Source organism: Pongo abelii, chromosome 6, assembly GCF_028885655.2.
Source record: "Pongo abelii isolate AG06213 chromosome 6, NHGRI_mPonAbe1-v2.0_pri, whole genome shotgun sequence".
NCBI lineage: Eukaryota > Metazoa > Chordata > Mammalia > Primates > Hominidae > Pongo > Pongo abelii.
In genome coordinates, this window is record NC_071991.2 from 102,978,367 (window position 1) to 103,050,455 (window position 72,089).

Consider the following 72,089-nt stretch of genomic DNA (forward strand, 5'->3'; position numbering starts at 1 on the left):
AGTGAGCTGAGATTATATAAGTGATCAAGCACGGGAGGTTGAGGTTACAGTGAGCTGAGATTGCGCCATTGCACTCCAGCCTGTGTAACAGAGGGAGACTCTGTCTCTAAAAAATTATATGCAAGTGAGAGCTTTTCTTCCAGCGCTCATGCTCAGACTGAAGAAAGTAATTGGGCCAGGCCCGGTGGCTCACGCCCGTAATCCCAGCATTTTGGGAGGCGGAGGCGGAGGCGGAAGCGGGTGGATCGCTTGAGCTCAGGAGTTCCAGACTAGTTTGGGCAACATGGTGAAACCCTGTCTCTACAAAAATACAAAAAATTAGCTGGGCATGGTGGCACGCACTTGTAGTCTCCGCTACTTGAGGTGCTGAGGCGGGAGGATCGCTCAGCTGCAGCCTCGACCTCCTGGGGCAATCCATTTAAGCCTCCCAAAGTGCTGAGATTACAGGAATGAGCCATCGTGCCTGGCTTTACACTATGTTTTAATACTTTTTTTGAAAATGGAAACTTTTGTAGGCAATTCACTTCCTTCAAACTAATAAGGAAGTGATGCTGTTCTGTTCTGTTTTGTTTTTTGTTTTTGTGTTTTTTTTTTCTTTTTTGAGATGGGGTCTTGCCCAGGTTGGAGTGAGGTGGTGCAAACAAGGCTCACTGCAGCCTTGACCTTCGGGCTCAAGGAATCCTTCCCCGTCAGCCTCCCCGGTAGCTAGGACTACAGGTGCATGCTACCACGCTTGGCTAATTCTTTTTTTGAAATGGAGTCTCACTCTGTCTCGCAGGCTGGAGTGCAGTGGTGCAATCTCAGCTCACTGCAGGCTGGTCTCAACCTCTGACTTCGGATGGTCCACCCACTTCTGCATCCCAAAGTGCTGGGATTACAAGTGTGACCCACCGCGCCTGGCGATTTTGCTCATTTTAGATACTAGAACTTTTTAATTTAAAATTTTTTTTTTTTTCCTGAGATGGAGTCTTTGTCTCCAGGCTGGAGTGCAGTGGCGTAATCTCGGCTCACTGCAACCTCCGCCTCCTGAGTTCAAGCGATTCTCCTGCCTCAGCCTGCCAGAGTTGCTGGGACTACAGGTGCGCACCACCACACCCAGGAGTTCAAGGCTGCAGTGAGCCATGATCGTGCCACTGCACTCCAGCCTGGGCAACACAGCGAGACCCTGACTCCACAAATAAATAAATCAACATCATATGATCTGTACCAGGGTATAGGCAAGTGCTATGATCCCCACTTTTCATCCTCAACTCTAAGTTGAGTCATACATCGACCTCTAGTAAAAAGTGGCATGCTCTCAGTCAAAGGGGTAAGCCCAAACCACGTGGAGAGGATCTTATCTCTTTTGAGAGCTAATATAAAAAGAATTCCTCCTAGGCATAAAAATATTGTGACATCAGTTACTTAGGCTAAACATGCCTATTATGCTAAGTGAGTTATTAACAATAAATACTTTAACTCTGTGTCATGTTAATTATCATAATCTGATTTATAATTTGTTTTAACCTTAGGTTATATATACCTTGAAGCCATTTATATTTTGGTATACTTGTAATAGTTACTATACACTGGACTATGTATATTGGACTAAACATGGAGAGTCAAAAAAGAGTATGTGGTCAGAGTAGAAATCATGCCCTAGCTTCCTTCGTGTCTACCTCCTACCTTGAGTAGAAGCGGAAGATTTTTTGGATTCTGGTTTGTGGAGAGGCACCCTTATATTTAGGCTGATGGGCGGTGAAATTAGAAAGTATTTTTTGTGATTTAGAATTTTATACGGAGATGTTCATTGTGATTAATTATTCTTTGTATTAGCAGATTTTTGCTTTTTATAGCTGCATGATTATAATATAATTATATATTATATATAATCACTATATATTATATAATAATTACATATAATATAATATATTATATATTATATAAAATAATATATAATATAATAATATATATAATTATTATATAATAATTATTATATAATATAATTCATTATTGTCTATTGATTGTCTATTAATTGTCTATTAATAAAGAAAATTGTCTATTAATAGAGAAAAACTTTATTTCACTGAAGCAGTGATATATAATCCAACTTGGATTTTTAAATAATGACTGACTTTTTTCTTTGGGAATACATTACTGTTAAAAATGTAGATTATTAGATACATTACTTTTAATGAATGTAAGTGGTATAATTAGAAGGCTGAAAAGAATCCTTGGAAACGTGAGTTTAATTTGATAGCTAAGAAACTGAGGACAAGATACTTATTCTTGGTAGCATATTTTCTAATGTCATTTCATTGTCTCACCAAGAAATACTTGCATAAAGCAAGTTCAATTATAGCATCTGTTGAATATTTGAGGTTGGGTAAAGTGGGTGAGTTTAACAGATATTTTCCCTTATTTCTTTTAGGCGAATCTGGATTGAGAAAGTTGACATTAATCAACTCATTATTCCTGACAGATTTGTATTCTCCAGAGTATCCAGGTCCTTCTCAGAGAATTAAAAAGACTGTACAGGTCTAGATATTAGTATTTTTAATTGATGATAAGCTGGAATAATATTAATACACACAAAGCACATGTTGTAACTTTTATTATGCTTCCTTAGAGGTAAGATGCAAATTTGCCCTTAGCCAGTGTAAGATGGTAAATATGACTTCATAAAATTAAAAAAACAGAAGAAGTACAGTTAATCAAAAGAATTATCTTGACTAGAACTTTCCAGATTTGTCCTAAGGATTCTCCTAGAGATGACACTGTGACATAGTAACCAATTCCCCTGGAGTTGTGCTATGTAGTAGGATAGTCATTTGCCACATGTTTAAATCAATTAAAATTAATTAAATTAAAATGCAATTTCTCATTTGCTCCAGATACATTTCAAGTGCTCAACAGCCACATGTGGCAAGTGGCTGCCATTTTGTGCAGCACATATATGAAGATTTTCATCATTGTAGAAAATTGCATTGGACAGTGTAGAGAAAACATGATTCATAGAAAAGCTATTGTTATTTAAATACAGTGTTCTACATTAGTCAGTGGGATAATATCATATCATAGTTGAATGGCAATAGCAATTCTGTAAGACTCCCAAGGTATATGTGATCTAATTTACTGCTTCTCAGTCTTTGCTATGCATTCCAATCCTGGGTATCCTGTTAAATTTAGTTCTTCTAGTATTTCTGAGATGGGCTGCCTTTCTACATTTCTAACAAGATCCCAGGTGATGCTGATGCTGCTGGATGGTAGATCACACTTTATAAAGCAAGGGGCTAGACTCTAGATATGCACTTTTTATTAAATAGTACAGCAGCCTGTAGCCACATGTGGCTATTAATCTTTGAAATGTGGGTAGTCTGAATTGTGATGTTCTGCAAATATAAAATATACCACAGATTTCTAAGACTGAGCGTGGAAAAGAAAATCTCTGTAATTTTTTATATTGATTGTATACTGCAGTGATAATATTTTGGATGTATTGGGTTAAATAAAATTGACTGATTTCACCTTTTTCCCATTTTAAAAGTGGCTACTAAGAAAATTTTAAATTACTTACATGATTGACATGGTATTTTTATTTGGCAGCGCTGCTCTAAGCTGTTGATGAAAAATGTTGGTGAGCTCTGCTTAGGTAATATATAGGACACGAGCAGAGAGGAGGCACGTGAACAGTTCTGGCTGGAGTAGGCTTCATTGAGGCCGTGATGCTTTTAGCTGGATTTGAAGAAGTGGTAGTGATCATCCCAGTGCACAGGATAGGAGGACAGTCTATATATTCTGAGCAGTAACTCGTATATATCATACTGCAAGACCCCAAAGGAGTAATTTTGTGAAGTAAATATCTTATTTCTCCTTTTTAATGTTTCTATTTTAGGAATTTTTTTTTTTTTTTTTTTTAAGTAACCTTCATAGGGCTTGAGATTTAAAATTACCTGCAAAATTCTACTCTAAAAACTTGATCCTACATGCTTATTTATTTTGTGATAAATATTGGAAATTTTAAACCTAAGCAAGAAAATGAACTTTGAACTTTCTTAATTTGGGTATCTATTATGAATACCTTCACTTAAGTATTTATGAATTTAGATATGAAAGGTAAAACTAACCACTATCCAAATTAATATACAGTTCATTTCCAGAACCCTAATTTCTTCCATGTGCTCACTCTCATTCAGTATTACAACCCCCAAAGATAAACACCTTACTGACTGCCTTCTCCATAAATTTGCCTGTTTTTGAACGTTATATACATGTACTTTTTTGTATCTGTTTTCTTTCAGTGAAGATTATGTCTGTATTATTTACTCATGTTGGGTATAGTTGTTTTTTTCATCGTCGTATAATACTCCATTGTGTGAATGTATCAGTATATCCTTTATTATTTATTGTAGATAAGCCTTTGGGTTTTCAGTTTTTTACTAACGGGAACATTCTTGTGCATGTCTTAGTAGACTTAGGCACTCATTGCTGTTGTGTGTGCATAAAGATATAAAGGTATTTGAGTTTATTTTATTTGATTTCTAGTGAGGTTGAACATGTCTTTTGTACTCAATAACTCTTCAGATTTCATTAAAGTGTTTTGGTAATCTTAATATTTTCTGTCATTTTCTTGCTGATTTATCGGAGTTTGAAAAATCTAATAATCCCCTACATTTTAGATATTGCAGACATTTTCTCCCCAGGTGAGCATCTGTTAAAGATGTGACATGCCCTCAATTTATTATAATTCTTACATTGGCTTAGCTTCAAAATAAATTGCCTAAACCCATTTTACCTTCCTTTAAAGTAACACTTCAAAAATATCCTCTTCTGTTCTGAATATCTTCCCGGAAACTCTCTTTATCTTGAAAACAAAAGGGTAATGGAGGTGAGAATATCTCTAGTAGGATTTTTAAGACAGGCCTGTGCACCACTGTTAAATATCTTTTCTTTACCAAAAAGAAGACCTGTAACATTTGAGAACCAGATTGATCCTTAGTAGAATTCTGTAGAAGTCCTCTTTCCTGATTGAACCATGGAGGTGTATTCCTTTATATACTGAAAACTAGCTGAAGATAATCTAAACTCTTTTGCCCAGTTAGGAAAGAACATGCCATATTACGGACAGGGTCAGAGTCATTCAAGAAGCCTGAATATAGTTAGAAAATGAGAATGTAATCTTTTTAATAGTTGGCTGGCTCCTTACCAAGCCCAGTAGTCTTGAAGATATAGGGGAAATAGTGTAAACAGTTGTCAAGATGAATCTAAAATGGAAATTAATCAGTTCCCTAGAATAGATTGAGAAATTAGCTTTAGGAAAAAGATAAATTTCACACACTGTACCATGGAAGGTACAGTGCTGATTCAGACAGACTGGGAATGGTCTCATTTTTAAGTGGTGATGTGAGGTACTTCACTGAGCATTATGACAGGCACGGGCTTGGGAAGAGCCTATTAGGAAATGGGAGAGGCATGAGACTAAGGAGCACATAAGAGGAATATTAGCAGAGAAATTCTTGTTGAGGTTGAAGGTCATGAATTTTATGGTATAGGAATAGAAAGATGGGTTAATCCAGAATGGGATTTGAGTTGGAAAGGGAAAGAAATAAAGGTTTTGGGAAGGAGACTGCTAATAGAAAATGAGAGGGGCAAGGGATTTGAGGTCTCGGTGTAAGGAGACAGGGATATGAGGAGTGGAGAGGTTCAGAATAGAAAGCCAAATTAGAGTTTTGGGATCTACTTTCTTCTTAGTAAAGTAGTTCTGGGTCTTCATGAGAAGGAAGTATTTTTAAGCATAACTGTTCTACTATTGGTTAATTCCTGTTTCATTTTCTTGAGGAACACGATGAAACATTTAAGATGATATTTGTCTTTTGAGCCAATAAGTAAGGGAAATAGATAGTTTTTGTGTTTGAGCTAAGTGGAGTATCTCAGGCCATTCCAATGTCTTCAGAGTTTTGGCTGTAATGCTACCTCTTGAGCAAGTGTAGGTAGAGATAAGCGCTTGACAGAAAATTTTAGCCCTCTCTTCAAAATGTTATATGCTTAATTAAATAACTTCTTAATTTACCTTAATAAATGGCATGTAAACATGAAGTTAGAAAAGGTTAGTGTATATGAAGCTGTATAATCAACATTGTTTGACTTTTTTTCCTCAGATTGTAAAACTGAAAACTCAGTATACTAATACTCTTGCATACTGTATACACTCAGTATTAGAAAATGAGTACGTTTGATTTCTGGAATCTCGGATGCCAAAAGAGGTCTCAATAGATGAATTATACATAGATGATTCATAGACGATAGTTTTAGTTTTAGTTATTTTTCAGGGAAAAACATTTGAAAATGTTCTTGATTCATTTTTTTGGTATTAAATTATGCAGCTAATCTTAGAGAACCCTGAGTGATGCCGTGAAAGATGCTGATGTGACCTGCTTAAGGAAAGTGCATGGGAAACTGGCCATTTGGAATAGATTTGTTAAGAAAAGTTTGAAATTCTTGGACTTGAACTAATTTGTTTTCCATGGATCCCATGAGGATACTTGTAAAAGCAGATGATAGGGTCCAGTTGGATCCTGTAAATGGCACTAGTTTACAGTTATGTTTTCTGGATCTCTTCCATATGTCGCTGACTTCTTTGTATTTGACCACGTATGGACATACAGAATTTCATAGGCCAGAGAAGAAAAGAAGCTTTATAAACATTCCTTATGTGTGTAAAATACAAATCTTCATTTGACTTAGTAAGTCAATAAGTAATTAAGTTGTTGAACTGATTTTTTTTTAAACAGGGAAATATCTTAAAATTTAAGCTGTTAGGTTAAAATGTGTATTCGGTATACAGCATATTACTGAAGGTAGAATGGGCTTCATTTGGTAATAAAGGAACCAGAAATATTTTTAAGTAAAATTGGGAGATGATTCATGTAGATTAACTATATTGTTGTATCACTTTCTAGAATACAGTATTATGTTGTTTAAAAGAGTAAGTAGGTAAAGGAGTGGTATAATTACTTTGGATATTTCTGCTTCAGCCACAGTTACCATGAATAAATGATCTGTCTTTATAAAGGAGATGGAGGTGAATTCAAGATACTGAGATGTTAGATTTGACTGGGTTGTCCTTTGACTAAAAGATTACCAGATTAAGAAAATGTAAACTTCCTAAACCAGATAAGATGATATTGTTAAAAATTTTTTTTGGCCCAGCACTTTGGGAGGCTGAAATGGGAAGATTGCTTGAACCCAGGAGTTTGAAGCTGCAGTAAGCTATGATCTACCATGCACTCCAGCCTGGGCAACAGAGTGAGACCCTGACTAAAAAAAAAATTTTTTTTCCTTTGGTTCTCATGATTTCACACTGATGAATCTGATTGTTTTCTCTGAGTCATTTTGCCTCTCTCATGTTATTAGGGTAACCTGATAATAGACATGTTATCTTAGTTATGTGGTACGTAACAGTGATCTTCTAAATGATGTGCATCCATCACTGATACTGAGGATGATCAGAAACTATTACTACTCTTATTTATTGATGTTTACTTTTAATCTACAGATAAATGATAATACATATTAATACTTAATATTCAGATTGCCAATAGTATATATTTGGTGCGTAAATATCTTTTGGATCTGCAAAATTTTCACTCATAGTTTGTATCAGGATCAAAGCAGTTTGAAGAACATTAATCTAAAAGATAGACTTTGGCATCTCATTTCTCTACAAGATAAGTCATGCATGTCCACATCTCAGGCAATCTTTTTCAGTTTTATAAGTTTTATTCTTGATAATAAAATTTTTTAACAGAAAACTCTTGATTGCTATAGACCTCTGCTGTGTATTCAGTAGTCACTAGCCACATGTGGCTATTTAAGTTAATTCAAATTAAATAAAATTAAATATCAGTTCCTTATTTGCACTAGTCAGATTTTAAGGAGTAAGTAGCCACATGGGCAAGTGGCTACCATATTGGACAGTGTGGATACACAACAATTCCATCATCTCAGAAAGTGTTATTGGATAGTGTGGCTACAGACTTTTCTTGCTCAGCAATCTTAGTCTCCGCATGTTAGTCTCTTCATGCATTAGGTAGCATCTATAAAACATGCCAAAGGAAATAGGCTATCTCTAAAAGTGTCCCAAACTTTTTGTCTTGTAAATTAGTTTATCAGCATACTTGGAGCCTCTTGCCTTAATAAGGACTTGATATAAATGTGTATCAGGAGAAAGCCTGTCTTATGAAGGAATTATTCCCTTTTTATTTGAATCTCTGTTTGCTTTATCTTGGGCTCCTGAAAACTGATACTTTGCATTTAACAGCAGCATATGCCCAGGATGAATGATAATACATCTTCTGATACAGAGCTTGAGGTTACAGAATATCTTAAATTGTTCCAGGAACTGTTATCATTTAAGTCCAATAATCATTAAGGTTTCACCCTACCAGAATACACTTTTTTTTATTAACTGACTGGACTTTTGCTGATTACATTGTCCAGAATGTGGAGTATCGCATTTAAGAAGAGGATTGGATCCTAGCCATAACATAAATATAAGGGTAATTACATCCATGCTGAGAAAGATTTAGGAATGATAGTAAGTTCATTTGAGTGAGTGGTTTGGGCCAAACTTAATAGAGAATAGTCCAGGAAGACATTTACTATAAACGGTAGATTAAATGTTCTTGCCTGATTAATTACATTTGAACTCTGTGAATGACTGAATCACTCAAACTGCTTATTTGTATTATTAGATGCACATTTAAATTATGTATTACATGTCTTTAGTGGTGATCACTATTTTATCAGTTCCTCTGTCTTTCTTTATACCAAGTATGATTCATAAACCCAGTATTAATTTGCCAAGAGATTGGCATACTATTTGTATATATGCTTTTCTTTCAAATAATCTGGATTCCCAGTGTCCACAATCATTGATCCTAAAGAAAATGTGGGAGTAGGTAGATAAACTCAAACATCCCTACCATCACCGCTGGTAGGAAATCACTGGTGTAATGTATGATATTAACATCTGCACCAATTACTCTTATAGGTGGAACAATCCAAAGTTTTAATCAAAGAAGGTGGTGTTCAGTTGCTGCTTACAATAGTTGATACCCCAGGATTTGGAGATGCAGTGGATAATAGTAATTGGTAAGAAGGATTTGTCCTCACAACTTTCCAGTGTATTTGGGGTACTGGGGTGGTTAAACTTTCTCTTCTTAACATTTTAAAACTCTTCTTAGCAAAGGTCACCAAACTTCAAGTAACATGACAGGTTTGTATACCAACTTTGCCATTTATTTGACAAAGTTTAACTTCAAAGTTAAACAAAGAAGTTTAACTTCTTTGAACCCATTTACTTTTCTATAAAATGGAGATAATGCCTATCATAAAATTGTTTTTAAGACATATTCCAAAATAGTGTAGCTAGATAGAATTCTCATTATTGTAAGAAATTTAAAACTGTTTGCTTTAATTTTATCCATTTGTATAAATTCTATCTCAATCCTAATTTAAACCTGATATTTAGACCTTCAGTTTTTCCATAAGTCCTAAGTGAAGAAAACAACTATGAAATTTTAGTCTGAAGTAATTATCTTAGTATTTTATAAATAACTTTTATTTTTGTTTGAATTCACATTGTTTTTGAGGTATTTTTCTGTCAACTCTTAAAACTCCTAAGTTCATCATGAAGTTTTTATATTATTTAAAGTAATCTCTCATTTGAAATTTGAAACTGAATATAATTGTTTTCATATTATGAAGTGTGTTATTAATACACTTACTAGTGCCAATAATATGCTAATAATTTAGCTATGTTTCAACAATAAATATTTTCTTTCATTTGGAAAGTTTTGAAATAATGAATAAAGATTTATTCAACATAATTCACATTTTTGAATCTTTATATAGAATAACTTGACGTATCTTCCATTGGTAAATTCATTTTGCCTATTTGAAAATATTGATTATTGTCCTTTAACAGTCATCAGTTAATTCATATGTAGAATTGCAACTTAATTGTTTTGTTTATTTGCATTCTATAGCTGGCAGCCTGTTATCAATTACATTGATAGTAAATTTGAGGACTACCTAAATGCAGAATCGCGAGTGAACAGATGTCAGATGCCTGGTAACAGGGTGCAGTGTTGTTTATACTTCATTGCTCCTTCAGGACATGGGTCAGTAACCTGATACTTCTGATTCCTTTTTGTTGTTGTTGCTTACTGTCACCTTTATGTGCATATTTGAGTAATCTTTAAGTTTGTGAAGTACGTACAATTATACCCATTATTAAGTATCAAATTTCATGTAGAAATGTCTTAGTTGAAAAGCCTTTTTAAGTCCTGTGTAAGCTAACAGTGATTTTACTCCTTAGTTGTTCATTCATAAGGATTTTCCCTGCTTCATGGAAATAAACAGTGTTGCCACCATGGTTTGAGGTCTCAGTGTGGCAAATTTAGCTTTCATGTTGAACTACCAAATAAAGAGAAGCAGCCAAACCAGTTAGACATATTCAAAATAAATCCAAAGATGCTATTTATTATAAGTCTCATAGGAGATGGTTATCAAAAGCACTTGCATGCCAACGTTTTCTTGTGCTGTTTCTTTCTGCAAGAAATGTTTGGCTTCTGTTTCACCTTAGCTGTCATAGACATGTCGTTTAAGTATCATATTGTCAGTACTAACCTTTTGTTTATTAGGATATAAGACCTAAGAATCTAGACATTAATCTGATGTGATTGTTCTGTTTTTTATAGTTAGCCTGTACTCCCTTTTTTTGTTCTTTGTACTTCCCCTTTCATTTTGAGTACATATATGTGTCATTTGTAACTGCAGATTTTTCCAATTATTCTTCCTCAGTCTTTTCCTTTGAGTAGGTAACTCAGCATACATAATTCAGCCACCTGGTGATTGTAACTCCACCATCTCTCCACCAAAAGAACTGTAGTAGCATCAGGCTAAATAGCATTAAGTTATCTAACACTCACATTACAGTAGAGTAAACCAGTTCCTTCAGGTATACCTTTCTCTTCCATTTTTGGCTTCTCGCTCTCTTTTTTTTGTTTGTTTTTATAGATGGGTCAATGCCCATTATCACTCTAGGTGGATAAGGGAGCCTTAATTATATACTTATATTTTTGCACTGTCAGATTGCAGTGGGGTAAAAATGTTTCTTCTTTTATGTCTAATACTCTTTTTTTTTTTTTGCTGTGCCCTAGACCATTACATAACTGAAGACTCCCACCTTCAGGCAGGATTGGGTAGTACATGTTTGTAACCACCTGGCATTGCCTTTTGTTGAGGTAATTTCAGTTTTTATTATTAGTAGTAGTAGTAGTAGTAGTAGTAGTAGTATACTTTAAGTTCTACAGTATATGCTCACAATATGCAGGTTTGTTACATATGTATACATGTGCCATGTTTGTTTGCTGCACCCATTAACTGGTCATTTACATTAGGTATTTCTCCTAATACTATCCCTCCCCGAACCCCACCCCACGACAGGCCCTATTGTATGATATTCCCCACCCTGTGTCCAAGTGTTCTCATTGTTCAATTCCCACCTATGAGTGAGAAACACCTATGTGGTGTTTGGGTTTCTGTCCTTGCGATAGTTTGCTCAGAATGATGGTTTCCAGCTTCATCCATGTCCCTGCAAAGGACATGAACTCATCCTTTTTTATGGCTGCATAGTATTCCATGGTGTATATGTGCCACATTTTCTTAATCCAGTCTGTCATTTTATGGTGTTCTCAGTTTACATATTTAAATCACTAAACTGACTCTTTGACTTAAAAGGCTCAAAAAAAGTCATCTCAAAAATACAACACACTGTATAACCTTTTATAAGTATTTGTGTAGCTTCTTGAATTTATATTTTTAAATCATTCTCATTTAACTTGTCAGGACCTTTTCCTGAAAGCCAACAGAGTGAAATCTTAACCTGCAGTTAAGTCAATAAAATTTGTCAGCTTATAACCAATTTTATTATTTTAGATTTTCTGGACTCTCTCCAACTATAGTAATTCTCATGAAATCACATTCCTGCCATCCCCTTGGGGAAAATTTTATTTCTTAAAATTGCATGGGAAATGAGAGCTTTTTTAAAAGAAAAAAATTTTTATATTCAAATGATATGTAGTGGCTTTGTGCCATTTCTTATTCGTCACAAGGGGTAAGATGTTTAAAATTGCTATATCTTATATATAAAAATGTACCTTTGAATAATTTCTCAGTTTAACTATTTTTAGAAATGGAGCAAAGTTTTGCCCATTGGTACATGATATTGTGGATTAAGTGAAAGAATATGAGGCTGGGCGCGGTGGCTCATGCCTGTAATCCCAGCATTTTGAGAGGCTGAGGCAGGCGGATCACCTGAGGTCAGGAGTTCGAGACCAGCCTGACCAACATGGAGCAACCCCGTGTCTACTAAAAATACAAAATTAGCTGGCCGTGGTGGCGCATGCCTGTAATCCCAGCTACTAGAGAGGCTGAGTCAGGACAGTTGCTTGAACCTGGGAGGTGGAGGTTGCGGTGAGCCGAGATCACACCATTGCACTCCAGCCTGGGCAACAGGAGTGAAACTCCATCTCAAAAAAAAAAGAATATGACACAGAATTTTATGTATAGAGTTCCAGGTACCCTGCTCACTACAGACTGAAATTCTATGCAGTCTAATAAATGAATCAGAGCCTTTCCATCTTGTCTGGGTAGTCCGTAGGTTCCCTTTTTAGAGGGTTTTGTTTTTAGAATGATTATAAATTCATCCAACAGTGCACTTTCAGTGCCTCCTACCTCCCTCTACCAAGTATGAACTGCATGCATGGCTGATTTATGATTTTGGCTATTATCGCTTCATGTGCGTTGTTCACTATTTTGTAACTGTTATTAAAGTAAAATACTGACTTGGAACATGAATTTTAAAATGGTGTTTTATCCTTCTAGTATTGATTCCCACTTTTAGAAAAATTGGTGTCATCCAGTGAGTTTTATACAGAATGATTTTTTCCCTTAGAAATACATACATACATACAAAAAAAATTTGTCATTTTCCCCGTAGTTGTTTATTATGCTGTAGAATTTGAGGCTAAGTAGTCTTTTCTCTCTGCTGTGGGTTTATCTTCTAGAAATGATAAAGGATTTTCTATTGCTTAAAAACAAGATTTAAAAACTAAATTTGTTGATGAAAAGACTAGCCAATATAAATCTAAATGGACAGAGGGAAAAAATTCAACCGGAATGTAATACACATGTGAACTAAATGTTTTCTGTTGCTGACGTTTTGTAGGCTTCTGAAATTTAATGAGACTTTTACAAGGTTTACCTTTTTTCCTAAAGTTTAATTTTTAAACTGACTTAAATGTTTTTTGACCCTTTGGTTATATTTAAGAAGTTGACTTCTCTAATTTCCTTGTCATGTTTATTTTTAAATATCTTTCTCTTTGAAAGTTGGGATACTATAATAAATACTCAGCAAGTATTTTGCATTTAAATATAAAATCTTGTTATTGGATTTTAATACTTTATTTTAAATGCCTTTAAGATTTATTAAAATTTTAGATTAACTGAACTCTGCTTTTTTGTCACTGGATTAATAAGCAGGCTTGTATCTGACATAATAGCTTAATAAGGCAGTGACAATTTAAATTTGTCATGAGTATAAATTAAAAAATCATAACAATTTAGAAATCGGAGATTGAGTATTTCATGGCATTTATATTTAGTGTTTTATATAATGATTAATGAAAAGAAGCAAAACTTAAATTGTTTTTCAAAGATGGATAGGTTCAGGCCAGATGCAGTGGCTTACTCCTGTAATCCCAGCACTTTGGGGACCAAGGCAGGAGGACTGCTTGAGGCCATAGACTAGGCAACATAGTGAGATCCTGTCTCTACAAAAAATTAAAAAATTAGTTGGGGCTGGGCGCAGTGGCTCACGCCTGTAATCCTAACACTTTGGGAGGCTGAGGCAGGTAGATCACCTGAAGTCAGGAGTTCGAGACCAGCCTGGCCAACATGGTGAAACCTCGTCTCTACTAAAAATACAAAAATTAGCCGGGCATGGTGGCGGATGCCTGTAATCCCAGCTACTCGGGAGGCTGAGACAGGAGAATCACTTGAACCCGGGAGGCGGAAGTTGCAGTGAGCCAAGATTGCGCCACTGAACTCCAGACTGGGCAATAAGAGCGAAACTCAAAAAAAAAAATTAGTTGGGCATGGGGGTGCACTCCTGTAGTCCTAGCTACTCAGGAGTCGAAGTGGAAGAATTGGAGGCTATAGTGAGCTATGACTACACCACTGTACTCCAGCCTGGGTGACAGAGCAAGACTGTCAAAAAAATAAATAAATAGAAATGGATAGGTTCTTTTAGTTAACACTAGTGAGGCAAGAACACAGTTTACAGATAATCTAAACCGTGTTATTCCATCCACACACTCTTTTTCATTGTGCTCCCTATTCTCTGAATGCCAGTGTCAAATTTCAAGGGATTTAAGACAAGGAGAACTAGAATAGGAGGCAACTATCTTAATTCTCCATATTTGCTTTGTCCCCCTCACTGTCTCTGTCTTTCTGCCTGTCAGCCTTACCACCACAGTGAAGTATATATGGTAATCTTTGTTAGTAAAAAGGACTGGATTATCTTATTAGTTTTAGGGCTCTAATCCCCCCAATTTTAATATATATGTTTCCCTTTCTTCATTTTAAAATGTCAGTCAATTCAATTATTATATTAGTCAATAAAATTAATAACAGAATAAGACTTTTGTTTCGTTTTTCTCATGTTTTTATAAAAGTTAATGAATACCGCCGGGCACGGTGGCTCGCGCCTGTAATCCCAGCACTTTGGGAAGCTGAGGCAGGTGGATCACGAGGTCAGGAGTTCGAGACCAGCCTGACCAACATAGTGAAACCCTGTCTCTACTAAAAATACGAAAAAATCAGCCGGGCATGGTGGCGGGTGCCTGTAATCCCAGCTACTCAGGAGGCTGAGGCAGGAGACTTACTTGAACCTGGGAGGCGGAGGTTGCAGTGAGTCGAGATCGCGCCATTGCACTCCAGCCTGGGCAACAGTGTGAGACTCCGTCTCAAAAAAAAACAGTCAAGGAATACCACTTTAGAATGATAGTCCTTTGCAAAATATTTCTAGTATCTTCATTTATTCTTGTGAAACATTAAATTTTAGTCCACAGTATATTCTAGATTTGAGGACTTTGGTTCTTATTTAGAATTACTAAAGGAAAATTACAGCAGCTTACTTTTTTTGTCAACAAATATTTGGGCACCTTCTCGAGTGTTAGATACCAGGCTAAGTGCTGAGGATACAGATGAATGAGATAAGGCCTTCACTGTAAAGGGTATTTCAGTGAGAAGATGGGAGAAACAAATACAGATGCTCCTCGACTTGGGACAGGGTTACATAAACCCATCGTAAGTTGAAGACACATTTGATACACCTTGCCTACTGAACATTATAGCGTAGCCTACAGTTGGGCAAAATCATCTAACATAAAGCCTATTTTGTAATAATGTTTTGAATATCTCATGTAATTTATTGAATACTGTACCGAAAGTAAAAAACAGAATGGTTGTATGGTTTATATTCAATGCGTATTGCTTGCACACTATTAAAAAGTTGAAAAATTGTTAAGTGGAACCATAGTTGGTGAGGAGCCATCTGTATGCAGGCAGGCAGTTACTGTACAGCACATTAAGTGTGACCACATAGAAATATGCCTAGTCTTAGGTTAGAAAAGGATTCCCAGTGGAAACTGGATCGTAAGCCAGTGTCCTAAAGGATGAATAGGAATTAGCCAGGCCAAGGAGAAGGAGGATGAGAATGGAGGGTGTTCCAGCCAAGGTAGTAGCCTGTGGCCAGATGCCAAAGTATGGTGCTTTCAAGGAATTGTAAGAAGTAAAAGTAAAAGAAGTGAAAGGCTGGCACATTGGAAGTAGGAGGCAAAGGAAAGGCCAGGAATGCTAAGAGATGAGGTCAGCTGGAGAATCTATGTCTTCACAAGCCTCGTAGGCCATGGTAGTTAAGGCATCTGGTCTTAATAAGATTTTTGGTCAGGGCATAACTCAGTAAGATTTGGATTTAGAAAGACCACTCTGACTTCAGTATGGATGGTTTGTGTTATAGTTATTCATTCCAAAGGTCTTGGTGGCCTAGACTAAAGTAATGGAATTGGAGATATGCATACATACATGTATACATCTATACACATACTCTATATATGGGAAGAGGATTAGAGAAGGGGAGGAATGCTAGGTTTCACACTTGAGTAACTGGGTAGACTGTAGTGCCATTCACTGAGACAGGAAGCATAGAAGAGGGAAAATGGGGTTCAGACGAGCTTTTGATTTTAAGGAGCCCATGGAACACCTGGGTAGCATATCCACTGGATAAACACAAATGTGGAACTTAACAGTAAGATATGGGCTGCGTATGAAGATTTGAGAGTCAGTTGACCAACTGAAGACAATTGAAATCTAACTGGGGATGTGAAGAATCTTGTTCTCTCAAACTGATTAATTCAGTCATATAAAATACGTCTATTTCAGACTTAAACCATTGGATATTGAGTTTACAAAGCATTTGCATGAAAAAGTGAATATCATCCCACTTATTGCCAAAGCAGACACACTCATGGCAGAGGAATGCCAACAGTTTAAAAAACAGGTAAGCAGGATGTGTTAACTCAGGTTTCTTATACCATTCTCATAATTTGCAGGTTTTACTATTTTTAGTATAATGTGTTGCAATCCATTCCTCTTACTGCTTTACTGTATTGTCATTTATACTGTATTAAAAATAACTCTTGAATCTTCTGCCTTAGTTTTCCCCTCAAAGCTCTTACCCATTGTCATAGTATCCTTATCCTTTGTCAGTTTTTAAATATGGCTGTTTTAAGTGTTTTTTTTTTTTTTGAGACAGAGTCTCGCTGTGTTGCCTAGGTTGGAGTGCAGTGGCATGATCTCGGCTCACTGCAAGCTCTGCCTTCTGGGTTCACGCCATTCTCCTGCCTCAGCCTCATGAGTAGCTGGAACTACAGGTGCCCACTACCACGCCTGACTAATTTTTTGTATTTTTAGTAGAGACAGGGTTTCACCATGTTAGCCAGGATGGTCTCGATCTCCTGACCTCATGATCCACCTGCCTCGGCCTCCCAAAGTGCTAGGATTACAGGTGTGAGCCACCATACCCAGCCTTAAGTGTTCTTTAATAACACTCCCACACAGATAATTTCTCCCCATACTCTTTAGAATTATTTTCTTAGAATGAATTCCCAGGAAGAGGATTATTCTTTCAAAGGCTATGATTGTTTTTGTGGGTCTTTATCTCCCCCCACTCCCCATTTTATCATGGTGCTTTCCCAATAAAACAAATTCATTTTGTAAAGCATACATCTGTTTCGCTGTGACTTTGCCAGCATTATTTGCTATTTTTATTTTGAAAACCTTTTTGGAATAAAGTGGTACCTAATCATTTCTTTATCTTTTCCTTTTATTTTCCAGAAAGGCTGAACATTTAAAAACAATGTTTTTTTTTTTTTCACTTTTTGTAAACACCTGTTCAAATCCTTTGTCTTTTTGACCAGTAGTACTTGGTATTGCCTGTATTTATTGATATGGTTTCTTTTTATTCTGGGTATTTAGTTCTCTCTCATTTTCACAATTTTTTTATATTTTCTCTTTTGCTGCTTATATCCTAATTTTGTTTTCAGTGCACTTTATGGGACATTTATAGTTTAAGTTATTGTTCAAACCCGTGACCCTAAGATTAAGAGTCTCATGCTGTATGACTGAGCTAGCTGGAAGATCACTAAACTGTTTTTCTAGACTCATGTCTAGTTGTCTCAATAATATTGAGTTATACAGTCACACATATTTCTAATTTAATTGTGTTTGGTTCATTATATATTACATTTTATGAAATGTAGGTTCAATTCTGGAAACTTTCTCTATTCCAGTAGTCTTTATTTTCAGCCAATATTATATTGTTTAAACCACAGCAACTTTGTATAATATTTAAAAATAGACGGTAATTATCTCTATTGTCCATATAGTCCTGTTGCAACAAAATATTTTTTCACCTTTTTCAATATGAATTTCAGAATACCTTGAAACCTGTTATAGAAAGCCTGTTAAAATTTGCTTTGAAGTTACGCTAAATTCATATAAATTTTCAGAATGTTTTAGTACATTGTTTTTACTGTATCTAGTATTTTTCTGTTTTACACTTATCCATTCCCATTTTTATTTTGTAATGTGCTATTTCTAAGTTTCAAGTACTATCATAATACATTTCTCTTCTTTTATTATATATTTCAATTTGGATTTTTACTGATAACTTTAAGGTAAAAAAAGATGAATATGAAGTGACCTCTTCTTTCAAATTGGTCACATTCTGGTGGTTGTACTCAGGTCCTTTTAATATACAACCTCTGACTAAAACCACTGCTTTTAGACCTAGCTACCATTATTCGTTTTTCTCTTCATCATGTATATGTTGCCTCATTTATTATTATTATTTTTTTAATATATATGTAGGTACATACCCTAATTATAAAAGATATGTGGTCCTATTTTTCTTCAGTGACAATTTTACTTCTGTTTACTTCTATCTAGTATAGTAACCATGTAACACAATTTGTTCAGGGTCATTTTATAGCTGCTGGGAAGCTTTGCCATGAAAATTGCACGAAAATATAAGTATAGGCAGGGAAGCTAGTTTTAGGTATATCAGCCATTGGTTTGTTATGGGCTCAAAGAAGGATAGGTAGTTGAAAATTATTTGGACGTCTGTATTCTGTTTAGAATTTGGAGTGGTTTTGGACATGATAATTTAATTTGAACTAGGTCATTCCTGATGTTATTAATAAGTTGTCTTCTTTAGTTTTCTGCATTCTTATTAATTCTTGATTTCTAGGATGTGTTTTCTCCCTGTGTCCTCCCCTGATCTTATACCTGCTGCTCCTCAGTTTGTGTGTATGCACATGTACATGCAAGGATTTTTCTGATGAATGTGCAGGGGGCAGTGTTGTACTTAGTTTTACTTTACTTTTGCCAGATTCTACTAAAAATTTTAGGTGAGTTTAGCCCTGTTTATTCAACTAAATAAGATACTTGGAGATTTATATCTAAAGGAAGAATCTCAGTCATTGTAAATAAATGACCTAAAGTCATTATTCTGGAAATCAACCAGAGAAATTCCTTTCTGGAGTTTTACATCTTTTTTGGAACTCTTTTGATATGATAGCTGTATGACTTCAACACTTCTGAAGTAATTGGATTTGGTGTTTATATATCAACTTTACAGTTTAAAAAAAAAAGACTAGCGTAGTACTTTGATTTTAGATTACAACTTTGCATCACTAAAAAAACAGTAAAGGATGTGGAAACAAGGAGCCATATAGGAATCTAAGAAGCATGTAATAAACATAAGACTAATGTACTAATTATGTATGGTGCTCTTTTGCTGACTACTTCCATTTTAGATAAAGAAATCCAAGAACATAAAGTTAAAATATATGAATTTCCAGAAACGGATGATGAAGAAGAAAAAAAACTTGTTAAAAAGATAAAGGTAGGTTCATCCCTGTACATACACTAAAGTAATCTGTGGCCTTAAAAACATACTACAGCGTCCACAGGAAAGATCAAAAGTATCAGTGTTTTAAGTAGTTGGCTTACAAAATGCCTAGGGAGATTTAATGTTGAATTCAACTTTATAGTTAACTTTGAAGATTAGCTAGTATATATAATAAGCAATTGTGTAAACTACTGAGGTGAATAACACAATCCTTATTTCAAATTGTTTTTAATTAACTGGCTTCCATATTATGTAATTTTTTCCCTCTTAAGAAACAAGTGATGAGAAAGGAGAGAATTCCTTCTGTCGTTTTAATTGCCAGACAAAAATTGTATTTCTTTTATCTTTATAAAAGCCAACCAAAATTACAGCTAGATAGGAGGAATAAGTTCTAGTGTTCTGTAGCATTGTAGAGTGGCTGTAGTTAACAGTAATTTAGTCTATATTTTCAAATAGCTAGAAGAGAGGATTATGAATGTTCCCAATACAGAAAAATAAGTGTGAGTTGATAAATGTGCTAATTACCCTAATTTGATCATTACATATTTGTATACAGGTATCAGAATACCATACTCTACCCCACAAATATGTACAATTATGTTTCAATTAAAAATAATAAAAACCAACCAAAAATTCACATCAACACAATTTTCTGTATTTTAATTTATCGTGGTTTTCTAAGTACTTTGTCCCTAAAAATGGTATGCTGAATAATGGCATTATGTAGGCAAATACCTTGGAATAATGAAATGCTTATACCTCGCCAGTGAAGAATTTCTGCAGTTGTATAAAATAGCTGGTTAGATATTTCCGGGAGCCACAGAATTGTGAAGGGCTATACATGGATAAATACAAATCCAGTCACCTGGATTTGAAGTTCCAAAGTTAGAGCTTAGTAAATATACTATTCCCTGCTTTAGGTACTGTTACAGTTGGTTTGTGGTCAAGTAGTCAGGCTAGTCATTAGCCTCCTTTTTTTTCCCCAGATGCTAATATATTTTTTACCTTTTTCCCCCCAAGTATGGGACAACTTTCTGTAATGATTTTTAATAAATAATTTGACCAGTATATGCTTGAATATTCTTAACTTTAAAGAGAACATTTAATTTTATTTATTATTTACCTTGGTGGTAATATCATGTGATGTCAGTTTACTAAATATTGGTTAAATGGCCTATAAAAACTAATGCAGAAACTATCAAAAGTAATTTTTTTTGGTTAATCTGTTGAGTCATGTAACTTTTTTGATTCTTGAAATTTGTGAATACTATAGAGATGTATTTGAACAAGAATACTTTGTTTTATAGGACCATTTACCTCTTGCTGTGGTGGGTAGTAATACTATCATTGAAGTTAATGGCAAAAGGGTCATAGGAAGGCAGTATCCTTGGAGTGTTGCTGAAGGTAAGGTTTTCTTCAGTGAATGAGTGTCTATAAGATCTCAAAACCGTGATTAAAAATTTGTATTTATAGTAAGGAGTATAATATGCATACTGTATTGATATAATCTAGATTTCAAGGATAGTACTGATTTCAGGTTCTTGTAGTCTCATTTTCCTCTTAAATACATTCATCTTTTTCAAACCTGTATCCTACTAAGTCGGGCAAGTATGTGTTAAGTCCTAAAGTTGTAGTATAGGTTGAACATTCAAAATTTTTTTTTTTTTTTTTTTTGAGATGGAGTCTCGCTCTGTCACCCAGGCTGGAATGCAGTGGCATGATCTCGGCTCACTGCAACCTCTGCCTCCCGAGTTCAAGTGATTCTTCTGCCTCAGCCTCCCAAGTAGCTGGGACTATAGGTGCGTGCCACCACGCCTGGCTAATTTTTGTATTTTTAGTAGAGACAGGGTTTCACCATATTGGCCAGGCTGGTCTTGAACTCCTGACCTTGTGATCCACCTGCCTCATCCTCCCAAAGTACTGGGATTACAGGCGTGAGCCACTGTGCCCGGCCTAGGTTGAACATTCTTAAAGAGAAAATTCAAAATATGAATTGCTCCAAAATCTAAAACGTTTTGAGCACTGACATGCCACTCAAAGGAAACGCTCAGTGGAGCATTTTGAATTTTGGATTTTTGGATTAAGGATGCTCAGCCAGTAAGTAGAACACAGATATTCCAGAATTCCAAAAAAGTTCAAAACACTTCTGGTCCCAAGCATTTCAAATAAGGGATACTCAACTTGCCCCATCCTGGCTGGCATCCCTGCCTCATTATTAAGTCTATTTCTGTTTTCTTATTTGAAAACATAACTAAAATTGAGGGGTTCTTTACCTGGGGCCCTAAGTTTGCTCCCAGGGAATCTAATGAACCTCCTGGAATTAAACATTTTGGAGAGAAGGCTAGTCACTTTTATCGGAATGTCAGATGGGTCATGGACCCTCAAGAATTATTTTAAAAATGTATAAGCCCAGTTAAAACATTCACAGTCTCCTTTCCTCAGTGCAAAAGTTGCCTTTTTTGACATCGCATATTTAGAGTAAAACAATTTCATTAGTAAGAGATACTCTTTACTAGTTTTGTAAGGAGTTTTTTTGTTTTTTAACCTGCTATCTTAAATTATTAAGGGTTAAGTAAGGAGTTTTAAATGTCAATAAAATCTTATTTATAACACCAAACCTCAGAAGTCCTTTCTCTTGGCAATAGGTTTATTGTATTGGCTTAATCTGATATTTAATCTTCTGTATTATAGTAAGCTGAAACCAAAATTGAGACATGATTGTTTTATGTTTGTTGCTATTATTTTTGAATTTTTTTTTTTTTTTTTAAGAGACAAGGTCTTGCTATGTTGCCCAACTGGCCTCAAACTCCTGAGCTCAAAGTGATCCTCCGACGTCATGCTTCTCCCACATCACATCACTATAGGCACACACCACTGCCCCTGGTTTATTTTGAACAGTTCTTTAATTTTTAGGATATTGTTTTCAAGTTACTGTCCTTATTGACAATTTTCCCACCAGTGACCCCTGTACCTTGTTCCCAGCTCTCTCTGTCATGCCCAGGCAACTTTCAGTTGCTGAGATAAGGCTTTAGAACTTACATACCCCTTAAAAATAGGCACCAGAGAAATTGATTTGCATCTCTCTTTTGTAGTTTACCCCTCTACTCCCAAGTAATATTCCTGTTTGTGATACATTCTTTAAAAATAAAAGTAAAGAATCTTAAAGTTCTTGGCTCCCTTTTTCATTTTGGTTACCTTAAGATTTTTTTCTAAAGTGATTCTCCCTTCACTTACACCACTGAATTTTTTAAATGTATTATATAATAAATATATTTTTTACCAATAATGAGAAAATACGTGATTTCCCCTTTCAAAATTTCAAAGTTGTTTCCGGAGAGCTCATTTTAGTTAGGTTGACATATCTGTTTCTGAGGATTAAACTACAGTAAGGTAATAATATAGTACACTTCTCTGTCATGCCTTTACATTGAGTACTATGTTAGTGTTAAATCTCAAAAAAATTGTTCTAAGCTGTTTTGCATTTCCACTCCCTTGTTTTTACCCCCCAAGTTCCTGTGAAATATTTTTTGAAAAGACTAGGCTTAGTGAAAATATAATATTTGCTGTCTATTTTTTTCTTACAGTTGAAAATGGTGAACATTGTGATTTTACAGTTCTAAGAAATATGTTGATAAGGTAAGTGCAAGCAATGATGGAAATAGCATAAGATTTTCTTTCCCTAAATAAGAGTTGGATAGATTTACTTTTTGCCTTTTATAAATGTAGCTAATTTAAATTTATATCTTCAGTCTAGTAATGAAGTAAGCACTACAGGTAGACGATTCTTTCTCCAAGGTTTTGAAATCATCAGCAAAAGTTACAAAATAATTTGTGTGTCTAGGGATACACAGGAAAATTAGTCTCTTTATCATTATACTTTGTGTTGAGGTTTAATACTGAAATAACTATGGAAAGTGAAATAGAAGAGGCTCTTCTTTCTTAATGTGAAAAACTTGCGAAAACTATATAAGGGAAGGCTAATTTTTGAGTCAAAAGCTAGAATTTGAATGTTAAAAGGTGCACAACCTGGTAGCTGGTGAGTAGGGCATATTTTATGTACTGGAACATAGCGAACAAAACCAATCTTCCTATCAGGTGAGGAAAAAAAATCCCTACATTGTGTCTTGCACACCTGCTGAAAGAGAAGGAAAGCCTATGGGAGCAGGACATTGAGGCCATCCTGATTAGAGGACCAGGACTAGTAAAGAGGAGCTCTTACTAATGAATTAGAAAAGCAGCAGCAGAGAGGAAATCATGAAGAAAAAGTGTAATAGGACTAGAGATGTTAGTAGGTAAGGAACAGAAAGGGCATCAAAATGATCCTCAGTGTTTTCATATTGAGACACATTCCTTCCTCTCCCTACCTCACTCCCCATTTCCCACTTCTCTCTCTTGCTTCTCTACGCCTTTACCACATACTCTCTTTAACCTCCAGTTTTAGATGTCTGTCTTAAGTTGATACCTATTCATTTTCATACCTCTTACCCACTTTCGCAAAACGCAAGAATCTCTTTAGCTATGTAAAGAAAGGTAGTAACATAAATATGGATAATAATTGGAAATCATGGAATAACAAGAAGATCATTCTCACAAGTGAGAAGTGAGGGGGAAAATTTAAGAGAGTCAAACTGCTACCTCAAAAAATACAATAGAGATGAGAGTGAATTTTGAAATGAAAGAAATTGACATGTAATTGATCTTTATTTTCAAAGGAGCAGGTGTTTTTGGTAGGAACTACATGACAGGGTTGATTGAACAGTTGGGGTTGCCAGGCCTCAATTAGGGGAGAAGAGCAAATGCACGAGAAGGTCATCCTCTGAGTTTTGAGAATACAACACTTCAGGCTATGTTATGAACTATTCCCTTCCTCTTCCATTCTTAAGGTGTGACTTCACAAGGATACCTATTAATAATGTAATCTGCTATGACAGTATATAAGTAGAGAATGTTTAATAAATACTAATTACCATTGCATTCCTCTTATTTTTAAATCTTCTCTGGTACTTGCCCAGTGCTTGACATGGTGGCATTCTATTTTTTCTTGTGTATTTTAAAAGTATACGATCAATAATTTCCTACATACCTAAAACACCGTAGAGGGGAAAGCTAGTTACTAAGCCAGAGGCTACTTTGTTGAGATGGAGTCTTGCTCTGTTGCCCAGGCTGGAGTGCAGTGGCACGATCTTGGCTAACTGCAATCTCCGCTTCCCAGCTTCAAGCAATTCTCCTGCCTCAGCCTCCCGAATAGCTGGGATTACAGGCATGTGCCACCACACCTGGCTAATTTTTGTATTTTTAGTAGAGATGGGGTTTCAGCATGTTGGCCAGGCTGGTCTCAAACTCCTGACCTCAAATGAGCCACCAGCCTTGGCCTCCTACAGTGCTGGGATTACAGGTGTGAGCCACCATGCCCACCCAGCCCAGAGGCTACTTTGAATATTTGAAAGTTCACAGCCTGGCAGCTAGTGAAGGTCCTCCCTAGTATAAGCATTACAGAGCAAATTGACCATGCCTGCAGGAAGATTTAATACAGCAGAGCAGCAAGCCTTTTATGCCTAACAATTCTAAAGTTATACATTATTAAAAAGATGTATATTTAATTTAGCTCATGTCTTTAAGACAAAGGCGTCTAGTGGATATTTAGTAAATACTTGAAGGAAGGAAATACAATACCAGTATTGCAGATGTCTGTAAATCCCAAGTAATTGAAATCTTCAGGTCAAAGGAATAGTGATTGCTTCTAAGAAAGAGTCAAGTTCAAAGAAGTGTTTGCTAATTAAGAAAACTGACTTACTCCAGGCAAACCAAAGAAGGCAATGGAAAGGAGGAAAACTATACAAATATTTTCAGGGTGTGGAGATGGGTGTTTCAGAAATCAAATACAGAAAGAAAACAAAAGGAGAACAGAAAGAGTTATGGTATCAGCAAAGGGAAATGGAAGAGACAAATTCCTGAAACTGTGGGGAAACTGTATTGCTAATTACCAAATTATTTTGAGAATGGAGGAGTGGGTTGAATCATAAAAGGTTAAAGCATATTTAATTAAATGGAAATAAAGACTTATATAACCTGAAAAAATCAGAATTATGTAGTCATATAGAAGTGAAAGTGATTTTAGTGAAAGGAAGATCATCCATTATCTAAAACATTAGATGACACTAACAAAAATAGCTTAACAATTAGTAAATTCACCTTACCTTTATTTTACACATTCATGCAACCATTTCATGTAAGTGTTCTTCCTTAGAACCTTTAATGATTTTTCAGTGATGTAGTGATGATATGTAATATATAATAATTAAAATTAGGCCGGGCGCAGTGGCTCACACCTGTACTCCCAGCACTTTGGGAGGCCAAGGTGGGAGAACTGCTTGAGCTCAGGAGTTTAAGACTGGCCTGAGCAACATGGCGAAACCGCGTCTCTACTAAAAATACAAAAAATAGTTGGGCGTGGTATTGCGTGCCTGTAGTCCCAGCTACTCAGGAGGCTGAGGCGGGAGGATGGTTTGAGCCTGAAAGGCAGAGGTTGTAGTGAGCTGAGATCGTACCACCACACTCCATCCAGCCTGAGCGACAGAGCAAGACTCTGTATCAAAAAAAAAAAAAGAAAGAAAAAAATTACATAAACTTTTTTTATATTGGCATAGGTGTTTATTCTTATTATTCTCAACTTAGAGAAACTGGTAACAATAATTTATTCCAAAAAGTGTTTATCATATCTCAGCTTCAATCTTGAGTTAACAATTTTGTTAAAATTCCTATTTTCTGCTATCTGCATTGGGACACAAAAGGTAATGGTGTGTTCCTTGTAAAGGGGAACTTATAGTTGAAGAGGTATGATGTCACCTGTGACATATACTTGTACCAAAAACGAATGACAACCAAGAAGAAAATGTTCATGGTTGGAATGCTTTGATGTCAAGGCTGGGACAAAGGTTTCCAAAGCAGTTGAACTCTTTGACGAGAGAGTGACAAATTAGCATGAACTGTTCAGTGTCAATCACCAGATATGCCAGGAGTAGGGAGCTGTCTGAATTGCCCGAAGTGGAGTGGTAGAGCTTTAGAAGTAACTGTTGTGGCTATAAGAGAACATGAATTTATCAAGGGACAAAGTCTGGGAGATGAGATTTTTGGAAAACTCAGACTTAGGACTAAGGGGAGTGAACTATCAGAGAATTGCATGGAAATATCAGTACGATATGAATCAGAGTAATTGAATATCACATTTTATTCACAAGGGGAGATTCAAGAAGCTGGATTGTGAAGTAACAGTAAAGGTTTTCTGGATGTAAGGAATGATAAAAACAGTACAACAATACGCTTTTTTTTTGAGACGGAGTCTCACTTTTGTACCCAGGATGGAGTGCAAATGCACGATCTTGGCTCACTGCAACCTCCACCTCCTGGGTTCAAGCGATTCTCCTGCCTCAGCCTCCCAAGTAGCTGAGATTACAGGTGTCCGCCACCACGCCTGGCTGATTTTTGTATTTTTAGTAGAGATGGGGTTCCACCATGTTGGCCAGCCTGGTCTCAAACTCCTTGAGCTCAGGCAATCCACCTACCTCGGCCTCCCAAAGTTCTGTGATTACAGGCATGAGCCACCACACCCAGCCAACAATACACCTTTATGTTTGTCTCCCAGAAGGGAGTTTTAGTAAATTGGTGAAGATGAATGATGGCAGATAGAGGAAGTTTGAGATAGAATAGATGATGGGAAGAGGGAGAACTGACAATACAGAGTATTGCCACGCCGTGTATATCCAAGAACACTACATTGGTAAAGGATATCCATGGAGAAGCTAAGGGTATCTTCAGTGTCTTGAATAATTAAATAATGATGACATCATCCCGTGTTTATTGTAGATTATCTCATATGTATTGATTTTATATATGATGGAAATGCTGTAAGCAAAAATTTGTTTAACCAAAATACCACATTCACCTAGACAGTTTGAAGAAACAGAAATTTACTCTAAAATTCCCTAGTTAGAAAACAACTTGATATGTCATCTGAAATGTATTATTATGTCTTAATAAAAACTTATATATTACCTTAGTAATATTGCTAAAAGGCAGTTACTTTTAGATTTTATGAGCTTCAGTAGTAGCTAATCTATACTCTCTTGTCTAGTATTTAAATAGATAATACAAAAATGAATACTCTTTCATAGAAAGGTCATCCTTCAGTAACTGCTTTGGGAGATTTGTGGTTTTTTTTTTTTTCTTTTTTGAGGATTCATTTTCTTTATTTAAAAAATGTTTTTGGCTGGTGGCGGTGGCTCACGCCTGTAATCCCAGCACTTTGGGACGCCGAGGCGGGTGGATCACAAGGTCAAGAGATTGAGACCATTCTGGCCAACATGGTGAAACCCTGTCTCTACTAAAAATAAAAAAATTAGCCGGGCGTGGTGACACCACCTATAGTCCCACCTACTCAGGAGGCCAAGGCAGGAAATCGCTTGAACCCAGGTGGCGGAGGTTGCAGCGAGCCAAGATTGCGCCACTGCACTCCAGCCTGGCGACAGAGGGACAGAGGGAGACTCTGTCTCAAAAAAAAAAAAAGAACAAAGAAAAAAAATGTTTTCCCCTATGTTATTTTAGGAATCAAGCAACATGGGACGTGTTGAGGAGACAGCACAATTGGGCAGGGAGGAGGGTTGAAGAGCAGACAGGCTCGCTGGGAGAGCGGAGGACAGGGACGGGGAGAGAGGGTGGGATGGAGAGGGCATCTGAGGGGAGACGGTCAGAGGTCGACTGCTGTCTCAGGCCCTTTTTCAAAGTCATCCCAGTTCTTTGAAAGGGGCTTATTTGCCATTTAAGAGCTGTTAATGTTTCCTTAAAAATGAATCTGAGGGTGTGTGGCTGGGCAGCAGGCACCAGCATCAAGAGGAGGACAAACAAGGTCCCTGGGCTGAGGATCCCACCGTGGGCAAAGCCTGTAGTGCAGAGAAGTGGTGGGAAACTTAGGGCTCCAAGAGGCAGACCTACAGGGAGCTGGCCATTTGCACCCACCCTTCCTATCCTAGGCAAAAGAGGGAGCGAGCTGAGGAAAAGTTAGAACTAGGCTTCTTTAAAGTAACAGATTAAGCATTATTTAATTTCTGTTCTAGACCTCAAAGGAGTTAAACCAGGTGACTTCCACCAGATTTTCTTGATTCTGTGTTTATTCCATGAGAAGCTGTGAGCTCGATCCTGTACAAGTTCTAGAACTTCGTGGAACCTGCAGAACCTATATGGGCAGTTGAAGTGAGTGGAGAAACCAGGAATCTCAAAATATCTCAATATAAAGACACCACTCCTTCCCCTCTCTTCACTGCTCCCACAAAAGCAGGTCCTCCACGCCTCTGCTGCCTACCCAGACAACTGCACTCTCACTAATGAGGCCATTTCTTTCTTGACTTCGCTGTGCTCTTGGCCCAGTGACAACAATCAGAAATAATCCGGCGCGATCAAGCCCATGCTACCCTGGACAGGGAGTAATATTTCCATCCAAGGCCTCCCTAGTGGCTTTCCCTCTCTGAGCAGCAGGGACGTGGAGCAGCTGTCAAAACACCAAGGGAGGCCCAGGAAAGATGCTCGTCTCCGGGGAGGAGCGGAGGGGACAGCCAGCATGTCTTCAGCCAGGAAGGGGGATGACAGCACAGGGCAGCCTGTGGGGGGCATGGCGGGGTGAGAAATCTTCCTGTGGCTGTGGAAATCTTGATAAGGTGGCGAATGTGTTGTATAGTGGCATCCTGAGGGCTGCCTGCCCTCCCAGGCACCCAGGGCAGGCAGGCAAGCTGCACGCTGTCATCGCCTAAGTCAGAGGCATTGGGCACACTTAATTACAGGGGAAGCAGAATCTGACTGCACTTTCTGTGCCAGCTGCTGAGTTCGTTTGCATCGTCATTTTTTTTTCCTTTTTCATACCTCAATGGAATAAATCTGAAAGATGTTTAGAGCTAGATTTTCACCAGCAGGTCTTCAGAAATGAATACAGGGATGAGGAATTTTATCCATTTATCCTTGCATTGGCTGAGCAAATATTTATTGAGTGCCTGTTGTATCCAGGTACTGTGCTTGGTGCTAGGGGGGTTCTCAGATTTGTTTTCTAAGGTGAAACAATCGGAATTTGGAGCCACCAATATTTTCCATGCTCATCACAAGGGAGAGGGGAACTGTAATATTGGACATCACAATGAGGTAAACTGGAAGTAATCAGCCCAGAAGACACTGCCTTGTTCCTGGAAGGTGAAGATTGAGATGCAGGCTCATAGGTAGGAACCTCTGCCTTAGATCTGGGCATTGTGATATTTCCATTAATGAGGCATAAGGTGGAAAGGTGGTGCCTGTCATCTGGGCTTGACAATCTTCTCAATGCCCTAGAAGAAAGTCTTCCCTCCTATGGCCATTTCTCTTTCTCCTTCTTTTTTTCTTTTTCTTTTAAATTATACTTTAAGTTCTAGGGTACATGTGCACAATGTGCAGGTTTGATACATAGGTATACATGTGCCATGTTGGTTTGCTATACCCATCAACTCATCATTTACATTAGAGATTTCTCCTAATGCTATCCTTCCCCCAGACCTCCACCCCCTGACAGGCCCCGGTGTGTGATGTTCCCTGCCCTGTGTCCAGGTGATCTTATTGTTCAGTTCCCACCTATGAGTAAGAACATGTGATGTATGGTTTTCTGTCCTTGTGATAGTTTGCTGAGAATGGTGGTTTCTAGCTTCATCCATGTCCCTGCAAAGGACATGAATTCATCCTTTTTTATGGCTGCATAGTATTCCATGGTGTGTATGTGCCACATTTTCTAAATCCAGTCTATCACTGATGGACATTTGGGTTGGTTCCAAGTCTTTGCTATTGTGAGTAGTGCCGCAATAAACATACGTGTGCATGTGTCTTTATAGCAGCATGATTTATAATCCTTTGGGTATATACCCAGTAATGGGATGGCTGGGTCAAATGGTATTTCTAGTTCTAGATTCTTGCGGAATCGCCACACTGTCTCAGTGGTTGAACTAATTTACACTTCCACCAACAGTGTAAAAGCGTTCCTATTACTCCACATCCTCTCCAGCATCTGTGGTTTCCTGACTTTTTAATGATCGCCATTCTAACTGATGTGAGATGGTATCTCATTGTGGTTTTGATTTGCATTTCCCTGATGACCAGTGATGGTGAGCATTTTTTCATGTGTCTGTTGGCTGCACAGATGTCTTCTTTTGAGAAGTGTCTGTTCATGTCCTTTGCCCATTTTTTGATGGGGTTGTTTGTTTTTTTCTTGTAAATTTGTTTGAGCTCTTTGTAGATTTTGGATATTAGCCCTTTGTCAGATGGGTAGATTGCAAAAATTTTCTCCCATTCTGTAGGTTGCCTGTTCACTCTGATGGTAGTTTCTTTTGCCGTGCAGAAGCTCTTTAGTTTAATTAGATCCCATTTGTCTATTTTGGCTTTTGTTGCCATTGCTTTTGTTGTTTTAGTCATGAAGTCCTTGCTATGGGTCTTAAAATCTCTATGGAATCTAAATGTGTCAAGTTAGCTTATTTTTTATTCTACTTTGGGTGTAAATGAAAACAGATGAATGCCACCTTCCTTAACAATAGTCTTTTGTTCATTTTAAATCTGAAATTTTTGTTTTGGTAACATTTTGAATGTATATTAAAGCTTTTTTCAGCTTTTCCCCCCTAGTTATTAATAGAAGCAAACTCTTGCCATTTATTTATGACAGAACACATGCAGGACTTGAAAGATGATACTAATAATGTCCACTACGAGAACTACGGAATCAGAAAACTGGCAGCTGTGACTTATCATGGAGTTGATAACAAGAAGAATAAAGGGCAGCTCACTAAGTATATATTTTTTTCTCCAAAAAAAGGTATTCTTTCTGTAGTCAATAATCATATTGTTTCATTTTCATTAAATTTCTCCTAGCTACTCAGTAGAAAATTTGGATAATATTCTCTATGCACAACAGCATAAATTTATATTGTTATGCTTTGTTAATAGTAGAAGCTTTTTTGAATGAACCATTTTGATAGAGTTTTCACTTACAGATTGTGTGGAAACAAAGGACAGGCTTTAAGAAAAGGAATATTTAGATGAATTTATTCTTGGTTACCTTCTCTATTCCTATTCCAGGGAGTAAATTAGCTGGAGTTTCAGTTTCTTTTGGTTGTTAGAGTGGTGTAAGTGACTACGAAGTGTGTAGCTTTGCCCTATTGAGCTTATATCTCAAGCTGTGGTGGTTTCATGTTGGGGTCAAAAAAAGAGATGTGTGAGGAAGCTGGTAATCATGTCTGTGCCCTACTTTTAAAAAATTTGTCATTATTGAAGATCACAATTACATCATATGTCACTTAGCAATGGGGATACATTCTGAGAAATGTGTCATTGGGCTATTTCATCATTCTGTAAACATGATTGAGTGTACCTACATAAACCTAGATGGTAGAGCCTTCTGCACACCTAGGTTATGTGGTCTAGCTATTGCTTGTAGGCTGTAAACCTATACAGCATGTTACTGTACTGAATGTTATAGACAGTTGTAACATAATGTTTAGTATTTGTGTATCTAAACATAGAAAAGGTGCAGTAAAAATACAGTGTAAAAGATTACAAATGGTATATCTGTATAGGGCACTTGGTGTGATTGGAGCTTGCAGGACTGGAAGTTGCTCTGGATGAGTCAGTGAGTGAGCGGTGAGTGAATGTGAAGGCCTAGGACATTACTGTACACTACTGTGGACTTTATGAACACTGTACACTTAGGCTATACTAAATTTACTTTTTAAATTTGTCTTTAGTAATCTTATTTTGCTGTAACTTTTATAATAACTTAAATTTTAAAAAACTTTTTGATTCTTTTATAGTAACACTTAGCTTAAAACACAAACACATGAACAGATGTACAAAAATATTATCTTTATAATCTTTATCCCATAAGCTTTTTTCTATTTTAAAAGTTCTTTCTTTTTTCACTTAAAATTTTTTTTTGTTAAAAACGAAGACATAAACTTACACGTTAGCCTAGGCCTATTCAGGGTCAAGATCATCAAAATGCTACTGGGCAGTAGGAATTTTTCAGTTCCTATGGGCCACCATCATATATGCAGTCCCTTGTTGACTGAAATATCATTATGCAGTGCATAGCTGTATTACGAAACCATTTTAAATAATGTGCATTTGTAGCTCAGTGTTATCTACCATTAGAAAATAATCCTGACGGATCAACTATATAAATACATAATACAAGTTCTCAAAGTAGCTATGATGTTTTCCATAGTGGTTAACATGCTTTATCATGGAATAGAAAAATGTCCCTTCTTAAATATTTAAAATACAAGATTCTGTTTGAGGTAAGCCTCAATACATGAACAAAAGGAAGGCTTTTTATCTCTTTTTAGCAAAATGTTTATTGAGCAACTTTGGCACAAAAATTTAAGGATCCATCATAGTGAATATTGTTCATAAAATCCTAATTCACTTTAAACTTATTCTCATTAATGATGAACGTTTTAACTCATTAAAAGAAACACATACACAAAGCTACTGATAATTTTGTATATTAAAAGAAAATATACAAAATATACAAAAAATATATGTACTTACACAATATATTTTTTAAAACATTTGTTATGTTGTCGATATAAGGAATTGTTTAATTGTTCCCATGTCTCAAATGTAAGGCTTTTTAAAATAGTGCTGTTGGATGCAGGTAAGATAATTCAGAGAAAAATAGTAAACTTTACAGTATCATTAAGTTTTTTTCCGCATACACAAAATTCTGTGTGGATACGTGAGTTAAACTATATCCCAGGTGAAAACATAAATAGTAGAATTCTACAGGAAATATATCTCTTAAAGAGAGGAATCATACCATACTTTGTCTATGCGAATAAGAAAAGAAATGTTTGCATTGCTAAAAAGCAAATTGTCCCAGGAGCTAGCATATTTTATTTTATGTTAATAATAAGTAGGAAAATAAACATTTGAGAAGATCAAGCCAACTAGGGAATGGCTGTAATTGGAATAGATATTTGATATGATTTGATAAATTAGATTGTTACTACTTCATTGAATAACATACTGAATCTGAAAGAAATCGCTTAGAAGTTTATCTATTGGTTGTATCTTACATTATCTTGAAAATGTTAGCAATTTCAAAAAATATTTTTGTTAAATTTTTCTTTAAAAGTAATTAATAACTTATGGTGCTTTAGCTGATGTAAGGTGCTTTTCCTCATAGCTCAGTACATATCCATGAATAACTGAAAAGAAAGACTAATGTTTAAATAAGTGAAGTAAGCAGTTATGAGTTAGGCTTCTTTTAATCTTCTTTTTGTATTGCTCTCATGCGACTCTCCATAGCATATTCTTTTAACAGTGGTAGTGGGGAGGGGTTGAGAGTTGCAAGAATTTTGGAATGGAACATGAACCTATTGAAAATTTATAGTTAAGTTGATCTTTGGCAATGTATGTTTCACAAAGTGCTAATCACACTTTGGTTTTAGAATATAAGCTAAACTTTTTAAAGATGTTAGACATTGAATAGTAAAATACATTCATGTGCCACATAACGATGTTTTGGTCAATGACTGACTGCATATACGACAAGATCCCATAATATTATAATGTCTATACCATAGAGCCTAAGTGTGTAGTAGGTTATACTATCTACGGTTGTGTAAGTACACTCTGTGTTGTTCACACAATGACAAATGAATTTCTCTGAATGTATCCCCATTGTTCAGCAGTGCATGACTGTAGATCAATTTATCTTATATTTAAATTTTCTGAGGTAGTTTTGGGCAAACTGTAGAGGCTATTGAAACATGAAATAAAAATAAAAATTAAAAATATATGTGTAGATGTCTGAAAATGTGCCTTTCTGTTAATAGCCCTGGAACAATTCTATTTTAGAGGGACTTAAAACAAGAATTAGATGTGTTCTTTAAATCTGAAGAATAGCTGAACTTGTTCAGTCAGCTATGATTTATCTCAAGGTTAGATCTGGAGAAGTGGATGCTGTTCTTAGCAGCTGTCCAGTAATTACCTGTTTCTGACAAAGAATGTATGGAGCCATCAAAGTACTTCTTAATTCCTTAGAGAATGTATCTTGCGTCCCTTCTGGAGGGTAGTGGGTGGCTGAAAGCCGCAGAAAGGGTAGCCTCTCAAATCAAAGGAAATTCAGCAAGGGTCTGTAAAGGAAAGGGGAGAAGAGTTGGTCATATCAGATTGCTGATCTCTTAAAGGAAGTGATTCCCAATAAGAGGAGGGCCATCTTGTTAAACTTCCTTCTTGAACTTTTATCTGCCTCCTTTTTTCTTGATCTTCCTTGTACCTTTTACTTAAAATCACATTTGATTGGTGACTCTTTTTCAGAACTGATGTGTATCATTGGTACCAATTGTGACAATAGATACCTTCTCCAAGTTGGGGCACACACTAGCCTCTCTTTCCCTTATGTTAATTTATTTTTCTGTTCTCCATAGCCTTTTCCATCAGTCATCTTGGGAAAACTTTATAAGTAAATGACTAAAAATACAGGTTCCAAAGGCAGATCCTCAGAATTCTTCATACAAGAGTTTTCATTGATCTAAATAGAAATAAAGACAATTTTCTGAAAATTTCAAGTTGTTTCAAAAAATTAAACTTATTTAGTTATATCTTTTACTCTTTATTCAAGTGTCCTTTCATAAAATTAAAATGATAGTAGTTGGAGTTTTGTTTATGTTTGGTTTTAATACTCTTACTTGGCAAAACAAGATGTTGGCAACCATTATTACTCAAAATTTTTGGAAATTTTTATTGATCTTTCAAATTATTTAAGTGAAAGTCCTTTGGAAAATTTTGCACATAGTGACCTACTAACCACTGGAGCGAAAAAGTATGTAAATCTACTTGCTTAATGTATTCTTTAGGAAAGACAACCACACATAATTTAAATGAAACATGATTGTTTTTTATTATACTCCAAGGGTGGGTCACATGTAATGCAGCAAAGCAGAACTTGACTAGGTCATCCTTATGTGGTGGCTGTAATTCTCTTATTGGTCACATGAAGGGATGTGGCTTGCAGGAAGTTTAACCTTATAAAGACAACCCTAGAAGGAGCTAAATCTTTGGGGATTTAGTTTCATATTCGGGTTATGTTGTAACCATTTACTTTTGCTTGTTTTACTAGGCTTTTTTCATTTCTTTGGGTTTTTAATTTTGCTGATAGGTTTATAAGCTTTACTACTATATGTGTGTGGGTAAGAGTTTCCTATTTAAAAGCAGGCAGGCAATGATATAACTTAAATGGTTTTTCCAGCTGTTTAATAAAAGGTTTTACTTGGAAAAAAATAGTAAATGTGAAGACAAAAAGTGATCTCCCTGTATTTTCTGCCTTGTAAGCATTATTTTTTGTTTCGATTTTCTAAAAATTAATAAAGATGTCTAGAAGTGAGGCGTTAATTTAAAAATTAAAAATGTGAAATATTTTTACTGGTGAGAGACTTCAAAAAATTCATTTTAAATATGCATGAACATTTTTTCACAGTATTTGAGTATGTTTGGTCAGATTATTTTTACAAGCCTAAAAACTTACAGTATCTTAACTGTTAAATATTGCAAATTTCTTTTAGAAAGTACACACATTTAGCAGGTTTAGAACTTTGAACAGACTTTCAGAAGATAATTGCACAGCATATTTATTTTCATAGTGATTTAGTGTAATGATTACGAACATAATTTGGGAAATAAATTAGCTTTAGCGAATTTTACTGTAAATTTTTTATTTAGGGCACATACCTTCATAATTTAATTGTGAAAGCTACGCATTTGCCTTTAATTGAAGCTTTTAGCATGCTTTACTTTTAATGTGCTAAATCGCTAATTTTTGTTCCTTTAGATATGATACAGTTGAAGGCATGTAAGGCGGGGAATTGTTTTTCCAAAGACATAGTAGTTTTACTATACAGGCATTTTTAATACTTAAATTTTGAATTTAAAAGAAGTTTTTTTTTTCCCCTTCGAGATGGAGCCCTGCTCTGTCACCCAGGCTGGAGTGCAGTGGCACGATCTTGGCTCACTGCAACTTTTGCCTCCTGGGTTCAAGCAATTCTCCTGCCTCAGCCTCCCAAGTAGCTGGGATTACAGGTGTGGACCAGCACATCTGGCTAATTTTTGTATTTTTAGTATAGATGAGGTTTCACCATGTTGTCCAGGCTGGTTTTGAACTACTGACCTTGTGATCTGGCGGCCTTGGCCTCCCAAAGTGCTGGGATTACAGGCGTGAGCCACTGTGCCTGGCCTAAAAGAAGATTTTGAAACATCATTGCATGTTTTCTCTGCAGTCTCTTATTTTCCCCTGTAGTTATTTAAATAATAATTTAGGTAGCAAAATTACCTGCTCCTTCCCAAGGATAAAGTAAAATAAACATTTTATAGATGAGTTATATAAGTAGGAGTAGATATTTAATTATATATGATTTTTAATTTAATGTATTTACAATCACAATTATATTGTTGAATAATCTTAAGTTGCTTAAATATACATATTCGGTTATTTAAGGTTAGCAATTAATTGTTTTTAGATTATTTCTTTTCTAGAGCCTAAAAAAGATTTTTGGGGTGTTAGGGGACAGTGGGAATTATAGACTCTTTGAAAATGTAACAAAAGCTTTGGACCCTTTCACTGGAAGAATGCTGGCAAAGACATTTGGTATGCTGTTTCAGGGCAGTCACTGACACTGTGTGTGCTCAGGAGATCAAAGGCAACTATATTGAAAAACACCTGCCATTAATATGAGAAATATATTATTAAGAAGGATCTCATCAACTTTTAACCAAAAAAAAAAAAAAAAAAGATATTTACACTTGAAAATGTATTTCAGCTGACTCCACTTTTTTTTGTTTTTTTTTTTTTTGGAGACGGAGTCTCGCTCTGTTGCCCAGGCTGAAGTGCAGTGGCATGATCTCCGCTCACTGCAAGCTCTGCCTCCCGGGTGCCACCACTCCCAGCTAATTTTTTGTATTTTTAGTAGAGACGGGATTTCAGTGTGTTAGCCAGGATGGTCTCGATCTCCTGACCTCGTGATCCATCCGCCTTGGCCTCCCAAAGTGCTAGGATTACAGGCGTGAGCCACCGCGCCCGGCCTCAGCTGACTCGCTTTTAAAATGCAGGTTCTTGTTCTAAGTTAATATGTCTGGTTACTTTCATTTTCAGAACTTTTGATCCATTGCTTAATTGGAAAAGTATATGGCAGGTTTGCATGTAGAAGTAAGTTTTCTTTCAGTGAAGAAATATCCTTGAGTTAAATAACATTTTATTCTAATTTACGCAATTGCGAAAACAGATCATCTTAATTAAGAAAAACTGGTAGCCAGTATTGTCTTTTTTGTTTTGTTTTTAACATTTTCACTCTAGCTCTCTTGCCTGCTTCCTTTATAGAAAAGATTGCTATGATGGTCAGAAATATTTAGCCAAATAAGGAGAAAAGACACCATAATAAGAGTGTGTCAAATCAGGGTTAAAATGACCAGCCGTAAAGTTATGGGTGAAATCCAAGGTCTGGTTTTTGTTTTTAAGCCATGAGTTAATTCTTTTCTTAAAATTAGTGTATTACAATAAAATTTACCCATTTAAAATATAAACCTTAATGGTCAAAGCCTGTTTTTATGGAGACAAAACAAGCATGCTTTATTAACAAATTCAAAGAAGGATCTACGTCATTTAATTTGTCCCAGGGTATTGAATAATTTTCAGAGACTCTCAAAGCAAAGAGCCCACTTCTCTTTCTGCTCCTGGGCTGAAAGCACTAGATACTTTGGTATTCTCTTGTGTCTCTGTGAGTAAGTATATTGGCCTTAACATAAATCCCACCTGTAAATATATCTCAGTGTGAAAAATTTTGAACACAGTTGTCCAAAGAGATTTGAGTCCATGGACTTTAACATCAACAGAGTGAACATTTTTTTTTTAATTTAACTATGCTTATGTGTATATTCTGGCATTTAAAAAAATAAAATATTTGCTTCTGATTATCTCTAAAGTGTGTGTGTGTGTTTTAAATCATTGAATTTAAGACTGAAATATTTGAGTTAAGTGGAATTAATTTTTTTTTTTTTGAGATGGAGTCTCTCTCTGTCACCCAGGCTGGAGTGCAGTGGCGTGATCTCGGCTCACTGCAAGCTCCACTTCCCAGGTTCACACCATTCTCCTGCCTCAGCCTCCCGAATAGATGGGACTACAGGCGCCTGCCACCATGCCCAGCTAATTTTTTGTATTTTTTTTTCAGTAGAGATGGTGTTTCACCATGTTAGCCAGGATGGTCTTGATCTCCTGACCTGGTGATCCACCCGCCTCGGCCTCCCAAAGTGCTGGGATTACAGGCATGAGCCACCACGCCCGGCCAAGTGGAATGAATTTTCAAGAGCACTGAAGTTACCATAAAGGGCCTAGAAATATTCTGTATACCTAAATAGTGTTCTAGGTATTGACTAGTAGTGATTTCCAGCATATCAGTTCAGTTACCAAAATAAATAATAATATTGTTCATTTTTGTGGTGTTAGTAGCTGTCTTAGAAGAGATTGTAACACTTGAAATTTTGGTAAAACTAAAAATACTCTACATACATTAACTTCATTACTCATTTTCTGTTTTTCATGTTAAAATATTGTTTAAAGAACAAAATTAAATGATTTTCTTCTGATATTTTATTCTGTGAATGTATTTTGGGAATTTTTTCCCCCATTTTCCTTCTACAGTTTATTTGGTATGTCATCATCCTTAGATTTGATATGTAGTAGGTTTAGAGAACATCTTTGCTTTTTACATTTTTTTCATAAGTTTTATATATGAAATATCACGGAAAGAAATTCTGTGTTATAAATATATTAATAATGGCATATATACATATATAGCATCTCTCTTTGTTTTCATCAAACTGTTTCATAGTTCTATTATAATTTTTATTCACAGACATTTAATGATTACCCTTAATATTCATGACAGGAGCCCTCTGGCACAAATGGAAGAAGAAAGAAGGGAGCAAGTAGCTAAAATTAAGAAGATGGAGATGGAGATGGAGCAGGTGTTTGAGATGAAGGTCAAAGAAAAAGTTCAAAAACTGAAGGACTCTGAAGCTGAGGTAATCAGTCCAATATTCCATCTCTTAGCAGACATTGTGTTCCTTTTTAAATAGTATCTTCAGTAAAATTTATAGATAATATAACCTTCTTATACATATTTTTTAAAAATTAATACCCTAGTGTAACAAAATGGAGAAATTTCTAGAAGCAAGCACTGTTTACAATAAAATAATATGGACTTCAATACATAAGTGCTTGGACATAGTGTATTAGGTAGGACAGCCTAATAGAATACTTACAATGAATTATTAAAGTTATAATGAACAAGTGTGAGTTGTGAAAAATAAAATTATAAGCCATTCCATACAGGTGGCATAAGAACACTAAAGATGAGAGTTTGGGGTGGATGTATGCATAAAAACTAGTGTTAGGATAATAATAATTGACCAGACTTATTTGTGTATGAATGAAAAAGGGAAATAACCTTTATTGAACTAAAGACATGCCTGGATAAATTACACACAGTTAAAGGAGAGAAAATTAGGGAATGTGATATTTTTGCTAACAGGTTGGGCCTTGTTTATAATGTAGTGTCAAGGGAACTCCTACCGTCGCAACATTGGGCAGGGTAATGACCACCTTGAGCACACACAGAGGAATGAGACAGGCAGGTAACTCAAGGAGCAGAGGTCTCGTGACCCCTTCCCAGAACATGTGGGGTCCTAGCCTCATCTCCAGGAGGAGGAAGTGCATCTATACACATATTTGTCAATGACAAAACATCCCAGCAGACATATCTACTATCTTGAAACCCTTCTAGATGTCGAGTTATACATTTAGTTTCTATTAATCAAAAAGACCTTGGAGACATTTCCTTCAGTAGGTGGCAAGAAAGAAAAGATGGAGAAAAGGATAAACTTAACATAAGAATCCCTAGAGCAGTAGTTTGATAGATATCTGAGAATAGTAGAAAAAAATTGGGTAATCCCAAAATAAATCAGTGATTTCAGTATGAAGTTTTCTCAACATAAATCTGTTATAATTAAAAATTACAGGCCCTCGAGAAGCGTCGAGTCCGGGACGCCCAGCGCGGGCCCCGAGCAGGGGGAAGGGAAGCGCAGCTCGGTCCGCGTGGGTGGAGGGGACGTGAGGCCGCCCTAAGGTGGTGGTCGAGGAAGGGCTCTACGGCTCCCAAGCTAGGCCAAACGCCTCCGGCGGCCGCGCCCAGGCGCCCCTTCCCCTGTGGGGCAACCCTAGCCGGGGACGCGTGAACCACCTCCGTAGCTGCCCCGCCAGCACCCCGAGCCGTGCGCCTCTGCACCATGCAGCTGCCCTGCGCATGGAGCCGCGAGGTACAGCAGGCCCGGCCCCCAGCACCACCGGCCTGCCGGGAGCTTCGGGACACTGGCGCCGCAGCGGAGAGGGCATCGGGCCAACGCCTCCCCCGAGGCTCAGCTGCGGGCTCCCAGGCGTAGGCACCCATGACCCTTATGCTGACCGTAGCTTGGACGCCGCTGCCGCCGGAGTCCAATGCCGGTCATGCCCATTCCGCGGCGGGTGTGCTCCTTCCATGGTCCATACACCACCTGCCTGCATGCGGTCTGTGGGCCCGTGGGCGCCTCCCACCTGGCCCGCACCAAGTACAACAACTTCGAGGTGTGCATCAAGACGCGCTGGCTGTAGGGCTTCATCCACTTCCTGCTCTACTTCAGCTGCATCCTGTTCACTGGGGCACGCTGGCCGCCTTCTTCTGCCTGCAGTACCTGGGCGTTAGCGTCCTCCTGAGCTTCCAGCGCAAGCTGTGGGTGCTGCTGCTGCTGCTGGGCCGCTGGCGCGTGGACTTCCGCCTGGTGAACGAGCTGCTCATCTACAGCATCCACGTCACCATGCTGCTGGTTGGGGGCCTGGGCTGGTGCTTCATGGTCTTTGTGGACATGTGAGGGCCGTGGGCGCGAGCTTGATGTATCGTCCCGGCCTGTGGCTGTGTCCTCTCCATGGGTGGGATCGGCCAGGGCCTTCCCTTCCGCCCATCCCGCAGGCAGTCGCTGCTGCCCGGCGCCCACGGAGAGAAAAGAAAGGGCTAAGACTTCCGTGATGGTGCGAACGCCGTCCCTAGGCTGGCTTCCTGCTCTCAACCTCCCCGTGTGCACTCTCAGGGGCGGCGCCCACCTGCTGGTGGCTCCTGCTCACACGTCTTGAGGTCGTACTGCGGGGTGGGCCTCTCTCCAGGACCACAGCTGCCAGGGACTTTAGACATCACCCTGAGAGGCCGCTGGACACAGAGGGCTGTGTGCCCAGGAGCAAATCCGGAGAGGGGGGGCCCGCCTGGCTGCACAGCCCCTTCCTGCGTGCCCTGGTCCCAGCCGCAGCCAACGGGACACGGAAGGCCCCCCTCCCTGACACACCACACTGCCACAAAGCTGCTTACTCTGCCCTGGGCCGCCTGAGGCCTGGCACTGCCCGCGGACCACCCTCTGTGTCTCACCTGAGGGGCTGTGTGGGCTCTGAGGCCCCAGCTATCCTTCAGGGTCACCTTGGATTGTGTAGATGCAGTCTAGCAGGGGGCCGGAGTGGGGCTCAGGTGGGAGGGGTGTCAGCAGGCTCCCAGCTCGGGCTGGCCTAGGGGAACCCCGGGAGCCAGGGGCCAACTCCAGCAACACTGGCCTGTCTGCCTGTTCCTGGAGGGCTGTATGTCCTGCAGATGCTGTGGATTTCTGGGGAGGAACCTCCATTCCTTTCTGGCTTTTTTTGCGGGGGAGGGCTTTGGGCCTCTTTCTTTGAGGGAACACCCTCAAAGAAAGCCTGGGAGATTGAGGCTGCAGTGAGCCAGGATGGGGACTTGCGTGTCCGAGTGTCCGGAGCAGGCGGCAGAGGCTTCAGTGTGGCAACCACAGCCCCGGAGCTTGTGTAGCACCAGCAGCGTCTTAAAGCCTCCGGTATATGCTGAGAACTACTCTTTGAAGGATGGAATGTTAACATTTAAAGGACGCGTGAAGAGCTCTGGGCCAAGTTCCCACTAATACCCTAAGCCATTAGAGAATTAGGCATGCCCATTCTAGATGCTTTGTCTTTTATGAAACCACATCTAGAGTGTGTTTACCAACATCCCTGTGGTAATGAGTTTGCAAATCATCATGTATATGATACATGTAAATACATAAATAGGTAAAGAAACCCTTTTAGCCTTAATACAGTTTCTCCTTAAATTCATTATGCTGGAAATATTTGGGGCACAGCCAGCAGCACGGTACATCAGCCACAGCACCAAGCATCTTTCATTTATTGTGTCATCTAGTGCACACCACAGCCCTACAAGGATATTATTGCCCATCTCCCCTTTATAGATGAGAAGGATAAGTTAACTTAGTATGCCAGCATTTAAACCCAGTTAATTTTTAGGTTTGCTGTTAATTGCTAGATAGGTCTACAGTCCTGTTTTTCACAATTTCAGAATGGAAAAAGCTCTGAAAACTGCAAAATCTAAGATGAACTAAGTTTTAATCCTACATATTGTGAATATTTATATATTTTACTGAAAAAAATAAAAAGTAATGTGTTTGATTATAGTTGTTGCCCCAGATAGCCCAGGAGGTATTTTATAAACATATACTCCCTTTCTAAGCAGTGTTGTCATTTTAATAACAGAAAAATATTGAACTTTGAAAGGCATCTGACCCCACGGGTTTCTTAAGAGTGAGATTGTGACCTATACCTTTATCTACATGCAGTTAACACAAAAGATAATTACTTACATATGACATAAATGTAAGTTAAGGAATGATGAACACTGTAAGCCCCACCACTGGCTTAAAAAAATAGAATGTTATCAACTCATTTGAAGACCCTGTGTGCCTGTCCTCTATTGTATCCCTCTCTCCATTCCCAGAGGTAACTACTATTCTGAATTGTGTATATGTGGTTCCCTTGCATTTAAAAAAATAACTAGAGACACTTTCTTATGTTCCTACTTTCTGACATTTTCTTAGTAACTTGTTTGCTGTCATCAGGAAGATTTCACCTGATTTGACTCATGTTTGCTTAAATGTGTCTTAGGTGATTTTGTTTTGTAGGAATTGCATGAAATAATTGAAATAGGAATAAATCTGAAGTCACTTCGGGCTTGCAAAAAAGAAAACAAATTGTATGCAAAATTATATTATAATCCAAATTCAAGATGTTAACTCACCAATGTAGTAAAATCTATAACAGAACATAATTCCTGGATAACTGAAGGTTTTGAATAGCCCTTGGGTATTTGGCATAGTAGGATTTAATCTGATTTTTAAAATTTGTTGACTGTTTTTTTTCAGAAATGGATTGACTTGCGCCTAAATGAAATTACTTATCTAATGATCTCTTGGACGTAAAGCTCTTTGTTTCTTCAGTTACTTTGCATGAGTGTTTCCCACCTCTCAGTCAGCATTCTTTACAGCATTAATGCACAGCGGAGGAAGGACCACCTGCATTAGAATCACTGTAACTTGTTGAAAATCCGCATTTCCAGACTTAACACCCAGATATTCTTTTTTTTTTTTTTTTTTTTTAGTTGCACCAAAGGCGGATCCTAGCTAAAAAGGGCCCGCGCTGCAGAGTCAATATAAAAACACAAAAAGTCCCACCACTTTAGTAACAAAAACCCCAAAAGTGAAAACTGAGGGGGCAGAGGAAGAGACCCCGGGCCAGGGGCACGAGGAGCCCTGCTCATGGCATCAGGCCTGGCCGTAGGGTCCCCCACTATTGCTGTTGCTATGAGGTCGGGGGGCAGCGATTGTCCTGTGGGAGCCACCGTTAGCCTGGGTCGGGGACCGTCATTTCTTCTGGGGTGTGCTCAGCTTCTGCATGCCCCGGATCTTGTCCAGGAGGCCAGAGATGAAGGCCTCTGTGGGTTTGTAACAGTCAACCAGCAGCTCCTTGACCCTGGCAGCCCAGGCATCGTCAGTCTCCATGTCCAGGTGCACATCCACGTCAATCTCCAGTTCTGGGATCTACTCTTCCTGGCAGTCGCAGAGGCACGTGAGCTGCTCCAGGATCCACTCCTCTAGGTTGAGGCGCTTCCGTAGCTCCTTGCCCTCATACTTGACGGTGACCTTCCGTTGGCGCCTCACTAGGCTGTCTCCTGCGGCCCCAGAGGGGCTCTGAAAGTAGACGCGTGGTCCTGGGCCGCCACTGCCCGGCCTGGGGTCCAGGGCCGCCAACGCAGCGCCCCCGTGCGGTGCCGCTGTCTGCCTTGGCGGCCGCCGGGACCACGTGCACGCGTTGGGCCCTTCCCTGCGCCGCCGCCTCCGGGAGGCCGGCCGGCTGGCTCGGGTTAGGTCCCCGGCTCCGCTCCATGCTGCTCGGCGGCGAGGGCAGCGGCGGGGGTACCCGGGGGCAGCTGCAGCATGCGGAGCCCCCGGGCAGGGCCTGGCCGCGCCCCGCTCCCTCCCCGCCGATCCGCCTGCCCTTTGTCCCCGCGACCGCCACCCCTTAACACCCAGATATTCTAATTCAGTACATCTGAGTGAGGTCCAGGATTCTATATTTTTAACAAACATCCCAGGTGATTTGAATGAAGACCAGTGTCTGAGAAAGACTGCTTACAGGAATCGGAGTACTTCACTGGCATCTTTGAGCTCTTAGGGTCCTAAAGTACCTGCTTTCTTTTCACTTGTCTTAGCTTTCTACACTTGGAATTGGGTGGCTTATTCAAGTCCTAGTTCTTCCACTTTCTGGCTAGCAGTCTTGGGCAAGTCACTTAAATTCTGCAACTATTTCCTGATCTGTACAATGAGAACAGTGATCACTGCCCAGCCTCCAACATATTTGTGATTAAAGAAAAACGAGATAAGATAGTAATTTTCCATTATAAAGTACCACACATTGTTAAGTTTATTGCTTTTTTTTCCCCCTCTGTTTCCCAAGATTATTGTCTTGGGTCATTGGCCTTTTCCGTGGCAGGTCCTAAAATAGGAGGAGTCTTTGACAGTGCTTTCCAGGTAGTACTCTGAATTTACATCAGGACTATTCAGTGCTCATACTCTTATCATTAGGAGTATGGATGAAACATACTTCTGCTTCTGATTTCTTAAATAGTTTGGTTTTATATATTGTGCTGTGATTTAGCTCCAGCGGCACCATGAGCAAATGAAAAAGAATTTGGAAGCACAGCACAAAGAATTAGAGGAAAAACGTCGTCAGTTTGAGGATGAGAAATCAAACTGGGAAGCTCAACAACGTATTTTAGAACAACAGAATCTTCGAGGTAACTAGTAGCAGATTACTCAGAAATGTGTGTATTAATGTTTTAAAGAATTGTTTTCCTAACTTATTTAAAAAAACATTAGAATAACACTTAAAAAGTCATCACCCATTATGCATTCCAAACACAACGGTTTCCATGGATAAATATTTTTATATGGATGGATACAGCCTGTGTCCATTAGCAGTATTTTTTCAGTACATTTTCCATGACTTAATCTTCATGATTATGATTTGGCAGCTTCATAACATTCTCCCCAATTAACTCACCTTAACTGGATTTCTTACCTCCTCCCCCCAATTATTGGACATAAGGGTTGTTTTCAAATTTTGGCATACAAAGGGAACATTGCTCAAAATCTATTATATATTTAGGGGTACATTTTAATTGTGTTGAATTATGTTTTTACGATAAAATTCTTAAGATAAAATGTTAGATATTTAATTTCCAATACAGCTAATCAGTTACTTTCTCTTTAATTTATACAAAATTCAATATTTGTACCTTGATTTTCTTTTCCTTCATAGTTTCATTTAAAACTGAAAAGTGGCATTCATATAAGGATTCTATAATTTATCTTCATTACTAAACATTTTCAGATTTGACATTTGTTCTACTACATTAACCTACTGTTAACATTTTCCCCAAAGAAGAGGAAAATAGATTTGTAAAAGCGGTTGCACTTCAGAATGCAAATGACAGTGGGGGAAAAGAACACCCTGTTTGATGCCAGTTGATATTTTTCAGTTTGTGCTGTTTTATTTGGGAAGAATTGTTCTTGTATATTAAAGTGGGGTTTTGCCATATTTTTTACTGCTTATCCTGGAATTTTGTCAAATATTTGATTGTCTAAGAAAATACTATTATAGGTTAACATTGTCTTAGTTGTATACCTGTAAATCTTGTGATTTCTTTAAATGAAAAAGTAGTATCTGAAAATCCCAACATTGTTGTAATTGGGTTAGCTATTGTTGTTATCATGTTGTCTATCATGTTTATAAAATGGTCACTCATCTTGATTATTTTCCTTTCATCATTTAGAACCTTGGAAAAGAACAAGAAGAAAGGGCAGATCTTTTAAACCCTCTATTGACCACCAGTTACGTATTAGTTGCCAATATGCCAGCTTGGACATCATTGTTGGATCCGTTTGACCAGTTTGCACTAGTTTTATCCATAATGATGGATTTAACAACATGACAAAAATTATTTTTGTTGTTGTTGTTCTCGATGGAGATTAAGATGCCTCGAATTATCTAGGGTGTTGTGTACTTAGAAAGTAACAGCTCTAAGTAGCTTTCCTACATTTTCTTTTTTTTTTTTTAATTAAACAGATGTCTTTGGTTTAATGCAAGAGAACATTTTACTGTTGTACAATCATGTTCTGGTGGTTTGATTTTTTACAGGATATTCCAAAAAAAAAAAAAAAAGGACTCTGGAAGGTTTTCATTGAGGATAAATTGCCATAACATGATGCAAACTGTGCTTCTCTATGATAACTATAATACAAAGTTTCCATTCCATGCAGCATATACAATAATATAATTTAGTCTAACACAGTTGACCCTATTTTTTGACACTTCCATTGTTTACAAATACACATGGGGAAAAAAAAATAGCCCTATATGCTTACAGTGCACCTAGAGGTTTTTTTTTTTTAATAACAATCTCTTTTTGTTTGTTTGTTTTGGATTCGTTAAATATATATTTTTCTCATTTAGTGCCCTCCTTAGCCAGAGTCTCATTACTGCTTCATTTTTGTAATAACATTTAATTTAGATATTTTCCATATATTGGCCCTGCTAAAATAGAATACAGCATCTTTCACATGGTAGGAACCAACAAGGAAACTTTGCATTAACTCCCTTTTTACACTTTATGGTAAGTAGCAGGGGGAAAATGCATTTATAGATCATTTCTAGGCAAAATCATTTCTAGGCAAAGCTAATGACCAACCTGTTTCTACCTATATGCAGTCTCTTTATTTTACTAGAAATGGGAATCATGGCCTCTTGAAGAGAAAAAAAGTCACCATTCTGCGTTTAGCTGTATTCATATATTGCATTTCTGTATGTTTTGTTTGTATTGTAAAAAATTCACATAATAAGCCATGTAGTGATGTAATAGAGTGTGGGGGCTTCAATATTCTACAGTCGATGTACAAGAGTAGAGTATGTTTGAGAAGAAACTTTTCAACTTGAATTTGCCTCCTCTGTGATGACATCTCTTATATGCTTTTGCTGATTTTCTAATTTAAGAGATACCATATCTCTCTATTCATTTCTATCTCTCATTTGTATGCTTATTTTTCTGAGAACATTTTTTTTTTTTTCTAGACAGGGTCTTGCTTCGTTGCCCAGGCTGGAGTGCAGTGGCACAAACACGACTCACTGCAGCCTCAACCCTCTGGGCTCAAGCAGTCCTTCTGCCTCAGCCCCTTGAGTAGCTGGGACTGCAGGCGTGCACCACCATGCCTGGCTAATTTTTGTATTTTTTGTAGAGATGGGGTTTCATTATGTGGCCCAGGCCGATCTCGAACTCCTAAGCTCAAGTGATCCACCCACCTCAACCTCCCAAAGTTCTGGGATTACAAGCATGAGCCATCATGCCTGGCCTCTGAGAAGTTTCTAACTCATTGAGATTAGGTATACTCTCAAGTCCCTGGAAACTGAATTTTTTAACTGGAAAGAGAGTGGTGTAATTTCTCAAGGTCAAATGATGTAGATTTTAACATAATACATAATTTAAGTATAATTAATGTAGCCCAGTTTATTATCTTGAAATGTTTTACCCTATTTACTTTTTAAATTAATGACCTAAGCAGAGGGAATAATTATAAGTCAATAGCAGAGACTGTTGTTTGGGTGTTTTTTATTTATTTTTTTTCAGTGTTTGTGCTGAGAGATTGGGTTAACATCTCTAGCCAAAAATGTTTGGTTTTAGGGAGGCTAAGAACAACCTACTGAATTTGGAGAATGCAAAGGTAAAAAATTTATACAGACTGCCTGCCTAACTGATTAAGTACTACTGCTTCTGGGAAATATTATTTCAAAATTGTATGTATTATAATAACAAATTTCTAAGACACATTCATTGTTCTACCATCCTAATGAAAACTTTCAGAAGTTTTTATCCATGGCATGCCCAGGGTGTCACCTGAATCTGATGTAGGATCTGTATAACTTTACTAGGTCTTTTTATTGTTGACTCCAGTCTTAAGTATATTAGAAGGCTCGTTTTGCTATTTGGTCTGTGGATTTCTGCAAGGATCGTTCACAATACATGTAAGGCCTTAGGTAGGCCTAAGGAAAGGCCAGCCTGTAGAAAGTAAAACGGCAGTGTCTGTTCTCCACTGTCAGAGGCATTATGTAATTGAAGTATCCTGTTAGCCACTGTCTTTCTGCTAATAAAGTGGGGCTGAACAAGTTAGCACTAATAATACCAGTGAACCACTTGGGCACCTTGTGGGTAAAGTTTTGCTGCCACCTAGTGGAATGGGATACCATTGCTTCCTTATCAGGTTCAGAAGCAAGTTGTGAAGTTGCTAATAAAATGGACACAGAGCTTCTTTCTGTGTAGCTCAGCCTGTAATCTTGAAAGCTTGAGGAGATACAGACCCATGCCTCTCGGACTCATTAGCTGGGTGTCACCACTACCACCTGCACATTCTGACCCACCACATCTTAATATGTTTTGTCCTCTTGGAGAAATTAATCTAGGAGTAGAAGTCAGAATATGGTAGGTGAGGGGAAAAAAGGAAAGATGGCTTGATAGCAACGAATGCATCAGGAGCAAAATGTTGACTCAGAAAGTTATCTAGATCACAGTCTCCAAACCTGATGTTGTTTCCTTATGAAAATATTTTTGAGTGTCCATGATTATATGTATTGATATAAGGGAACCTGCCCCGATATTTATGTAGGTTCTTTTCTATTTTCCCTAAGCGTTGGCCAGCTTGAGAAATAAAGGGACAGAGTACAAAAGAGAGAAATTTTAAAGCCGGGCGTCTGGGGGAGACATCACATGTCGGTAGGTTCCATGATGCCCCACAAGCCACAAAAACCAGCAAGTTTTTATTAGGGAGTTTCAAAAGGGGAGGGAGTGTGCGAATAGGTGTGGGTCACAGACATCAAATACTTAACAGGGTAATAGAACATCACAAGGCAAGTGGAGGCAGGGCGAGATCACAGGACCACAGGACAGAGGCGAAATTAAAATTGCTAATGAAGTTTCGGGCACCGTTGTCATTGATAACATCTTATCAGGAGACAGGGTTTTGAGATCAACCGGTCGGACCAAAATTTATTAGGCAGGAATTTCCTCTTCCTAATAAGCCTGGGAGCACTATGGGAGACTGGAGTCTATCTCACCTCTGCAGTCTTGACCATAAGAGACGACCACGCCCAGGGGGGCCAGTTTAGAGACCTACCCCAGGTGCGCATTCTCTTTCTCGGGGATGTTCCATGCTGAGAAAAAGAATTCAGCGATATTTCTCCCATTTGCTTTTGAAAGAAGAGAAATATGGCTCTGTTCCGTCCAGCTCACTGGTGGTCAGAGTTTAAGCTTATCTCTCTTATTCCCTGAACAATTGCTGTTATGCTGTTCTTTTTTTAAGGTGCCCACATTTCATACTGCTCAAACACACATGCTGTACAATTTGTGCAGTTAATGCAATTATTACAGGGTCCTGAGGCGATATACATCCTCCTCAGCTGACAGGATTAAGAGATTAAAGACAGGCATAGGAAATCACAAGGGTATTGATTGGGGAAGTGATAAGTGTCCATGAAATCTTCCCAATTTATGTTCAGAGATTGCAGTAAAGACAGGCATAACAAATTATAAAAGTATTAATTTGGGGAACTAATAAATGTCCATGAAATCTTCACAATCCACGTTCTTCTGCCATGGCTTCAGCCGGTCCCTCCGTTTGGAATCTCTGACTTCCCGCAACATATTGATCAATGAAAATATGTGTCAACAAATGTACTGCTACACTATTGTGAACATTATGGAACAAAATTTGAAAGAGTAAAACAAAAAGGTTAGTTCCTAAGGCCCAATGAAGTATTACTCTACACCTTGGAGGGCATCGATTGATCTAAGTAGTATGTGGATAGTTAATAGTTACTGTTGAATCACCAAGGAAGGTCCTAGTGAAGACTGCTGTGGTGTCCTACTTGATTTGAAAGAAAAATTTGCCACACCAGTAAATTGAAGTCCTTTCTAATTAAAAGCTTGCAAATGTAAGTCCTTGTACTGCATTCAGAATTTTACCTTCCTCTTTTGTAATAACAACTTCCCATAACTGTCCTGTTCCGGACGGTAACCTAAGTAGTTACATGTATTATCATCATTTAATCCTTAATAGATAACAATTGGATAAGTTATCTATTAAGATAACTTAATATGTTATCTAATAATTGAATAAGTTAGTAAACATTTTAAACTCTCAGTTTCCTCATCTGCAAAAGGATGAGGAAACTGAGGGTTTAAAATATTTAGTAGCTTATTTAATAAGTGGTAACTGGCAGAACCAGAGTTTGAACTGGTCTTGGTGACACCAGAGCCTGTGTGTAAATCTTATGCCTTACTAGCACCTGGTCTGCTACACTGCCACATTTCTGAAGCATGATCTATGGAGTTGTTAGCACAGAGCAGATGCTCCCTGATTAAGAGGGGCAGCTGGCCACCAGGCAGCCTGGAGAAGCAGAAAGCACCGGACACACTAATTGTCTCAGTTTAGACCCCAACTCTGTGAATTGGGCATGTAACTTTTCTGAATGTTTCCTCAGCTATAAAATGGGCCCCATGCCTTTGCTGTTCGGAGTGAGGATTACATTGTGACTGGAGTGAGGATTACACTGTGACTGCACACATTAAGGTGTCCGGACCTTGAGAATGTGATAATCTGTTGGGGTCATGACAGACCAAAAAGTATTATTTCTTCTCAGTTTTAGTGACAGTTTATTTTTAGGAAGTGCGCATAGTGCCATGATAAGTCTCTGGATCTGCTTCTCTGTGCACAGAGATAGTCTTTTGGAGTTAATTCCATGGAAATAAGGTAACTTTGGTCAAAAGAGGAAAGGTGTTAGTAATTGGAGTTATAAAATACGTCATTCTTTGTAAGTAATGCCGAGATGGTTTATCATCTTTAAAGTCTCTCATCTTTAACAAAAAGTTTTGCTGCTTTTCAAGCAAACTTGGTTCCTGTAATTTGGGATTAATCCATAGAATGTTCAAAGTTTGGTGTCAGCCATTTTCAGCAGAAAATAGGGGCTGACAATTTCCTGTGTTCTTTAGAAGACTTTGAAAGCTCCATGGGAAGAATGAAGACTATTCTTGGCCTGAACATTTGCCCCATGGGGTGCTGGACCCAGCCAAGCAGCCTTGTGTTAGCAAAGAAGGGTCAAGTGAAAGGAGACCTTGTTCTGTGCCAGGCTCCCAAAGGGTAGCCTGAAGCCTTATTGGCCACACAGAACCTCTGTTTTAGATGCTGTTTGTGGACCTGCCGAAATCGAATGCCACTCAGGCTTTCTGAAACCCTTTTGGGGTGGGAAGAGGCAGTAGTTGACACCTCTGAGAGCAGAGGTTTGTGAAGATGTGGCATAGATGAGGAGGCTAGCAGAGGCAGGATGGTCAGGCATTACCAAGAAACTTCCTTTTTGTTCTCTTTGTTCTGTCTTTGAGGTGGGCCACCCTGCTTAGCTCCCTTTCGTCCAAGTGTGTTGCAAGGGAGCAGCATTTCACCGGGATATTTGCAAGTAAGTAGATCACAGATTTCCCTGGGTGAGGGGCTGGCTCTCACCGAAGTATGGGGATACCAAATTAACTTGTTCTGGCAAAGGCATACAACATTTTTACCCCTCATTTAATTATGTTGTCTTTGAATTTTTAATGGTCTCTTTCATATTTAAATATATGCTCTACTCTAGTGTAGCACAGAGAAGTTCCCTTTGTCTTGGATAAGCCAGTAGTTTTAGGCAACTTGGCAAATGGTGGGTGAAGCAATGAGCACCCTGGCATGACCTCTGGTGTTAATGTGAGCTGTTTTCCTTGCGTTTCATAAGTCAGGGAATATATCGGTGGGGCATAGTGGGAGCTGTAGAATCTTTTTTCCATAGGGATAAATCTCAATGTGATTATATAAATCTCTGGCTTAGCCTGATAAAGTTAAAAAACAAAACTAAATATTTCAGGAACACAGTTCTGTCACCCAGACACAAACGAAATCTTCCTTAGACCTTTGTATTGCTGGGCAGAAGTGCCACAAACTCAAATTGGCATTTTCTGTCTCAAATCTCCACCTCATTAGTGCCTAATTAGACCCCATCCCTAAGAGTCGGGTGCTTGGAAGATGGAATGGAGACCACTGATAAAAATTCACCTTCTGTAGTCTCCATTCAGGTATGATTGGCCCGATTATAGCTCATGTCCTGAAAAGGAGATAGGAGGCTTTTTTCTCCAGCTCGTAAGAACTGATGAACTCATCACACCAAATGCAAATGTTTTAGAGAGTATATTCAAACTGGGAAAAATACCTGCCTATCAAGGGAGTGAGAACTCACTTGGAAGTCTCAGGGAAGGAAACAAAATTGGAAAAGCACAGCAATAAGCATTTATGGAGTAGTTGCTGTGTGCAAATACAGAGCGTTCACATAGACTCTAAACTAGAGCTCATGAGAATGCTATGACATGGCCATTTTCACCTCTTCATAAAAACAAGCAAGCTAAAATTTCACTGTGTGATTCCCTAACATTTGTATTTATTATCCATTGTTCCACAGTAAATGCCCCTCAATCCTATCAACGAAATTTAAACCACAATAATCTGTAATAGTAACATTCGTTATCTTAGTTTCTGCAGGTTAGGAAGTAAGCGGTTTAGCTGGGTGGTGTGGCAGGGTGCGTTGCAGTAAAGATGGTTGGCTGAGGCTGCAGTCAACTGTGGGCTTCAGTGGGCCTGGGGGATCTGCTTCCACGATGGCCCACTGACATCACTGGCGAGTTAGTGTTAACCTTTTTTTTTGAGACGGAGTCTTATTCTGTCACCCAGGCTGGAGTTCAGTGGCGTGATCTCCACTCACTGCAAGCTCCGCCTCCCAGGTTTGTGCCATTCTCCTGCCTCAGCCTCCCGAATATAGGTGCCCGCCACTGCGCCCGGCTAATTTTTTGTATTTTTAGTAGAGGCGGGGTTTCACCGTGTTAGCCAGGATGGTCTCGATTTCCTGAGCTTGTGATCCGCCCGCCTCAGCTTCCCAAAGTGCTGGGATTACAGGCGTGAGCCACCGTGCCCAGCCTGGCAAGTTGATGTTAAGAGTCCTCAGCTCCTTGCCACATGGACCTCTCTCCACCAGGGCTGCTTGAGTGGCCTTGTGACATGGTGGCTGGCTTTCTCCCTGAGCAAGTAATCCAAGACAGAGCAAGGCATAAGCTACATGGCTTTTATGGCCCGGCTCTGAAAGTCACACACATAATTTCCCAATATGCTGTAGCTAATGCAGCTTAGTCCTGTTGAATGCGTGAAGGGGTTGTACAAGAGCGAGAGTACTAGAAGGTGGCTGCCACAGTATTTTATCCATTTTCTGGGTAATAGACATCTGTTCATTTTTACAAATAATGCTGCAGTGAATATTTCTATATATATCTTGCCTAAATATTCAAGTGTTTCTATAGGCTTCTGTACCAACATGAACAAAGCCAGCAAATGCATCATTTTTAGGTTCATAAACCTCTGTATGGGTTTTCTGGATGCATCATGCAGAATGTTTTATTCCCCTGCCTCTTCCCCACTCAGACCAGATCTCTCTAAAGGCCACCTTACATCCCTTACAGTCTCTTGACCAGAGAAGGGAATGGGATCTCTCCCTCTGCCTTAGAGTTTGGAAAGTCTCAGGGAAGAACTTTGACAGCTCCAGTAAGGAGGGTGGTACAGATGTGGTCACTGGGAACCACTGTGAGCCACACAGCACCTCGGATAGCCTGCAAATCTGCCTTCCCCCAGGGACTGGATAAATGAGGTGCCAGTTCTCCAGCCGCCGACCTGGGCCTTTGAAGCAGACTCACCCATACCTCATGCACCAGATCCAGGCATAACAGGTGGGCCATCCTGGGGCTTTGGCTATGTTGCTGTCATCCTATACTCCTTTTCCCCACATGCAGACAGGCCATCATGAGACTCCACGTCTTTCCACCCCTCCTTGCTGCCCAACCTGGATGTAGGTTTACACTGGCCCCTACTCCATGGCCATGTATACAAACCCTGCATCCCAGCACGCGCTCCCCCTCATCCCAGTGCTGGCTTCCTGCTGGTATCCCCAGCAGATTGCCAAATGCCCCTTCCCCATTTACATACTGTTAAATGGACTTTTGACTTCATATTTTGGCATAATTTCAAACAATTTACAAAAAGGTTGCTGAAAACACTTTTTGGTCTGAACTATTTTTGAGTCATTTGCAGCCTTGATGCCCCTTATACTAAATATTTGTGTGTATTTCCTAGAAACTCTCCCGTAATAACAGTACAATGATCAAAATGTGATGAAATTTAGTGAGCTTTTAATAAGACTTAAAAACATGTATAGAGCTCTTAGATAATTCAGTATGTATTCATATTTATATACTTTGCATTTTGTATTAAGTTCAAAGTCCCCAATTCAGGCTGTTGTGCTTGCATTTTCCTTCAAATGAATTCAAAGGGGGGTCACTTAGTGTCCCTGGGCCTGGCCCCCTTTGGTGCCAATAGACCCTGTGGGTTGATTGGATGGAATCAGCAGCAGGATTGACACTTGTCTAGGGTTCAGGCTCCCAGTTCACTTCTCCCTCCATTCTGTGAAGCAGCCTTTTCTTTTCCATCCCTCCCTCCTCTGAGCTCGAGGTTATTGGGGGCATGGGTGCAGGTGCCCACTCTGCACCAGACAGGCACATACACTATGCTCCTGCCCTCCAGGACCGCGTGGCCTCAGAGAAACAGGCAGGAAGCATCTGAGAGGGACGCTTTTTAGTGCAGGGTCACAGTCTGCAGAAAATCAGGCGTGGTCAAAATCAGTGTTCCCTTCTGAGGGCCCAGTAAAGACCCAAACCCTCAGGCTTCTGTCCCCACGTCCTAAGTGGCACTGGACCCCAGCCTGGGCTCTAAGTGTCCCCCGCCCGCGCTGGCCACCTTCGGGTGGACCCTAGGATTCCGTAGCCGCCCCCTAGCCCCGCGCCTGTGGGTCCCTTCTCCGTGGGGCCTCCGGTCTCTTAGGGTCGCCGGGGGCTGGAACCCGTGAGGCCACCCTCCGAGAGTCAGCAGCGGCCGAGGCCGTTGCCACAGAAGGTGGCAGCACCTCCTCGCGGGTCGTGAGGAGTGGGCTCCCCCAGGGGGCTTCTGGAGCGCGACCCTGCGACCCACGCCATTCAGCAGTGGGATTTTATTTTGTTTCAGAAATACTCCAGGGCCGTGTAGTCTTTTTCTCTATTTAGGGAAGAGGTTTAAGAATGTTACAAAAGCAACAGACGCCTGAAACAGAACGTTACATCCCAGCATGAAGAAAGCACCCACAGAGTATGCTTCCCCCAGGGGTTAAGCATAGAATCTCCCCGTGGCCCGCAGTCCCCGAAGAGTAAGGCAAGGACCCAGCGGATGGAGGGGCAGTACGGCACTCTTCCCCAGGGCCCGCGAACAAACGTTAACAGGCTGAATGGTAAGCCAAACGTGGTATTCCCTGCCATGGAATGCTCTTTAGCCTTAAAAAATGTGAGAGTCTGATGCGTGCTTTCAGGTGGGTGGACCGGGAAAAATTTATGCTAAAAGTTAAAGAAGCCAGACATGAAAGGACAAATACTGCATGAGTTCACAAGGAAATATTTAGAATAGGCACATTCACAGGGACAGAAAGTAGGTTACGGCTTACCCAAGGCTGGAGGGAGAGAAAAATAGAAAGTTATTGCTTAATAGGTACAGAGTTTCTGTTTGGGAAGATGTCATGCACGCTGCTGAATTGTAAGTTAAACATTGGTTACATGGCAAATTTTATATGATATGTAGTTTCCCATAATTTAAAAAATTGTGAAAAACTATTATGTTTACTCCTCTGCCTCCCATTCACCTCTCTTAGGCCAGGGGCAGTTGAATGACTTAGCTGGAGTCGTGCAAATGGAAGGCACAGGATTTGAGCCCATTGCAAACCCAGCAGGACCATTAAGGGACAGCGTCCCTCTGAGCAGCCGGCAGGCGCCTGGGCCTGGAGGGGCTGCACCCTCACACCCCCTCACATCCCTGGGAACATCGCAGGTTACTCATCAACTTCCTCATTCTTTTCTCTGTGCTTTCTTCGGCCTGGGCCTGGTCTGGGCCTTAGGGTGCTGGTCCCAAGCTTCCCCAAGCCAGGGAGTGACAGGGACCCCTGTCCTAGAACCCCATCCTGCTTGTTCCCTGCCCAGGTCAGCACAACAAGAGGGAGACTCTACTAGCTTCCCAGAGACCCAACTCTCCTCCTTAGCAGGTGGGGGGCGGGGGTCAGGCCAACACTGTCCCCTCATCTCCAGGGACTTCCCCTGCTTCACTGCAGCCCCCTCCCTGTGCCCTGTCTCTCTGAAAGCATGAACTCACTCTCCTCTCCCACTACTGGTCCTCACCCACTCCTGTCCTCACCTCAGAGGCACCAGGCCCCAGGTCCCTGCGCTTGGCCTCACCTCCCCCTCCCCAGTTGTGTGCATTGCCCAACAGGCACATCAAATGCTGCTTAGGTTGCCTAAACTTTGGGAGGCAAAAAGCTTGAAGTTGGATACTGTTTTGGAAAAGACGTCAAATCACTTATGGGACACCAGGATTTGTTGACCTTCATTGCACCTATGTAGAGTTTAAGTTTCTTTTTCTTTTGAATTGGATGGGTGGGTGGTGGTGGCACTCATCTTGCAGGGCTGACAGCCCCAGTGCATGTTGTTCTGGCTCTGGCCAGCCTGCAGGGGAGTCAGTCCCTTCTTCAGCTTCTCACTTACTCTCACCGGGGCCTGAACAAGGAGGCCAGGGCCTGAGAAGAGCCCCCAGAGAGAGAAGGAGGTGGGAGAGCCCTTCAGTCTGTAGTTTGCTGAGTGTGGGATGGGGTGTGGGACAGAGTGCAGGGCACAGATGGGAATGCCAGGGAGGGGTGGGCCTGGGCCAGGGAGAAGCTAGGGCTGGCATTAGCACAGGGGATGACAGATCACTCTAGGGGTTCCCATTTTGGGTAGCGGTCAAGGACAACAGACGGCATCAATTCTCTGGTGGCTGCAGAGGGGGAAGATACAGGCCTGTCCTCAGAGCGTCAGCCTGGCCATTGGAAGTGGAGCACTGGATTAAGAGTCCCCAGCGACCTCATCGTGTCCTTGGTGGATGTGGGACCTCTCTGGAGAAAGGCAGTGTCAGCTTGGGTTTGACAGACACTCACGGAAGGACCTCCGGGATTTGTGACTGCACACGCTGGGCTCACCATGCTTATTTTGGCAACATGGAGAGCCTGTTGGTCCCAGCTACTCAGGAGGCTGGGACAGGTGAATGGCTTGAGCCTAGGAGTTCAGTCCAGCCTGCGCGAGACTCTTATCTCTCCAAAAATATAAATAAATTAATAAAAATATGTGAACACTGTCTGGTAGGGGGTCTGGTTATGGGAATGGGGCTGTGAGTGGAGGCTTGTGAGGCCCCTCCCTGTGCCCTGTCCCTTTCTCTCCATTTAGAGGAGTGTGTATGTGAGGAAGATGAGGCTGAAGAAGCAAGTATGGGCCCTGACTCCCCTACTCTGTGGGAGAGCTGGGGACATAACTCCCAGTGGGCACCAGGGGGCAGTGCAGCCCCGGCATCAGACCCTTCTCTCAGGGGAACCCTGGCTTCAGCAGCTGCAGAGGCAGTAAGCTCCTGGGGCTAGATCAACGTTTCTGGATTTTAAGAAGTAAAAGACATTTTGAGGGTCATGAACTTGGTGCAGGTCCTCGCAGTACCAGGTGGAAAAACCTCATCTGGGGAAAAAATCATGAGACCAGGTTCTGCTCTCCAGCTCTGAAAGAAGCAAGTTCTCCCTCCTCTCTTTGACACAGTTTCTCTACTCGTCAGACTGAAACAGTGTCTTCCCCACCTGCTGCTCAAAGATCTCTTGTGCCATTGATGTGAAACACTTTCCCTATGTTCAAGGTGGCTGGCCCAGTCATTGGCATCACTGTGGCAAAGAAATGTACCGATGTTATGCCTTTACGAATGGATTCATAAAGAGTCCATTTTTGTTTGTTTGTTTGTTTGTTTGTTTTCAGGCCAGGCACAGTGGCTCATGCTTGTAATCCCAGCACTTTGGGAGGCTGAGGTGGGTCAGGAGTTCAAGACCAGTCTTGCCAACATGGTGAAACCCTGTCTCTACTAAAAATACAAAAATTAGCCGGGTGTGATGGCATGTGCCTGTAATCCCAGCTACTCAGGAGGCTGAGAATCGCTTGAACCCAGGAGGTGGGGGTTGCAGTGAGCCAGGATTGCACTACTGCATTCCAGCCTGGGTGATAGAGTGAGACTCACACTAAAAATAAATACATAAATAAATAAAAATAAAATAAAATAAAAAATAAAATAAATAAATAAAAATCTGGTTTTTGGGATGAATTTTCTATTGATGGAAACTTGCAGCAGATGCGTGATATTCTGGTTTCCATGGCCACAGATGGCCTGGAACAGCCACTAGCTAGTTTGACCTTAAAAGAAGTGAGACCCCCAGAGAGTCAAAGTCATCAAACCTGGCCTGCAGGGGGCCTCAGCAGCGCCTGGGAGCCTCTCAGCTGCGGGAGAGGGGGGCAGTCTGTGGCTACCCACTGCTGGATGTCCACTGCTAGGGCCTTCCCTTTATTAAAAGGTTCTACGGCTAAAGAGCAACAATCCCCTCAAAGTGAGAGGAGGGAGAAGAAGGAGATGAATTTCTGCGTGGCCAACTTGACAACGTTTTCTGAAACAGCTTGGGTCTGCCCAGTCCGAGGAAGGCAGTGAGGACAGCACAGGACAAGACAACCACAGGGTAAATTCCCAGAGCCAGGTTTTGAGCACACCCCCTGGGAGGGGGCAGGCAGCTCATACTGGAATAATCCAGCAAGGCCACACTTGCTTACTAAAAGGGAGATTTTGCAGGTGGCACAGGACTTTCTAATAGGCGTCAGTTCTAAAAGTCTATTCCACCCTGATAATTTACATGGATGTCAACCATGTGCATCAGCTAGGTGCCAGTTCTGACTCTACTGCTCCGTCCAGAGAGAGTTTCCTAACTTGTTTTTTAAGAGTCAAGTTTCTTATTTGGAGAATACAGATGATTGTCTCTACCTCATGGCATTGTAGTGAAGATAAAATAAGATTATATCTACCAAGTGCCTAGCAGGGCATGTAGGATGCAGTATAAGCTCAATAAATGTTAGTGTGGCAAGTTGCTGGGTGAGTGACTGCGAAATTTTGGTTGTTCAGTTCAGGGGTACTTGTTTAAGTGCTTCTGGTCATTCTTGTTGGGTGGGGGCAGAAGAGTGGGTTTGTGGTTTATTAGGGAAAAATGAAAGGTATTTTCCTCCTTCCAGAAAAAGAGCCAGACTTTCCTGTTCAAGGTCTTGACCCGTGTTCTAGCCCCACTCATAGCCAAAAGTAGGAATGAAGATGGCCTTGTGGTTTTAAGGCTGATGCCCTGTCATGGCAAAAAGAGGCAGAATGGATGCGTTGTGTTGTGGAGACTTGAAAAGGGGTGGTGGCCTGAGCCTGTCATCTGTATCCTGAGGACTGGAGAGAACCAGCCTTCTCCTCGGCATGGCCTCTGAGGAGAGGACGGCTGTGCATACTGTGAGGCCTGCGTAAGGGCCTGGGCAGACCCAGTGGGGAGGGTGGGAGTGGCCTGGAGCCCTCCTCCTTGGCACTACCCTGCCAGATGCAGAGGGGGTGCCCAGGAGTGTATGCTGTGGGTGAGGCTGCAGCGCTGCCCAGATGGTGTGCAACTTTCCTTCCAGATGTGGGGAGCAGCCCTTACCTGGGACCCCAGATCTGGACCCCTGGAGGACCTTTTCAGGGCCATGTAACCCCAGCACCGACCCAAGGTTCTTGTGGAATCCATAGGAGGAGTCCTCATGTGCCTGATTTTAAATACGTGTCAGTCTTAGTGGGTAGGAGAAGGAACCAGTTCAAAATAAACCAAAGGACACACATTTGACATGACTGGCCCCTTGGGGAAAACATGGATAAAACCGGCCTAGGTCTTGGGATCTCAGCAAGTCAACACCAGACAAAACTGCTCAAGTGATTTTTATATTGTGGTTTTGATGTTCCTGACATCAAACGGGCAGAGGCCTGAGGAATGACAAACTATACACACACACACACACACACACACACACACATACATACAGACACACACAGCAGCAGCAGCAGCAACAAGCAAGAAGTAGAATGAGCCAGGGCTAAAACCGAGTAAAATGCAAATAAACATACAGTGAAACCCAGCAGCCATGAGGATGCGCACATCCAGGGATACATCTCAAACATACTGGTGAGGAAATGGGTATGGGAGCAAAAGGGAATCCATAAGCAAAAAAAAAAAAAAAAAGCCAGAAGAGGGGCCACGTGCCCTGTCAGTGACGATGGTGTCCCAAGGCTGGGAGGATGACAAGCACAGTTCTCTGCAAAGGTGGCCCACAGAGGAGACAGCCAGGCAAAAATGGTGGGCAGAAGCCCCAGAGGGTCTGTCCAGATGCCATGAAACCTACAAGCAATGCCATGAGGCTGCGGGGAATTTGATAGGCACGTGGAGGGATTTCCAAGTCTGTGTCTGCCCTTATGTCCATGTTGAGTTACCAGTGTTGACTCACACCCTGGCACCTGGACGGATGAAGAACCTAAAAGCAAATGTGACAAATAATTTAACTAATTAATTAATAATTAAACTTTTAATTAAACTGAAAAGTTTCTGCACAGCAAAAGAAATAATCATCTGAGTAAACTAACAACCTATAGAATGGGGGGAAATATTTGCAAATCACGAATTAGATAAAGGACTAATATCTAGACTCTACAAGAAACTCAAACAAATAAGCAGGAAAATACAAATAATTCCATTAAAAAGTGGGCAAATGACATGAATAGACATTTCTCAAAAGAAGATGTACAAATGGTCAACAAGCATATAAAAATATGGTCAATATCACTAATCATCAGGGAAATGCAAAATAAAACAACAATGATATATCACCTCACTGCAGCCAGAATGGCCATTATTAAAAATCAGAAGCAATAGGTGTTGGTGTGGATGTGGTGAAAAGAGAACACTTATACAGTGGTGGTGAGAATGCAAATTAGTACAACCTCTATGGAAAACAGTATGGAGATTTCTCAAAGAACTAAAAGTAGATCCTACTATTCAGTTAAGCATTCCCACTTCTGGGTATCTACTCAAAGGAAAAGAAATCATTATGTCAAAAAAACACCTGCATGCATATGTTTATTGCAGGACAATTCACAATATGCAAAGATGTGGAATCAACCTGTGTGCATTAGCTGATGAGTGGAATATATATATATATATATATATATATATATATATATATATATCTCACAGAATATTACTCAGCCACAAAAAAGAATGAAATAATGTCTTTTGCAGTAACTTGATGGAGCTGGAGGCCATTATTCTAAGTGAAGTAACTCAGGAATGGAACAACAAATACCACATGTTCTCACTTACAAGTGGGAGCTATGCTACGCATATGTGAAAGCTGACAGAGTGGTATAATGACAGTGGAGGCTCAGAAGGGAGAAAAGCATAAGGGCAGTGAGAGACAAAAACTACCTGTTGGGCTACAATGTATACTATTTGGGTGATGGGTACACTAAAATCCCAGACTTCACCACTACACAATTCATCCATGTAACCAAAAACCACTTGTACTCCTACAGATATTGAAATAAAAAAAATTAAAGAGAGAGTAAAAAGAAGAATGAAACTATATAACGTTTTTAAAAAATATTCTGGGTTGAGGCAAGTGGCCATTTTATGCTCTGTTGGTTGAACTGTAAAATAATACAAACATTCTTGAGGACAATTTAGAAATATTAATCCAAGGCCTTTTATAAAAAAGTTCTTATATTTTAACCAAAATATTCTGTATTGAAGACTTGATTCAAAGAAAATAATTAGAAATGTAGAAAGTGACTTAGATAAAAGACGTTCTGGGCTGTATATCATGGCTCACGCCTGTAATCCCAATGTTTTGGGAGGCCGAAGCAGGAGGATTGTTTGAAGCCATGACTTAGAGATCATCCTGGACAAGATAGTGAGACCTTGTCTCAATGAAAAACTTAAAAAGTTAGTAGGGCATGGGGTCATGTGCCTGTAGTGCCAGCTACTTTGGAGGTTGAGGCAGGATCCCTTGAGCGCAAAAGTTCAAAGTTGCAGTGAGCTATGATCACACTACTGCACTCCAGCCTCAGTGACAGAGCAAAACCCTGTGTCTAAAAATAGTAAGAATAAAAGATGTTCCTCACAGCATTAATTCTAATACAAAATAATTTCAAACCCCAAATTCAATTTGTTGAATATTGAGGTTCCCATATGGTAGACTTCCATACAGCCATTAAAATCACAATTTAAAATATATAATTTAAAATATACAATATACGATTTAAAATATACAGTTATTAGAAGAATTCTCAGTTAAAAATTTGTTACCTTATTTCCAAGAATTTCATATTCCACAAGTGCAAGACATTTTCTCCCCATTAAGCCCCAGAGTCAGCAATTGCAAAAATTCTTACATATCTTTAGTATAGACAGTTAAAATATTTATTTAACACTCAAATGTCACACCTCAAACTGTAGCGTTCTTGTTCCCATTGATCTTTTTCATGCTCTAACTGTAATTGTGTTTCTTTTGCTTCAGATAGCTCCTTTTGTAGTACACCAACCATATTTTCCATTTGTTTAATATTTACTGTAAGTTGTTCACAATGATTATTCTTAAGTTCTAATAAGTGTTCCCATGAAAGAACTGCATCTTGTATTTTCGATCGGCTAACAGAACCTACATGAGGGAGAAAACAAGGTGGAAATAAAATATGAGTACTTTTTGCATATAAAGGACTGTGCATTTTAACAGTCACCCATCCATACACCTAACAAATATGGACTAAATTCCTAACATGTGGTTTACTGAGCTTTGCAGATACAACAGACAATACCTCTGCTCTTGCTTAGCTTTCAGTGTAGTGAAGAACAAAGACGATAAAAGTGAAAATTACAAATTCACATAGATACTGGAAGAAAACAGTTCTATGGTACATACAATCTGATGTATACTGGGCTCAGGGAAGATTTCCTTGATGAAAAGATGGCTACACTGAGAAATAAAGGATGAGAAGGAAGCAGTTAAGTAAAGAGGGTAGAAGAGCATTCTAGCCAGTCTGTGGTAAGTGCTGAAGCTCTCCTGCAATCTGCTTCTGGCCATGATAGAGAAACAGGTACTGATTTACCTTCTTGTCTGAAACAATCAAAAACAAAAAAGACAAAATACATTATACGATGATTTTCAAGAAAGTGGAGTTCAGGTACACTTTGGAAGGCTGAGGCAGGGGGATCACCTGAGGTCAGGAGTTCGAGACTACCCTGGCCAACATGGTGAAACCCCATATCTACTAAAAATACAAAAATTAGCTGGGTGTAGTGGCGCAAACCCATTGTCCCAGCTGCTCGGGAGGCTGAGGCAGGAGGATCACTTGAACCCAGGAGGTGAAGGTTGTAGTGAGCTGAGATCGTGCCACTGTACTCCAGCCTGGGCAATAGAGCAAGACTCTCCAGAAAAAAAAGAAAGTGACTTCAGGTAACAAAGACAATGATCCCTGTAAGAGAAAACAAATGAAGTAAGCCTTACAAACAACCCAGCTCCCTGACTTGACAAAGTTTCCATGTCATGACACAGGGAGAAAAAAACTGAGATAGAGTCCACCAGATTCTCTGAGTTGGAATGATGAAGCACAAAAAACCAATAGCAGAGTGATGAACAGTACATGTGTGCTAGGAAACTACCTGAGACCAGGGGAAAAAAATCTTTAAAAAATTAGAAACAGTGAAAAATAGTGCCTGTTGCTCACAATGTGTAAGGAAGAGTGTCCATTCCTATAAGCAATACTGGAAAAACTCAGGCTTCACAGGGCAATGAATAGAGTTATTAGAAACACCTTGCCTCAGAAGTGGAAAATTAGACCAAACCATAAAGCAAGACCAGAAATATCAAGCTGTGTATAAGTAACTCAACTGTGTCCCAAAATAAATCTCAAGCAGAGACATGGGAGATATTTTTTGAAAGCAAACTGTATGTGTAGAGATTCAAATTAAAATGTCAGAAATGAAAACTATACTGGATGGAAATAAATACAGACTAGACATCACAAAAGAGAAGATTCATAAATTTGAGACATCAGAGAACTACGAGAAAACTTTAAGCAGTAATATACAGGTCCCCAAAGAGAAAAGGAGAGAGACAGACAAAATATAGAGAGCAGATGGCCAGAAATTTTCTAAACTTAATGAAAACTATAATCTCACAAATCCAGGAAGGATCTGGCTGGGAAAGAGGAAATGAAATTATACTATTCTAATTTTCTTATGCCATATATGATATGGTATAATACTGCCTGAAGGTGGACTGTGATAAGATAAAATCATATAGTACAAATTGTAATGAAATCACAAAGATAGCAAAAACAGACTTATAGCTAATAAGCCAAAAGAGAGAGATAAAACAATCATAAAATTACACGACTGGCCAGGTGCGGTGGCTCACACCTGTAATCCCAGCACTTTGGGAGGCCAAGTGGGGGCAGATCACCTGAGGTCAGGCGTTCGAGACCAGCCTGGCCAATGTGGTGAAAACCCATCTCTACTAAAAATACGAAAAATTAGCCAGATGTGGTGACAGACGTCTGTAATTCCAGCTACCTGGGAGGCTGAGGGAGGAGAATCGCTTGAACTCAGGAGGCCGAGGTTGCAGTGAACAGAGATCATGCCGTTGCACTGCAGCCTGGGTGGCAGAGTGAGGCTGCATCTCAAAAAAAAACAAAAGAACAAAAAAACAAAAAAAAACATGGCTAATTGAAAAGAAAGTAGAAAAAGAAGAAAAGAAAACAAAGAACAGCTGGGACTAATGGAAATCAAACAGTATGATAACAGATAAACTTAACTATATCAGTAATCACATTATAAATGAAACCAGCCTAATAACCTAAATTAAAAGGCAGATTGTCAAACTATAAAAAAGCAAGATTCTACTCCCTGCTACCTATAAGAAATACTTTAAATGTAGGCCGGGCACAGTGGCTCACGCCTGTAATTCCAGCACTTTGGGAGGCCGAGGCGGACGGATCACGAGGTCAGGAGATTGAGATCATCCTGACTAACACGGTGAAACCCCGTCTCTACTGAAAATACAAAAAATTAGCCAGGCATGGTGGCAGGTGCCTGTAGTCCCAGCTACTCGGGAGGCTGAGGCAGGAGAATGGCATGAACCCAGGAGACAGAGCTTCCAATGAGCCAAGATCCCTCCACTGCACTCCAGCCTGGGTGACAGAGTGAGACTCCATCTCAAAAAAAAAAAATAATATATATATATACTTTAAATGTAAAGATGCAAATTCGTTAAAAGGATGGAAAAATATATACCATGCTAACAGTTAACAAATAAAGCCTAGCAGAAATGGTTATATTAATACCAAAGTAGATTTCAGAGCAAAAAATATTACTAGCTATCAACAAAATTATTTCATAATGATAAATGGTTCAATTAATCAAGAGCACATAATCCTAAATGTTTATGTACCTAGTAACATAACAGCTTCAAAATACATGAGGCAAAAACTGATAGAAGAAATTGACAAATTCACAGGTATAGTCTGAGATTTCAATATCGCTTACTCAATATATGACAGAACAAGGAGGCAGAAAATCAGTAAGACTAGAGTAGACTTGAAGAGCAGTATGCTTCTCAAGGACCCATGGAACACTTAGCAAAACAGACCATATTCTAGGCCGTACAGTAAGTCTTCATAAAAGAATTAAGTCAAAAGGATTTAAGTCATACAAAGTATGGTCCCTGACCACAGAGCAATCAAATTAGAAATCAGTAACAAAATATCTCATCAAAATACTAAAAAATTTGGAAACAAAGTAACACATATCTAAATAACGCTAGGCCAAAGAGGTGATGCAAAGAAATATTAGAAACTATTTTGAACTGAAATAAAATAAAACTACAACATGTCAGAATTTATGGAATGTAGCTACAACAGTAGTTAAATAAAAAGTTTCAGTGCTCAATGTCTATACTGGAAGACTCTCAAATCAATGACCTTGACTTCTATCTTAAGAAAGTAAAAAAGAAGAAACTAAGAAGAAAAGAGCAAATTAAACCCAAAGGAACTAGAGGAAATGATATAATAGATGTCTGCTATGGTCTGAACATTTGTCCTCTCAAAACTCATATGCTGAAACTTGATCACAGAGGTGATATTACTAGAAACTGAGGCTTTGTGGGGACAATTGGCTCATGGAATCCAAGCCCTCATGAATGGGATGAGTGTCCTTGTATAAGAGACACCAGAGAGCTCATTCACCCATTCTGCCATAGGAAGCACACAGAGGAAAACACGGAACCTAGGAACCGGGAATTGGTCCCTCACTAGACACCAAATCTTTCAGCACCTTGATCTTGGACTTTTCAGCCTCCAGGTGTGAGAAGTTAGTTTCTGTTGTTTATAAGCTACACAGTCTATGGTATTTTGTGACAGCAGGCCAAACAAACCATGACATCACAGATGAAACCAATAAAACAAAAGCAATAGGAAAATCAATAAAGCCGAACACTTTGAGGAAGGGAATGAAAGTGATAAACCTCCATCTAGCCAGGCTAATCATAAAAAAGAGAAGATACAAATTACTAATTTCAGAAATAAGTAATGCGACATTTTTCTAGATTCACAGATACTAAAAGAATAGCAAGATAATAGTGTGAGCTTTATGTAACTAAACATGACAACTTAAATGGACACAGCCCTTGAAACACAAAAATAACCAAAGCTCAATCAAGAAATAGATAACCCAATCACTCTATATCTACCAAAGAAAATAAAGTGGTAGGTAAAATCTTCCCACAAAGAAAACTCCCAGCCCAGCTAGCTCTCCTGGTGAATGTTACCAAACATTTTAGGAAGATGGAACATAATTTTACACAACTTCTCCCCTGCAAAATAAAGAGGAGAAATACAACACAACTAATTCTGTCATGCTAGCATTACCCTGAACCAAACAATGATATTACAAAAAAGAAAACTCCATCATGAATGTTGACATAAAAATTTAACCAATTTCTGAGGCAACTAAGATATGCTGCAATAGGTGAATGAACAACCTCTGGTACAGTCATATAATAAACTAGTATTCAATGTTAAAAAGAAATGAGCGGGGGGGAGGAGCCAAGATGGCCGAATAGGAACAGCTCCGGTCTACAGCTCCCAGCGCGAGCGACGCAGAAGACGGGTGATTTCTGCATTTCCATCTGAGGTACCGTGTTCATCTCACTAGGGAGTGCCAGACAGTGGGCGCAGGTCAGTGGGTGAGCGCACCGTGCGCCAGCCGAAGCAGGGGCGAAGCATTGCCTCACTCGGGAAGCGCAAGGGGTCAGGGAGTTTCCCCTTCCAGGGGTGACAGACGGCACCTGGAAAATCGGGCCACTCCCACCCGAATACTGTGCTTTTCCGACTGGCTTAGGAAACGGTGCCCCAGGAGAGTATAGCCCGCACCTGGCTCAGAGGGTCCTACGCCCACGGAGTCTCGCTGATTGCTAGCACAGCAGTCTGAGATCAAACAGCAAGTCGGCAGCGAGGCTGGGGGAGGGGCGCCCGCCATTGCCCAGGCTCGCTTAGGTAAACAAAGCAGCCTGGAAGCTTGAACTCGGTGGAGCCCACCACAGCTCAAGGAGGCCTGCCTGCCTCTGTAGGCTCCACCTCTGGGGGCAGGGCACAGACAAACAAAAAGACAGCAGTAACCTTTGCAGACTTAAATGTCCCTGTCTGACAGCTGTGAGGAGAGCAGTGGTTCTCCCAGCACGCAGCTGGAGATCTGAGAACCGGCTGACTGCCTCCTCAAGTGGGTTCCTGACCCCTGACCCCCGAGCAGCCTAACTGGGAGGCACCCCCCAGCAGGGGCAGACTGACACCTCACACGGCCGGCCAGGTACTCCAACAGACCTGCAGCTGAGGGTTCTGTCTGTTAGAAGGAAAACTAACAGAAAGGACATCCACACCAAAAACCCATCTGTACATCACCATCATCAAAGACCAAAAGTAGATAAAACCACAAAGATGGGGAAAAAACAGAGCAGAAAAACTGGAAACTCTAAAAACCAGAGTACCTCTCCTCCTCCAAAGGAACGCAGTTCCTCACCAGCAACGGAACAAAGCTGGACGGAGAATGACTTTGACGAGCTGAGAGAAGAAGGCTTCAGACGATCAAATTACTCCGAGCTACGGGAGGATATTCAAACCAAAGGCAAAGAAGTTGAAAACTTTGAAAAAAATTTAGAAGAATGTATAACTAGAATAACCAATACAGAGAAGTGCTTAAAGGAGCTGATGGAGCTGAAAACCAAGGCTCGAGAACTACGTGAAGAATGCAGAAGCCTCAGGAGCCGATGCGATCAAATGGAAGAAAGGGTATCAGCCCTGGAAGATGAAATGAATGAAATGAAGCAAGAAGGGAAGTTTAGAGAAAAAAGAATAAAAAGAAACGAGCAAAGCCTCCAAGAAATGTGGGACTATGTGAAAAGACCAAATCTACGTCTGATTGGTGTACCTGAAAGTGACGGGGAGAATGGAAACAAGTTGGAAAACACTCTGCAGGATATTATCCAGGAGAACTTCCCCAATCTAGCAAGGCAGGCCAACATTCAGATTCAGGAAATACAGAGAACGCCACAAAGATACTCCTCAAGAAGAGCAACTCCAAGACACATAATTGTCAGATTCACCAAAGTTGAAATGAAGGAAAAAATGTTAAGGGCAGCCAGAGAGAAAGGTCGGGTTACCATCAAAGGGAAGCCCATCAGACTAACAGCGGATCTCTCGGCAGAAACCCTACAAGCCAGAAGAGAGTGGGGGCCAATATTCAACATTCTTAAAGAAAAGAATTTTCAACCCAGAATTTCATATCCTGCCAAACTAAGCTTCATAAGTGAAGGAGAAATAAAATACTTTACAGACAAGCAAATGCTGAGAGATTTTGTCACCACCAGGCCTGCCCTAAAAGAGCTCCTGAAGGAAGCGCTAAACATGGAAAGGCACAACCGGTACCAGCCACTGCAAAATCATACCGAAATGTAAAGACCATCGAGACTAGGAAGAGACTGCATCAACTAATGAGAAAAATATCCAGCTAACATCATAATGACAGGATCAGATTCACACATAACAATATTAACTTTAAATGTAAATGGACTAAATGCTCCAATTAAAAGACACAGACTGGCAAATTGGATAAAGACTCAAGACCCATCAGTGTGCTGTATTCAGGAAACCCATCTCACGTGCAGAGACACACATAGGCTCAAAATAAAAGGATGGAGGAAGATCTACCAAGCAAATGGAAAACAAAAAAAGGCAGGGGTTGCAATCCTAGTCTCTGATAAAACAGACTTTAAACCAACAAAGATCAAAAGAGACAAAGAAGGCCATTACATAATGGTAAAGGGATTAATTCAACAAGAAGAGCTAACTACCCTAAATATATATGCACCCAATACAGGAGCACCCAGATTCATAAAGCAAGTCCTGAGTGACCTACAAAGAGACTTAGACTCCCACACATTAATAATGGGAGACTTTAACACCCCACTGTCAACATTAGACAGATCAACGAGACAGAAAGTCAACAAGGATACCCAGGAATTGAACTCAGCTCTGCACCAAGCGGACCTAATAGACATCTACAGAACTCTCCACCCCAAATCAACAGAATATACATTTTTTTCAGCACCACACCACACCTATTCCAAAATTGACCATATACTTGGAAGTAAAGCTCTCCTCAATAAATGTAAAAGAACAGAAATTGTAACAAACTGTCTCTCAGATCACAGTGCAATCAAGCTAGAACTCAGGATTAAGAATCTCACTCAAAACCGCTCAACTACGTGGAAACTGAACAACCTGCTCCTGAATGACTACTGGGTACATAACGAAATGAAGGCAGAAATAAAGATGTTCTTTGAAACCAACGAGAACCAAGACACAACATACCAGAATCTCTGGGATGCATTCAAAGCAGTGTGTAGAGGGAAATTTATAGCACTAAATGCCCACAAGAGAAAGCAGGAAAGATCCAAAATTGACACCCTAACATCACAATTAAAAGAACTAGAAAAGCAAGAGCAAACACATTCAAAAGCTAGCAGAAGGCAAGAAATAACTAAAATCAGAGCAGAACTGAAGGAAATAGAGACACAAAAAACCCTTCAAAAAATAAATGAATCCAGGAGCTGGTTTTTTGAAAGGATCAACAAAATTGATAGACCGCTAGCAAGATTAATAAAGAAAAAAAGAGAGAAGAATCAAATAGATGCAATAAAAAATGATAAAGGGGATATCACCACCGATCCCACAGAAATACAAACTACCATCAGAGAATATTACAAACACCTCTATGCAAATAAACTAGAAAATCTAGAAGAAATGGATAAATTCCTCAACACATACACCCTCCCAAGACTAAACCAGGAAGAAGTTGAATCTCTGAATAGACCAATAACAGGAGCTGAAATTGTGGCAATAATCAATAGCTTACCAACCAAAAAAAGTCCAGGACCAGATGGGTTCACAGCCGAATTCTACCAGAGGTACAAGGAGGAGCTGGTACCATTCCTTCCGAAACTATTCCAATCAATAGAAAAAGAGGGAATCCTCCCTAACTCATTTTATGAGGCCAGCATCATCCTGATACCAAAGCCTGGCAGAGACACAACAAAAAAAGAGAATTTTAGACCAATATCCTTGATGAACATTGATGCAAAAATCCTCAATAAGATACTGGCAAACAGAATCCAGCAGCACATCAAAAAGCTTATCCACCATGATCAAGTGGGCTTCATCCCTGGGATGCAAGGCTGGTTCAATATACGCAAATCAATAAATGTAATCCAGCATATAAACA

At 39.5% G+C, this 72,089-nt stretch overlaps 1 protein-coding gene and 2 pseudogenes across 1 annotated transcript; 2 read left to right on the plus strand and 1 right to left on the minus strand.

The window, feature by feature from the left end:
- The first annotated feature begins 2,065 nt into the window (after window positions 1–2,065).
- LOC100453944 (septin-7) lies at window positions 2,066–47,231 on the plus strand. The gene is made up of 13 exons (XM_054560778.2): window positions 2,066–2,517; window positions 9,032–9,132; window positions 10,029–10,163; window positions 16,549–16,670; window positions 19,485–19,573; window positions 20,887–20,983; window positions 23,164–23,215; window positions 29,105–29,248; window positions 29,816–29,835; window positions 31,296–31,419; window positions 39,568–39,703; window positions 45,747–45,885; window positions 46,924–47,231. The coding sequence occupies exons 1-13, from the start codon at window positions 2,287–2,289 to the stop codon at window positions 47,034–47,036; spliced, it is 1,503 nt and encodes a 500-aa protein (XP_054416753.1). The 5' UTR covers window positions 2,066–2,286; the 3' UTR covers window positions 47,037–47,231.
- Window positions 39,579–43,997, plus strand: LOC103889341 (transmembrane protein 250-like; annotated as a pseudogene).
- Window positions 44,362–45,027, minus strand: LOC103889340 (protein phosphatase 1 regulatory subunit 14B-like; annotated as a pseudogene).
- Window positions 47,232–72,089: the final 24,858 nt, after the last annotated feature.

Bases quoted from the DNA above. Each gene is read 5' to 3' on its own strand.
- LOC100453944 (XM_054560778.2), top strand. From the start codon at position 2,287: ATGTCATTTCATTGTCTCACCAAGAAATACTTGCATAAAGCAAGTTCA. The intron at 23,216-29,104 runs GTAAGTGCAAGC...CTCTCTGAGCAG, and splicing joins CTAAGAAATATGTTGATAAG to CAGGGACGTGGAGCAGCTGT. The intron at 29,249-29,815 runs GTGAGAAATCTT...TGGAAGGTGAAG, and splicing joins CCTGTGGGGGGCATGGCGGG to ATTGAGATGCAGGCTCATAG.